Source organism: Saccostrea cucullata, unplaced genomic scaffold, assembly GCF_032062105.1.
Source record: "Saccostrea cucullata isolate Sc308-1 unplaced genomic scaffold, CSIRO_AGI_Scuc_v1 ctg775, whole genome shotgun sequence".
In the NCBI taxonomy this organism is placed as follows: Eukaryota; Metazoa; Mollusca; class Bivalvia; order Ostreida; family Ostreidae; genus Saccostrea; species Saccostrea cuccullata.
In genome coordinates, this window is record NW_026917904.1 from 78,708 (window position 1) to 138,722 (window position 60,015).

General features: G+C 33.0%; 3 protein-coding genes across 5 annotated transcripts; all 3 read left to right on the plus strand.

Moving 5' to 3' along the window:
* Positions 1 to 3,722: 3,722 nt before the first annotated feature.
* Positions 3,723 to 12,003, plus strand: LOC134259671 (lysosomal aspartic protease-like). Of its 2 annotated transcripts, none has more exons than XM_062742294.1 (9): positions 3,723 to 3,863; positions 4,246 to 4,381; positions 5,182 to 5,305; positions 5,590 to 5,708; positions 7,083 to 7,282; positions 7,457 to 7,579; positions 7,983 to 8,130; positions 8,515 to 8,613; positions 11,721 to 12,003. In XM_062742294.1, exons 1-9 carry the CDS (start codon positions 3,799 to 3,801, stop codon positions 11,895 to 11,897), a joined length of 1,191 nt encoding a protein of 396 aa, XP_062598278.1. In that variant the 5' UTR covers positions 3,723 to 3,798; the 3' UTR covers positions 11,898 to 12,003. The 2 variants fall into 2 exon arrangements, with proteins under 2 accessions (XP_062598278.1, XP_062598352.1); XM_062742368.1 differs by having other exon boundaries at positions 10,022 to 11,873.
* A 2,772-nt stretch (positions 12,004 to 14,775) lies between these two features.
* On the plus strand, positions 14,776 to 49,424 carry LOC134259544 (atrial natriuretic peptide receptor 1-like). Of its 2 annotated transcripts, XM_062742168.1 has the most exons (23): positions 14,780 to 15,361; positions 15,907 to 16,284; positions 19,471 to 19,631; positions 19,933 to 20,073; positions 23,252 to 23,387; positions 25,193 to 25,284; positions 26,344 to 26,485; positions 27,759 to 27,840; positions 28,096 to 28,213; positions 29,973 to 30,041; positions 35,889 to 35,966; positions 36,158 to 36,262; positions 37,359 to 37,430; positions 37,543 to 37,690; positions 39,961 to 40,122; positions 40,285 to 40,453; positions 41,408 to 41,557; positions 42,761 to 42,884; positions 43,162 to 43,230; positions 43,469 to 43,643; positions 44,188 to 44,286; positions 47,794 to 47,885; positions 49,162 to 49,424. In XM_062742168.1, the coding sequence occupies exons 1-23, from the start codon at positions 15,070 to 15,072 to the stop codon at positions 49,219 to 49,221; spliced, it is 3,114 nt and encodes a 1,037-aa protein (XP_062598152.1). In that variant the 5' UTR covers positions 14,780 to 15,069; the 3' UTR covers positions 49,222 to 49,424. The 2 variants fall into 2 exon arrangements, 1 of the variants encoding a protein (XP_062598152.1); XR_009990389.1 differs by lacking the exons at positions 44,188 to 44,286; positions 47,794 to 47,885; positions 49,162 to 49,424 and having other exon boundaries at positions 14,776 to 15,361; positions 43,166 to 43,230; positions 43,469 to 43,606.
* Positions 49,425 to 54,893: 5,469 nt separating this feature from the next.
* LOC134259827 (uncharacterized) lies at positions 54,894 to 56,975 on the plus strand. The gene is made up of 3 exons (XM_062742458.1): positions 54,894 to 54,983; positions 55,438 to 55,606; positions 56,765 to 56,975. The coding sequence occupies exons 1-3, from the start codon at positions 54,938 to 54,940 to the stop codon at positions 56,913 to 56,915; spliced, it is 366 nt and encodes a 121-aa protein (XP_062598442.1). The 5' UTR covers positions 54,894 to 54,937; the 3' UTR covers positions 56,916 to 56,975.
* The last annotated feature ends 3,040 nt before the right edge of the window (positions 56,976 to 60,015 follow it).

Below are 60,015 nucleotides of genomic sequence, written 5' to 3' on the forward strand. Positions count from 1 at the left end.
GGGGGGGGGGTACGTGGATCCGAGGTTTTCAGCTTTCTTAGTTAAAGAAAAATAAACTTGATACATTCCACCATTTATTTCTATCATTAAAATGAAAATATTAACATAGCCAATCAGGATATGTCTAGGTATAACACCGGTAATTGTTTTCACTATGAAATTCCATATGGAATAAAAATCGTTAAAAAAAAATCAGGTATTTGTTTACTTGAAAAAAATATTTAGCAGGAGGTGTTAAACATTAATTACCTGTCACACTAGCTGACACACCCTCACACACAAAACGGTACCTACACGGCATTTTCTGACTTTTCCATCTGCAAATTTAACAGGGCTACCCTCAAATCCACGTGTTTTCAATGTGTTTATAAACATTCCGTGTGCACCGCAGGAAGTAGCCTCCTATGCCCGGAAAAAATAGTTCCTGTCAAAATCCTTTATTTGTTCAAAAAGTACATGATAAAATTTATTAGGCACAGTTACCAAAGTTGTAAAAATGTCTTGGAAGAAAAAAGAAAAGCGTCTCAAAAGAAAGGAAAAATCAATTTTTAAATTTCCTTTTCTTTAATTTACTTTTTTTTTTTTACAGAATCTGATTTAGATGAACCCCTCCTACCCCCCCCCCCCCCCCTTCAAAAAAGAGGGGGTGAAAAGGCTTCTAAATAATTAGTTTTGTACCTATGTTTTAAACCCAGTAAAACTTAAGATCCCTCCCTCAAAACTGCTGACATTCATTGCCTCGTGCTCCATATATCTCCTGGGGGAAGAATCACAGATTAACTTTAATTCGGCTTTTATTGAGTTCGCTCTCCGGATAGAATGCGTAGGTTCTCTTGGCATGCACAATCTGCTTGCATATAAAACTACATATAGACGTGATTAACTGGGATCTTAGTTTTGAGAGATTATAAGATCTTACAATTTTTTTCTCAATAATATGGGGGGGAGCAGCTATCGATCCACTCTTTATTCAGGCTCCTGTGGCAGAATCAAATTTGTTCAGATTATGACCCCTTAGGAATGGTAGTGTAGAGCCATAATGGAAGTCAAAGTTTTACATACACGAAGGGATATATAGAGGGAAATCTTTTAAAATATTCTCAAGAACAGCAAAGCCATAATAATGATTGATGTATGAAAGTGTCAATGGATAAAGATTCATCATTATCCCCGAGAGTAGACATATGGCAGAGTGGGGCCACAGTATGTACCGAAGTTAAACAAGGCTATATGACTGATGTAAGAAAGTTTTAGTCACATTGATATGGAAGTATATTAGACAAAGTAACGAGCACTGGAAGTCGTTGTAACTGATATTGAGTACGTAAAAATGCTAAAAAGACACCGTGTAATTCATGGACTGGAGGTTTGGAGTAGAGTTATGGAGTGGAGTTTGTCCAAGTCAAATTTTGGAAGTCTATTTTCTCTCTCTTTTTTTTAAATGAAAAGGCATAAAAAAGATGTTAGAAGTTTTATTGCATACTTGTTGGCCATTTCATGTCTTGTGACTCAATAGTTTGGCAATTCAAACAATGACCATATTGAAATCTGTAAGTTTCTGACTAATATATTGATGAAGGAGTGACAACCTATTTTTTATGGTAATCGCTGTGTCACTTTTAATGCAAAGAAGTAAGGGAGTAAGTGGATCTTTTAACACACCATACTATATAATAATGAAAATAATTGTATAATGTGTAATTTATTTTAATTAAATTGAATTATCTTTTTTTAAATTTTAGATATGGCAGATAATGAATAGCTAGGTGAGTATAGTATTTTAAAAAATTGACCTCCTTATAAATTGCTATAAATTCTTTAACCATATATAGCTTTGACAGGTTTTTTCAATACGCAAGTTTCGAGATTTATCATCACTTCATGATTGCCAGAATGTACTCTACCAATCTGACTAAAATCATATCCTCGATCCGCTCCTTTGTTTTTTTTTTTATTGTCGCTACACGAGGTGTAGCGACAATAAAAAACAGAGGAGCGGATCGAGGATATGATTTTAATCAGATTGGTACTCTACAACTCGAGAAAATATGAATTAATGTAAAGGCATCATTTTTTGCAGCAAAAAATCGTACCAAAAAAGAAAATATCAGTGGATATGAGACTTTTCAGACGAGGGAAGAGATATGGACCTCTAATAAATAATGCATCTGATCATTGCACGTCGGCAATCTAAATGACATACTATATAATTGATTCTTTTTCTTCTTATATCTAAAAACACAATTTTTTTTTAAAAGAAAATGTTTGTACAATTAAGAAATTCGGTTTCTTTTTATAAAGACTACGACGTTTCTTTCGTTTTCAAGTACCCTACAACTGAAAGCAGATTTGAAAATATGCATAGTTGAGCTTGATAAAATCATCAAATGTATCACTACTTAACATCATTATCTTTTTATAACATTTAATAAATCCTAAAAGCCATAAATACCGTTCATTAAATCATGCACGTTTGTATACAGAAACACCTGTCCCATCTCCATGATGAAAAGGATACTTTTTGCGCCTCTGTTGAAGGAGAGACTGTAAGGACAACTACATTCAATGTACATTAATGGTGTTCGACAGGTGCCAAATATTTGAAAGAGCAGTGGTTATTTTGTCAGTACCATGTCTGTCTATTCACTTCTACTGTAAATTTCTCAATTTCCATATTTACATACAATGAAGCGCATTGAAGTGGTAAAATTTTCCGTTTGAATGGAACGTTCTGAGCTATCTTTAGAACGTTGATTGTCAGACAATGACACGCCCATTTCTTTAGAAAGGAAAAATCGGTCAAATGCTTCATTGGAATACCCGTAGAACAGGTATTCCATAAATATAATAGCCAATCAAGTTGACGGTCTACATAAACACAGAGCAAGCACGTGTTCGACCAATACATGTGAACATATGGAAACTCCAATTACCATGATAAATTCATAATTATGTACAAATTCGTTGCAGTACGTGTGTTACAGAAGCTGGAACTTTCTAAATCTCTCTTATAAGTTATAACTTTAAAAATCTCCATTTCGGTGTAAGTCATGTTGCTTGTCGCAAAGAATGGGGTGTCCTAAAACATTACGACGAATATTATCTTGTTCGTTTCTAAAGAAATGGGCGTGTCATTTTGTTATAATTGACGTTCAAAACATGACTCAGAACGTTTCACCCAAACGGAAAATTTTGCCACTTCAATGCGCTTCATTGTACATCACTGTCAGATTTTAACGTACAAATTTTAATTAGGTCGTATTATGAATTGCCAATCTATTTAATTACAATGCATGAAATGGCCAACAAGTATGCAAAAAAAAATCTATGCTAATGAAATTCCTTTAACATATTTTCTTCCTTTCATATACAAAAAAAATTATGAGACTCCAAAATTTGACTCCAAGCTCCACTCCATAACTCCACTCCAAGCCTCCAGTCCATGAATTACACGGTGTCGTTTAAAAATGTTTAGTTTCGATATTTTTACCTGTCTGACCTAATGTTCAGAGTTAATGTAATCAGACTGTTCGTTCATGAATATTTTGAAATACCAAATGAAAGAGAAAAAAAATCATTTTTGTGACAAGAGTATTTTTGGATGATTAAATGAATAGTACAAAAGTACATCGCGTCGAAATAGAGACCTAAAGCGAAGTCCGCTTTAGGTCCATGGTCGAAACAACTGGGTGCCGCTTGGTTCGAGGACCAGTTTACACATGCAAATCACGTGGTTTATCATATGACTGCATCCTATGATAGTTGCTGTAAACTATTGTCCCACCGGTGTCGCACAAGATGAGGTCGATTTTGATTGTCTTCTCCGTTCTTTTGGTTGCAGCATGTGTATCTGCATTTCAGAGGTAAGGTATTTGCTGATGTTTTTCTGATTTGTGCTTTTAAACCCAAACCATTACACAGGTAAACATGGTAAAGCGTCAATGGTGAATGCATTAGTGATTAGTATTATTGTTGGACATTACTTTCATTGCTCCTCACATGCCCAACAGCCCAAGTAAGACCCTTTTCCAGGGTGAAAAACATTATGTTTAGTATAAACAAAAAGCAAGGAAAAGATTGCACAGAGCAATGGTATTTATTGCATACTTATTACTGTGGCCTCTAAGGCTCTATAGTGAAAAACTTGATATGTACAGATTTAAAACTATATCTTTGTAACCCAAATTCATCCACAGCAGTACACAAGTTGGCATTTTCATGAAATGTTTATCCTTTATTTTTCAGAATCAAACTACACAAGTTTGACAAAACAGTTCGTGAGACTTTATTAGAAAAAGGAACAAGGGTAGAAAGTTTGAAGAGGAAATACAGTCGGTTAATCACAGGCCCTGAACCAGAGCCTCTGTCTAATTATATGGATGTAAGTCCTTATCATTAAAACAAAGTTACGTTTGATGGTAATCATGGTATTGCTGTATTTAAGACATGGCTTGAAATTACTTACTTTTATTTTGGTACAAAATATTGATTGGAATCATGCTATAGTGCTAATGATATACAATTTACACATACACCATCATATTATATTTTACGAAATTTCAGTTGATATTTATGACATTATTTATATTTGTTGCAACCAACATGTTCAGTCAAATAAAATCAGCACTGGATTTCCAGAGCATCAATATGTGGGTGTGTATTACATGTAGTATTAGTTTGTGTCTCAAAGCTCAATTAAAGCTTAGTCCTCCTTGTCATCTTGTTGTTTAAGGACTTAAGGACTTAAAGATAAGTAAATTGTGTATATATTTGCTGTATTTTGCATACCACCACTAGACTTGGGTTGATCTTGGCCTTGAAGTTGGGGGGGAGGGCTATCATTGTTTAGAATGACCTGTTTAGTGTTAGCTAATTTACTTATTTATGAATAGGTAATGTTATAAAGATTGTTAAGAAATAGGTTTAATGTAGGTTTATGAATAGGTAATGTTATAAAGATTGTTTAGAAATAGGTTTAATGTAGGTTTTTGAAGTAATACCTGCTAATATGTATGTACTGATTAGAAGATTCTGCTTTATTCAAACTGATATCTGTGCTGAAAGTAGTGATGATATAGATCGATGCTTATTTAAGTGAAAATACTGGAAGTTGGTATGTATACTAACATAAATGTTGACCAGTACTTGGATCAAAACTATACCATATGACTTTGTTTACAGGCTCAGTACTATGGTGTGATTGGAATTGGCTCACCTCCCCAGCAGTTTAAGGTCATCTTTGACACTGGTTCATCAAATCTCTGGGTTCCATCAAAGAAATGCAAACTGTCTGACATTGCTTGCTGTAAGTTTAGACACACTGGATTATTTCTTTATGAAGGACAACAAAGTGTAGTTATGGTTAAGAAAAAGTTAAAATAAAAATTAAATAAAATATATTGTTACTGTATCATGACACCACCACCACCCTTCCCAAAGGAAACTTTTTAATATTTCTGATCCTTTATTGTATTCATACAGATAAGTAAAAGCATCGCAAATGTAACAATTAATTTTTCAAGTATTGTTTAAAGTTACATAGAAAACATACATTCAATATATTAACAGATATTCAATAAATCATTTCAGTGCTGCACAATAAATATGACAGCACTAAGTCCTCAACTTATAAAGCTAACGGAACAGATTTTGAGATTCGCTACGGAACAGGAAGTCTGAAGGGTTTCTTAAGCACCGACACTGTAACGGTAAGGTCATACATTGTAACATACATTCAAATTATTTTGCTTTCCAAATTTAATTCAATCTTGTGTATCAACTGGGTAGTGTCAATTATCATAAGTAAGTTGGCGAAACTTCTACATGTTCTGACTTTTCAAAGTGTAACATACTGTAAACACACTCAAATTATTGCATATTCCAAATTTATTTCAATCATGCATTTCAACAGTGAACTGGTTAGTGTTAATTATCATATAATGATGAAAAAGTTAGGGAAACTTCTACATGTTCTGACTTTTCAAAGTGTAACATATATTGTAAACGCACTCAAATTCTATCACATTCCATATTTAGTTCAATCGTATGTTTCTACTGGTAAGTGTTAATTATCATATGTAAGTTAGTGAAACTTCTTCATGTTTTAATTTATCATATTTGTTTTAATCATATATTTATTGCAGCAAAAGCATTCACTTAAAATATTTAATACACAGAATTTTATTTAATGATGGCGATTATATTTTTATAAGGACTTGCATACATTTTCAGTGATGGACCTACCCTCCTTAAAAAATTGTCGGTTTGAGTATAAGTCAAGTCAAACAAAAAAAAAGCTGAACGATGAATGACCTCAGATGGTTTTAGTGAATGTGCACACTGCTTTACAGGAAATTATATACAGAGATCACTTGTGTTATACCCTGTCAAGAAGTGGTACTTGTACATATAATCTCATTCAAGTAACTGTTTGGCACTCTTAGTTCACATTGTAGGTGGTTAATGACTTCATATAAAATGTATCATTATAATAAGGACATTTTATAGATGACTTTCATCAGATGTAGACAAATGACATTGTGCACGTAGAGTCGTAGATTGCTATTTCATTGATTATGTGTAATTTATACATCAGTAAGTAATATGGTCCATAAACTTTGAATTTAACCTATTTATATTTATCAGCATAAGTACTTCACTAGTGACCCTGAATCTTAACTGAGTCTTACAGTAAATTAAGGTTTGAGAGATAATTTTTGACTATAGATATATAATAGTATGTCACAATAGACTTAAAGTCCTTTGTTATCTCTCAAGATGTTTGAACAAGTTCACAGTCCGCATCCACTATCTGCTTAACTTGCATCATGCGTAACTATAAAAAGATGTCATAAACCAAGTGAACAGGCAATTTTTTTTTTAAAAACAAACATATAAACTTTATTATATGCTGGTGATGTTCTACAGGCATCTACAATTAAAATCTCATTATGATTATATGTTTAATTGGAAATTGTATGATATGTATTACTTTTTGTGAAAGGTCATTTCTTGCAACAGGATTTATAATGGTATTAAAACAAAAAAAATCTGGTTTAATGCAACACACCAATATCTTATAGATCGGAGACATCAAGGTACAGCACCAGACATTTGCTGAGGCTACAGAGCAGCCAGGAATCACATTTGTGGCCGCTAAGTTTGATGGAATCCTGGGTATGGGCTACCCCCAAATCTCAGTAGATCGTGTGTTACCAGTCTTCAATAACATGGTCAATCAGAAACTGGTTCCAGCACCCATCTTTTCTTTCTACCTAGACAGGTGTGTATTACCATCATTTAATATATAATTCATCTTCTTTCTTGTTTGAATTTCTTAGACATCCATCTCACCTCTGGCTTGTGCACCAGGTATCAAACCCTGACTACTTTTTAGGCACAGTGCATGCAAAGCACAACACTTTTATCATGTTTAAATAAATGGTAAAATTTGCAGAAATCCTAGTGGTAAAGAAGGTGGTGAGCTTATTTTGGGAGGCAGTGATCCTAAATTCTACTCCGGTAACTTCACCTATGTTAATGTGACCCGACAAGGTTATTGGCAGTTCAAAATGGACGGGTAAGTTCTTCTAAACAAAAAACAAAATGTGTACTCCTACACAAAAAACGAAATGTATTTAGAACATTTAATCATGATATTATACACAGATAACATTTTTTTCAAGAATTTAAAAACAAAGTCTTAAATCATCTTCTGTACCTTGTTTGTGTGAACTCAAAAGAATATTTAGTCCTGACAGAAATACAGTTTTGTAACAACTTGTCTCATCAAAGTGATGTGCTTACCATTTTATGCAGTCTATACTTGAAGTGGTCATGACATTATCATACACTTTACCTGTATACTCATGTTCTATATATTTAAAATCTAATTATGGTAGACTAAATTTTAAGTAAAGAGTCAAGTTTTGCACACAATTCAGATTATATTTTTTCTGGAGATAGTCCTCTCTCATTATTAGAGTTAAGCTGAATGGTAAAACCACTAAATACTGCTCGGGAGGCTGTAAAGCTATAGCTGATACCGGAACCTCTCTATTGGCTGGCCCATCATCAGAAGTCAAGTCACTCAATGAAGCCATAGGAGCAAAACCATTCGCAGCTGGAGAGGTAGGCCCCCTGATTGTTGGAGTTGTTCCACTCCATTTTCAGAAGAGGGGGGAAATTAAATTTCGTTTGTATGTCTGTCTATCAGTCTAAGTAGCTCTCAGTCATCACAAAAACATTTACAGGCTGTAACTCGGTACACTCTTTTTCTTAACAACTATCATGGGATTCATAATCTGTTACCTTAAAGGTAGACTCTCAGGAAAAAAAGGCAACTGTACATGTTTTATATTACAGATGTTTGCATCTTTTGTGAGAGCTTTGCAAAACTTAAGTTTTTTAAAAACCTTCATGATGATTGATGCACACTTGAAATCTTCAATTATGATTTTCTGATAAGTGATATGTACTGTTGTTAGGTGAAAATAAATTTATAATTTTTTACAGTACACAGTAGATTGTTCAAAGATTCCAAGTTTACCTCCACTTAGCTTTACCTTAAATGGAAAAGATTTCACTCTACAAGGCAAAGACTACATATTGACAGTAAGTATAGAATAGAAACAATTGGAAGCTGTTAGATTGTATTTATCTTATCATTAATAAGTACTTTCCACATGTATAAGAATTTTATGAAATTATCATTCAAAGTGAAATATATATTCTACCACTCATATCTTCCTTTACACTGTGCCTGCGCTACAACACAGAAAATCCCAATGCATATATTCACTTTCACGTTGTCTGTTAATAAACACAGTACATGCTAGAGTAGAATAAAAATAAGTTCCACCCCGTTTTAATTTTTAGGCTATGTTAAATGCATGTATAAGTCCCATGAGAAATTCTAGACCTTTTATTGCTTTATAGAGTTAAATTTTTTTATGAGGAAAATACAAGTTGTTGAACTTCAGCTTTTTTTTTTTTCAAAATATTGCTCATCAGGTATGCCTTAGCTTTTAATTCAATATTATTTTTTTTAATAATAAATGAAAAATATTCAAGTTGTTGAACTTTTTTCTAAACAAAATAATATGTTTAAAGGGTATATATTGATACTGTTTAGATGTCACTTCCTACAGTTTTTAGTGTAAAAAGTTTTATTATTTTTGTGAGAATTACCAGAACTGCATCACAAAAGATAGGATGGTTTGATATCCACGTGGCAGTTTTCTCCTTGTTTTAGATTCTGCAGTCACCTGATTTTTGCCTTTTTTAAGAGTCTATATCTCAAGAGAAGACAACCAGGTCAAACGATACAAGGGTTGTATTTTGACAATCATCTAGGCCTTGAATATATCCATTAAATTAAAACTTTGATCCATTTTTGAACAATAACATTTATTTTATTCTCATTTATCAGAATAAAATTGACTAGACAGTGATCATTGATGTAAAATGGAAATCTCTCTAGATACAGAATTCAAAGTACATGTTTGTGTACATGTATATGAGAAGCTTATAATTAGATTGAATGAATGTATTGTATAACTATGTAGATTAAAAACGTTTTTTTTATACCCATGAAAGATATTCTGTAATTCCTGATTTTTGAGGCACAATTGTTTTTTCTCAGTGTTGCTAAATAGATTTTTTTTTCATTCATTTTTCCATGAGTAACATTTTTTTTATTTAAACTTTCACACATATTACCGGGTACAAGCATATGTACAAACTTCTGTATGAATATATGTACGTACAAAATCAGTAAAGACTAATTATAGTTGAAACTTATTCAAAATCAGTGCAAAAGTTTATTAGGAAAGAAGATGTCAGATGTGTAAGATATTTTGATACTGACAATTTCCTTATATAGCATTGTTGAGGAAACAAAATGATTTTGTACATTTGAATGCAATGTACAATATAAATTCTTTTGTTGAAGAATGACATATACGTCATTTTGATTAATAAGTGCACCATTAGTAATTGTGCACTGTTTAAATAATTACAGGTGACTGAGATGGGTCAAACAATATGCTTGAGTGGTTTTATAGGTCTGGACGTACCTGCTCCAGCTGGACCTCTGTGGATCTTAGGAGATGTTTTCATTGGCGCCTTCTACACAGAATTTGATATGGGCAAGAACCGCGTCGGATTTGCCAAAACTGTTAACTAAATATAATGGTTTTGATCTAGAATGTCGCAGTTCAGAACCACATTTTGATATTACAGTTCTAAGAGTTGGTGTGTGTTCACTTTAAATAGATTAGAGGGTAGAAGTTATGGAATGTTTTGTGAAGTACATACAGGATGATTTGTTTAAAAGCAGTTTGTCAGATACATTCCTCTTAGATCTCACACAATTACAGATTTGGAAAAAGGACAGATATTTCCATATCAAAATCTATATGGATACACAATACACATACACACTGTAGATTCTTTAGAATGGTAGACATCAAATCTCGAGAATATGAATTCCCAGTTGCTCTTTTGAATAAGATCCTTAACCTGTATTTCAGTAATAAAAGTAAAATTGAATTTTAAAGGGATTATTTCTTGTGAATACATATCACAATTTTGCTTGAATTTAGGAATCTACATTAAGTTTACTCTATCCCTTAACAATATATAGACCATTTGTTAGTATTGTTCTTAGCAGAAGAGCAGCTTGAGAAGCATATTTGGAATGTCTATGCAGATGAAAGTGCTTTATTTTAACTAATATTAGTTATCGTACATTCTTACTAACAATTCTTTATTTCTGCTTCACCTATTTAAGCTTTCAGGTGTGGTTTGGTGATTATGTAATCTTGTGTTAGATTTTCTGCATGGAGTGGTCAATGATTTTCTAACTTAGTAGCGACTCCTGTTGTTTAGCTCTCTGACACCAAACCAGAATCGGAATTAATATACTGATGAAATTCCGCTCTATCGAAGCTGCAGAATTCTTGTAGAAAAGCATTTCATCATTTTTCAATCTCTTAAATTTATTAAAAGAAATTTTAATTACTAATAATACTCAAAGACTTTTGCAAAATTGAAGAAAATTTAAATTTTCTTAGGAGAAGCAAGAGAACACTTGGAGCATAATTGGAGTGGGCTACAGAAAAAAAGCTTAGCATTTGACATCACTATTTAATTAGTTGTATTAAAGATATATTTGACTTGATACTTAACTAATGCATGTTTTATTTAATTTAAAAAAAGACTGAGTTGATATATCAAATGCTTAATTTACAGCTTTTTTAAAAATAATTTTTTTCTCAGTATAGAAAGCAAAAACTGTATGCTTGGTTTTCTCGTATTGGAGCCTGCATGTAAATAAAAAAGTTCTCAATGGCGAGTGGTGCTTGTTTGGGAAGAAACAGTGCCATAATTTTGATTTATCAAAAATGCTTAAAATCACATGCATGACAAAATAGTAGAAATACTAGTTTAATAAGTTATTCATGTGTATTTTGTACGTACATGTAGTTTGTTTGCTTCACGTCTATATAATATCGCCTGGCAGAGCCTCGCTGTTTGCTACCCTATATGTAAACGATTCTTATGGACTAGAAGTTGTAATATGTTTGTCTGCATATTTTCATTTTGCATGACAAGTTTTGCACGCTTTTCATGTATTTTGCAATGTGTGCAAATCACCACCACTAAACGTTGCACTAATATCTCCCATTCTCTTTAACTTCTTCAAATCCATTAACCAGGTTTCACAACAAGGGCAGACTATTTGCCTGAGCGGTTTCACGGGTCTTGATGTACCTGCCCCTGCGGGCCCCTTATGGATTTTGGGGGACGTTTTTATTGGTCGATTTTACACCGAGTTCGATCTTTCAAACAACCGAGTGGGATTCACCAATGTTGTCAATCCATCAGACGCATAATAGTCGTCAATTGTATATTACAAATACTTCGTGTGTGAATTCAGAATGTAAATTTCATTATCATATCTGTCAGCTTTATCATATAATAAAGTTATTTATTTTCTGATTATTTTTTTATTGAGTCTTTATGTCTGCAAACTAGAGTTGCGCTCAAGAAAAAAAAAACTTGTGTTACTGTTGGAGAGTTTAAAGTTATGAACCCTATTCGTAACACAAATGTTTGACTGTCTGCCATATTCGATTGGTATTTCACTATATTTGAGGGCCCCTATCATAGGTCATTTACATGTTTATTGTTCAGTGTACATTCAGTCGTCACCGGTGTAGACGGACGTATATTATACAGCACTCGGTAGCGACAAAAATAATTACTTCTTCTAATGGAGGAGAGTAAGATACCAAAGAAACTTGCAACAGTTGCATGGGTCAATGCAATGTACAAACAAACACATATATAGGTAACTACAATAAAATGTATTTACAAAGGTTATGCAAAACATTTTCAGAACCTGCAGATCGGACTTTCTTAGGGCTTCAACTGCAAATTAATGTATACTGATATGAAATATAATCCTGCCGGGGATACAAGTACCGATTTCATGTATTCAAATAATAAAGAAGATAAAGGTTCCAAAAGTTTGGGTCCATTCTTTCAATTTGTATTAGAATTGCACAAACTTTTATTTTATTTTTTTTTCGAGTATTACCTGAGACGATAAGTAAAACAAGAAGGAAAGAGATGTGTACATTAATGTAGACTCTGTTAAAAGTGGAGAAAATGTGGGAGGATATTGAAACCTTTTAAAAATGGTTAGTTTGCCGAATGCATACCATTAATCCAGTTCACTAATATTGATTTCTTGTTCGTGCATTTGAATTTACGAAGCACATAACAACATGGTAGTGTACTATTTTTCAATAAATTAGGCTGTCTTTTTACTTTAGTATAATCTATAAATCCTCGTCAACTATAACCCAATCTGTCGGTTTGTCCCCTATACATACTGAATGCATTGTACGGAATCTTACATTTATTCGATCAAGACACCGTAGGCATGATCAGTGTGCAGAGATGCTTACCCCTTCGTGGTACCTGATCCCATCTATGATTTCTATCTCAAGAGTTTGCATGATTTAATGTTAACTGGCTTCCTGATCTTGATTATGTTTTTATAATCCCTTGCCACTTCCCGCATTTCAAGTGATGTTACAATGTATTTTAGAACGCCTACTCTTGTATTGATTTGCGGAAATTTTGACAATCAATCAATTGACTGTAACAATATTGACAAGGGTGTCAGGGATATGAAAGTTTGTTGATTATTTTAAAAGCACTTGTCAGGAAAATGAAGTACTGAGTAGTTACATGTATTCACGCACTAACACGATGTAATAGAACTAACACGATATAATATAGAAGAAGGAAAACGAAAAGTAACTAAGCTAAAAACTCCATGGGAACAACACGAAATTGGAGCCGAGCAAACATGGACCTCTAAAACTTCAGATATTGGGTCAGGTACCATGGAGGAGAAATCGTCCCCTGTCGACCGGTCACACCCACCATGTACTCCTTGTCACGATCGGACAAACCTATAAAATCCATAGAAATTTGAAATAATGACTTTTCAATTTTGGTGAAAAACGGCAATCAACATATTACGAATACATTAACGAACGATTTCATTGCGTGGAAAGTCATTGTATCGACCATAGAACTCGAGAAATACTAAATTTAAACAGGGCTTCTATCATCAATTTATAAAATTAATGTAAATACGTTGCATCGTTTTGAAAATTGCTTGCACTAGAGCATGATCTTGCGTAATCGAATCAAGTTGGAGACATACATGTATACTTGATATAGTACAGTGTATATATAGCTACATTGATAAGGGAAGTTGATGATAGAAAAGTTTATTAATAATGTATATCATGTTGTATTTTTTTTCAACGAAAAATATCCAAATGTAAAACAAACGTGTCACCGTGTGGTGTCTTTATTCAAAGAGATATATCAATTCAACTTTAAAATGAAAAATAAAATATTGAAAAAAATGTATGTCGTCAATATAAGCGTAAAATTGAAGGCCACGGGAAGAGGCTTTTTCTTTTCACATACCCAAGTATATGTTTTAAATAAATTCTAGGAAGGTGTTTGATCTCCAAACACTGTATATATTTTGTCAATTAGTACTCAAAAATATTTTTTTTATCGACTTCAGTATACTTGTAACATTTCCTGTACAACCACAATGTTTTCAACATTTTTTCCAAATGGCCATGACAATGTAAATTTTATTGAAAAAGAAGCTGTGTGCGATTTCAGAAGGTCGTGGAAGGTTAAACATTTTTGGCATTAAGCTTTCAGTATGTTTCCGAGCATTATGTAATGTCTTTAAAAATTCTTCTTTTTTTTCTATTTTATCGTGCTGGGCCAATTGGCAGTTACTGTATGCCTGTGATGTATCGTTAAACATCATAATGTTGTGATGTGGTAATGATTCATTGCTAATCATGCGATGAAAGTGTCATTACAAATCAATAAAACAGCGCAAAGCACTTTATATGTTTTAGAAAATCATACAATGAATTATTAAAACTTAGTTTATAACTCATCTTTTTTGGTTTTTGTATATGGACAGCTGCGACAACGTCTGAAAAATGATTTTGCACATTTGCTTCAACTCTGTGTGTTTTTGATTTATCTTTTTCACGTTAAAGGAGTGAATGGACAATTTTGGGTCTTCCAGTATATCGAACAAGTTAACGTACTTTTCTATCTAGCATTGTATTTTAATAATTTATATTTAATTAAAGTAACATATTCTGAAACAAATTTAGTGAATTACATTGCACAAGTCTTAAGTTTCCATTATCTTTTGAAATTAGTTTCTTATTACTTGAAACACACTTAAACATGATGTTAGTTATTAATTAAAGGAAAGATATTAAATTTCCTATGTAATTATTAAAACAATATTGCGTACAAGAGCTTTGATCAACTGTGAAAATCTAATATAATTTTCTTTCATACAAATTCCCATTTAAAAGATCCTAGTATATGATTTATCGAGGACTTATATAAATCCAATAATGAACCAGTTGCGACATATTTTAAAAGCGTCTTTATCGATGATGCTTTGGAGCTATACGAACAGCTGAATCAAAAATGATTTTCGTCTGGCTTGGAATATTTTTGTATTTGAGAACTGCCTTTGCAGAACGACAGAATATTACGATAGGAGTTATTGTAGCTGACGGAGATAAGCTGCCCTTTGCCATTTATCGCACGGGACCAGCTATTGAGATGGGGATGGAAAAACTGCAGGAAATTTTGGAGGAGGAAGCAAATATCACCTTCATTCTCAGAGTGCCCCAGGCCCAGTGTGTGGCAGACAAGGTCGGCGCGATAGCGGCGGAAATGTACTATGTAGGGAATGTGTCGGCTTTTATTGGACCTGGTAAGTGACCAATTCCTGTCATCCAACAAAAAAAAGTTATCAAATGTTAGAAGTTTTGTGGAATACTCAAAGCAAAATGTATTTGAATTTTTTTTAGACGTATGTGGATGTTATTTATCGAGATCCGTTGAAGCATTTTTTGTCTTGTTTTATCTGCAACGAATATTTTAGAAATTATCTTTAAAGAGTGACTTTACTGTTCTATTTTAACAACAAATGTTATCTGTACTTTAAGGGTACTTAACACAAACAAAAAATGGATGCACGGATTGATATACATTTTTTGGCTGATTTTGATTTGAAATGACAGAAATAACAAATCCCTGAAATATAAAGAAATCGTAGGTTTTCTGTTTTCGTTCTTGCTTAAATTGAGACATTTTAATGCTTCCTATATAATTCCATACAAAATTTTGCTCAAATTTTTAACCTTATGAAAAAAGCTTTAAATATTTTTAAACTATACTTGGCAAACATTATTCAGGTTACCAATTCAAATGTAAATCTATGAGAAATATTGCTGATTTCTGTTATTTATCCTTAAGGCTGTAGCGCTGCAGTGGATGTGGTCGGGAGAATGGCCAGTTACTGGAATTATCCCATTCTAACTCCAGTCGGTACCAACGAAGATCTCGGCGACAAAGGAGATTTTAAGACTCTCACGAGGCTTGCCTACAACTATGTACAGTTAGGACGATTTTATAGATACGTTTTCAAAGAGTTTAATTGGACCGACATTACTGTTATGTATGATTTGATGGGCAAACGCACTCTACCGAGTAGGGTCCTGAACAGAATTGTTGGCGAAAACTTACAAGTGGAATTTGAAAAAGCGGGGCTAAGATCGACACTCCTGAAGTTTGTATCTGATTCGGAACAAGATTACCAAGAACTTTTGACCACTGCAAGCACAACATCAAGAGGTTAGATTTGGGCTGATAGAATCGTAGTTAGCAACTCTTGATAGAGTAGGTAATTTTGAAGGCTCATATAAAGTAGTTAATTGTCAGTCAATAGTTCTGAAAAAGATATGAATGGTTTTTGTTTAGTTTTGAAAATTTACCTGAAATCTTATGTTGGGATGAGAGTTAAAAGGTTGTATTCTGCTATGCATGACGGTACATTCCCATGTACCTTTAACAAGCTACATAGTACTCCTTTGTACGTGTACGTATCACATCAAAAAACTTTTCCCATGTTGCGTTGATACTGCTCTTATCATAAAGCATATACATGTATGACATTCTATTCTTTTTTTATTGAAAAAAAAAAACCAAAAATGTAACAAAAAGAGACTTTGGGAAAAAAGTGCCTTATAATTTACTCACAAACATAATTCTCGTCACACTTTCTTATTGCCCTGTTCACACGACAAGTTTAATTCGCAGTAATTTAATGCGAAGTAAACTAATGCGAATCAAACTAATGCGAATTAATGCCCTGTTCACACGGAGAGTTAGCTTCGAATTAAACTAAGTTTACTGCGAATTAGCTGGCATACAATGCGAATAAGTTTAATTAAAGTTGCGCATTAAATTAGCATTAGCTGTGTGAACGCTAAGCGAAGCTAATTCGAATTAAATTTGGCCACGTAATAGCAAAATTTAGTCAAATGCCACTTTCGGTGGTCAGCTATAGGTACTTGTGCTATTTTTGAGTGAAAAACTAAGGAAAATTTTGTTATAATCATCAAAATGTGCATACAGACACTTTGCCATTATGTCAAAGGGATCTGCTTTTGCATAAGGTGACGTGATCTGCAAATGACGTCATAATAGCCGTGCTGACGCCGGGCTGCAGAAGTAAAATTTTAATTCGCATTAGTTTACTTCGAATTAGCTGTCGTGTGAACGCAATTTAATTCGCATTATTTTAATTCGCATTAGTTTACTTCGCATTAATTTACTGCGAATTAAACTCTCCGTGTGAACAGGGCATAAATTGCGTTCACACGACAGCTAATGCGAAGTAAACTAATGCGAATTAAAATTTTACTTCGACAGTCAGGCGTGAGGAAGGCTATTATGACGTCATTTGCAAATCACGTCACCTTATGCAGAAGCAGATGCATTTGACATAATGTCACAGCGTCTGGGGACATATTTTAGTGATTAACACATTTTTTCTTAGTTTTTCACTCAAAAATAGCACAAGTACTTAAAGCTGACCACCGACATGACGCATTTGACTTAATTTTGCCATTACGCATGCCCCAAAATTTAATTCGAATTAGTAATAGCGTTCACACGGAGCTAATGCGAAGTAATTTAATGCGCAGTAAACTAATGCGAAGTAAACTAATTCGCATTAAATTCTCCGTGTGAACGCCATGCGAAGCTAATTCGCAGTAAACCAACGTTTAATTCGAATTAAACTCTCCGTGTGAACAGGGCATTAATCTGAAATGAAATGTTTGCTAACACGATTAATAATAGATAGATATGTAAAGTTAGCTACTAGTAACTGGCTACCATTAGCTGGCTACAACAAGTGGGTAAAGTTGGCTACAAGTAACTGGTTACGCGAAGTAAGTAAAGTTGGCCACTAGTAAAATTTGGCTACTAGTAGCTGGCTACGACAAGTGGGTAAAGTTGGCTATTAGTAACTGGCTATATACTAGAAAATAACTTGAACCTTCTAGTACCTTTTGTGTAAAATTATGCAATTTATGGACACAAATGTTGATATTATTGAAGTAGCTGGATTTTTACATCGCTGTTATCTACTGATATTGCTGATAAAACTATCTCTTAGCTTTTGCACATGATCTGGCACTGATGATACTAAGATATCGAAAGTAATAAACTCAGCTACTAGTACCTTATGTGTAAAATTGTGGAATTTGGGGTACAAATGTTGATATTATTGAAGCAGCCGGATTTTTACTTAGCTGATATCTTGGTACCTTTATGTCCTGTTCACACGGAGAGTTTAATTCGCAGTAAATTAATGCGAAGTAAACTAATGCGAATCAAACTAATGCAAATTAAATTGCGTTCACACGACAGCTAATGCGAAGTAAACTAATGCGAATTAAAATTTTACTTCTGCAGCCCGGCATCAGCACGGCTATTATGACGTCATTTGCAAATCACGTCCTTATGCAGAAGCAGATCCATTTTACATAATGGAAAAGTGTCTGTATACACATTTTAATGATTAACAAAATTTTCCTTAGTTTTTCACTCAAAAATAGCATAAGTACCTATAGCTGACCACCGACAAGTGGAATTTGACTAAATTTTGCCATTACGTGTGAACAGGGCATTAGTGCCAGTGGAAAAGCTGAGAGATTGTTTTATCAGCAATATCAGTGGATAACAGCGATGTAAAAATCCAGCTACTGCAAGAATGTCAACATTTGTATCCATAAATTGCATAATTTTACACAAAAGGTACTAGAAGGTTCGAGACATTTAATAGTAGCCAGTTACTAGTAGCCAACTTTACTTACTTCTCGTAGCCAGCTACTAGTAGCCAACTTAACCCACTTGTCGTAGCCAGCTACTAGTAGCCAACTTAACCCACTTGTCGTAGCCAGCAGCTAGTAGCCAACTTAACCCACTTGTCGTAGCCAGCTGCTAGTAGCCAGTTATTAGTAGCCAGCTTACATATCTATAATAAATAATGTTTCAAAACTTTAACAAACCTAACTGTTCCTCTAATTAAGTATTCATTTTATAAACACGCCTGTGTGTGGATGGACACACTATCCTGCTTCTAGTAACATTTTCCTGGCATGTTATAACTCATTGAATATCAATAATTCAACGTTTGGTGTATTCTCTTGCGCTATTCTGGTTTTACGGAAATACGATATAAATTAAATATTAATTGCAAGTTATATTTATTGAAATATAAGGTCATAAAAAATTTAATGTTCTAGGCGAAATAATTTCTAAACCAATTTAAAGATATTTGATCTTTTAAAACTGTAACTCTAGATTGATTACGCTGTTCTCGAAAGCTACATCAATCAAGAGGGTTTCGCATCAATTTGAAAATGATTTCATTGTGAATCATTTAATTGATCAAAACTCCGAAGTAATCGAGGAAACATTTTCTTCGATACCAAAACTAACATGTTGTGTGATTTGTATTTCTTTCAGTGTTTGTGATAGCATGTGACAGTGTCGCCCTCCGAGAACTGATGGTAGTGGCTCACTCCCGAGGGATGACGAACGGCGAGTACGCTTTTGTGTTTTATGAGGCATTTCGAGGAGATGGCAATGGGGATATTTCCTGGAGCCAATCGGACGAAAATGATGGAGTAAAGTGAATTTCCTTCTCATTTTTTAAAATATTTGAATGCTTGAAGTACATATCCATGCACAATATTTGATATAAAGCTGTTTTATGTTTTGCAAAGAATTGAGGTTATCAATTCAAACTATCCTAATTCAACACTTTATTTCTTGCCCAAAGTCAATGGATATAAAAAGAAATAAAAAAAAATATGCAAACATAATAATGCAGAATCTTCTTATTCAGAATATTCTTTTTATTTCTTAAACTATCTTAATGATTAACTGTTTCCTTAAATGAAAATGAATGTTGTTCTTTCAATGTAGATTGTGAAGAAAGCATACGAATCGTTGTTTGTTGTCAGTCTGTTTAAACCAGCAAGTAATGAGTTCAGAACTTTTGAATCAAAGGTGAAAAACAGATCCATGGAGCTTTACAATTTTAGCTTTGATGACCGAGGTTATGAGGTGAGTACAACAACATTATATTAAGCATTAAGTTGTTGAAAATACGCCTGAATAAGCCGTATTCCTGCCTGTTTGAATACAAATTACCTGAAAGAAATTCAACTTTAATAATAACAAACAATTATCATGCCGATTAAACATTTAAATTGTGAAATGGGGAAACATGGGCTAAAAACTGAAGAAGTGGAAGCAGGTGCGTGGATGATTACTTATATATGTATGTATGCATCCCCAGTCCGCTGTGAGCCCTATGTCTTGATCTGGTAAACCAAGTTATCCGTAGGAAATGAATTTAAACATTAAAAAATAGAGGTACTGTAATCACTGAGCTCACTAAATGCAATGATACTTTCTGCCTCTCATATGATTAAAATGGCAAATTACATGTTTTGCTCTGGGAGACCAAAGTGTCAGATCAAATGGTAAAATAATGCACAAATGGCATTATGCAATACCCTTCAATATTAATTCAACTTGAGGTACTGTGAGCAATGAGCTCACTAAATGATACCCCGTCTCCCATATAAATATAATGTCAGTTTCCATGATTTGCTATGTGAAACCCTTAATATGTGTTGGATTAAAAAATGAAATAGGAGGTCACAATAGCAATATCTAATAAAGTATGAAAGTCTTGTCAAATTTCATTCAATGGTATAAGAGGATTTGCGGATAAGAGATGGGTACCCCAAATCGAAATTGAAGGACGGACGGACATGCCGATAACTATATATACCCTCCCGTTTGAAAAGCGGGAGGTATAAAACTGGCAGTGTCATTGAATTGCAATAGGAAACCCAAAATATGTTTTTAATCCACAAATAAAATAGGATGGAGTTGTTCACAATGACATTTTGTAACAAAGAATCAATGAAATATCATTAATTTTGATTAATAGCATACATGTAAGAAGAGTTGCAGTTAAGAGATGGGTACCACAAAGCGTAACAAACGGACGTACGGACGTACAGCTAGACGGACGGGCATCCCGATCACTTTATACATGTACTCCTCTCACTTTCCAAGCGGCTATATAATTAGAGGTACTGTGAGCACTGAGCTCACTTAATGATACTCCCACCTCCATTATAACGATGACAATGGCCAAGTTCATGTTTTGCCCTGGGAAACCCGAAATAAGTGAAAAAGTAAAATCGAGGGTGCAAAATGGCAATATGCAATACAGAATATATGAGAGTATCATAAAAATTTATCAATGTTATATGAGGAGCTCAGAATAATAATTATATAGGTACACTTTAATATTACAGAAAGAATGTGTCCATGAGTTGCTATAGTATGGGAAATCAAAAAAAAAAAATATGTGTCGGATCAAAAAGAAAATTATGAGGTGCACAGTGGCATAATGTATCAAAGATTCTGTGAAAGTATCATCAGATTTTGTTCAGTAGTGAAAGAGTTGCGGATAAGAGATTGGTATCCCAAAGCGTAACAGAGGGACGGACATATCCTTCCACTTTTTCAAGCAGGAGTATGATAAAATTTCCTTAAGTTGTATTAGTTGTATTAGTTTACAAATCAAGTAATTGTACTAATCTACGTGTCCGACTCTGTGGTATCAATTATTTCGAATTCAGTGGAATATAAAATCGAATCAAGGCATTTAGAGAAATGGATATTGTTAATAAAAGATATTACTCGATATCGGTAAATATTAAAGCTTCGTTTCTATCAAAAATCTTGAATCTTCTTCATGAGAATATAAAACAAGTCTGCGTATACAGGGCACTTTTAGTATCCATGGAAATTCTAACAGGATTATTGGACCTAGTCTCCAAGGACTACATAGAATTATCAATGAGGAAGTCCAGTATCTTTTTAGATTACTTAAGTTAGGAAACAAAATTATTTCTAACAAAGTAATTTTTAGATGACTGATGACAAGAAATTTAAAATTTGGAGTTCCCTTTTTGAGGACACAGTGGTCTATGATTTGAAAACCGGTTTTAATTTATCATCTTTTTAAAAACGGAAATTTCAAAATATAGATTACACCTTATACGTACATATTGAAACTCACATAAATTATGTTTTATAAACTAGAATCATGCAGTTTAAAACTTTAGTCAATTTTTATGTCCCGAATTGAACGATCACGGGGGTATATTTTTTGTCCTGTGTGTCTGTCTGTTTGTTTGTCTGTAGTCCTGTCAAGGGTAAGAGTATACCACTTTAATCTACGTCCCACTCCAGAATTGTGTTAAAATCGCGGGCATAGTGTTTCATAAACACATCTTGTTAAATCGAAAACGGAAGGAAAGATAATGTGCATTTTTGCCCCAACCGTTTAATACCAAATTTCAAAAAACCACGCATTAACTTTCAATCTACTCAATATATATATTCTAACAAATTATCAAGGTAATCTCGTACATATAATGTGACCTATCGTTCCTCAAAAAAAAAAAAAAAAAAAAAACCGACCTAATAACACATAAAAATTTGAACTTTCGCTAACTGCAAGACATAGATTCCCTGAAGAAAAAAACCGGATCGATTTAAGATCTTTAATCATAACTGCATTCTCCTCATTAGAACTGACGTTTAATCGGCAGTACTATATATGTAGTTTAAACAGACCACAAAGACGTATATCAATTTTCTTTAAATGGTGAATATACCTTGGAACTTTTGTTTTTCGTAATTATTCAGTTTCGCAATTATTTCTGCAACTATCGTGCAGATACATGTATTATAACTTCAGTGAAATTTCTTTAAAGTGAAGTAGGTTTAAGGAAATATTAAGAAAAATCAAAGATGGGATTTTAAGCAATTCATATTTTAAAATAAAATGTGAAGAAAATTTCTAAAAATGTGTCGGATCTTCAGAATATTTTTACAAACTAAATTAGTGAATGTTTGTATTGCGACGTATTCTTTCTTGTATGAATTAAACTAAGAATTAATTTATCCACATAACTATTGACGAGGAATCTTTGACAAAAATTGTCTTTTACCGGGTATTTTTATTTAAATTTCATCAGTAAGTAATTTCATATTACTCCAATATCGTTCAATTGCAATGCTTCGAGTGAGTCATCAATACCAGTAAATAACTAGTTCAATGTATACTACAAGAATGATTGCGCATTTTCTTTGTTCTAAAGTGTTATCACGTTGTAGGCAAAAGGAGAAATGATTTTTTGTTTGGTTACAGGTAAACCCTTATGTTACAGCGTTCTACGATGCGTTCACTATCTACGGACAAGCCCTCAAAGAAACTCTTCAAGCTGGAGAAGATTACAAAGACGGGGAAGTGATAAAGAGCAGAATATGGAACAGGACTTTTCATGGTTAGTGATTAAATAATTGATTGTAGATTGTTTTAGGTCCCATTCGAGAATATTTCACTCGTATAGAGACGTCACCATAAACCGGTGAAGGGCTTTACTCGGCACTGACGAGCATTGAATAATGAGTGATCAATATCTACCGTAACACGGGACCTTTGTTTTAAGGTCTCATCACAAGGTCCCTCAACTTTTCCTTCAAAGTGTGGAGCACATGGCGAAAGAACAGTTTCTACCTATTTTTCAGTCGTGGCCAAGATTCGAACTCATGACCTTCCGAACACGGAGCGAGCACTCCACTGACTTATTAATAGCTTCCGTGATGGTCCATAGTCAGTGAAATTGTCTACATGCTGCAAGAAACTCTTAAAATGAAAACAAAATCATTAAAATTCGGTTTTGTTTATCTCAATTTCAATACAAAACAAAGATTTCAATAGTCAATTTGAAATCAATTTGCAAACCAAAGAAAAGAAAATCAGTTTTGAACATTATAGGTAATACCTAGTATTTCTATGTTTTGAAAAATAAGATAATAAATAAATTTATCAAGATACTTGTATCATAAAAAAATCAAAGTATGGAATTTCAGATTGTTTTCAACATTTAAGAAATAAATAACAAGTTTATAAACTTCAATGGGAATTGAAGTGGGTCGGTCACGTGATCAAATCCTGTGAAGGCCGAAGGCCTTCTCAGAAGATTTGCTCCAACTTCAATTCCCATTGAAGTTTATAAACTTGTTAGTTATTACTTATATATACATTTGAGACAGACAATTGAATATTTTCGAATTTAAATTATTACTAACCGTCCGTCGTAGATTTTGAAAAATGACGCAAGGTGTAAATCGGCTTGCATGGCGGTTACGCTTCAAATTCATTAGGCTAAGGAATCTATTTCAGGGAATATTTTGTGAAAGGCTACTTGTGAAAATAGTGAACAGATTGTTGTATGGGAATATTTTATTCGTGAAAATGATAATCGATGCTGAAAAGATACAAAACAAGTTTGATGATAAAAAGTTGGAGGAATTTCGGTCGCTGGAAAGGGATGGATGGATCCGATTGCAATTTCCGAGCCAGTTAATTTGCAATTTGATCAAAAATATTTCACGGTTTCGATAATTAAAGGCATACTTATCGTAAAACACTGATAAACACGGAGAGACTGGCGACAGCTTTATATTGAACTACGAAAACACCGCGGTGTTTGGCAGCTGTACATGGCATGATTGCAAAGATATTTTCCAACAGATTTACACATTTATCGTGAGTAAAATTTAAAGATAAAATAAAAGTTTATCATGAAAATTTAACCAAAGGTCTATCCAAAAAATAAGGATGAACGTTAGAGACTGTGCAGCTGACAATAGTGAAGAAAAATGTAAACAAACGCTAGGCTCCTAGTTTTCTCTATGTACAGATAGCCCAAAAACTGTATGAAATACTTGTTTACATTTAAAATAAAATAATTATCATTTTACTTGCTTATTTTATTCATTTTTATACACGAAAAGCAAGTAGAGCAGGTCATTTTATAATTTAATATATATAGGTCACGTATTGACCTCTGACCTCTGACAAACTTCATACAGAATTGAAGATATTTTCTCTCTGTATGTTTATATAATGGAGAGATACCACAAATGTATATATTTAGAATTAAAACTATATATAAAGTTGTACGAATGGATAATCAGTCATTATATCAACATTCATTTTCACATCTGTTGAATGTGATAAATATTTAGTTGATGCTCTTAATTATTATGAAAAATTCATGCATATTTTATTTCCATAACTAAGGGGTTAGTGGAGAACTTCTTATCAATGCTAACGGGGACAGAGAAATGGATATGATGCTTCTAGATATGAATCCATATTCAGGCGAATTCCAGGTTTGTGTGTAAGCTTAGATTCAGAAATCAATTTTATTTGTGTTTACGCTCTTTCAACTGTTTTTCACCTTGAAAGACTAATTTTAAGGCTGTGTGATATTTTACCGATCAAAGGATCATTTCCTAATAAGCATTGTTCATCTTATATGTACTTTAAATGTTTTTCTTTTGTATGCTTTAACTGCTTTCTGTTATGGACTATTCTGATCACAATCTGTCCTAAATCCGTTTGTCTACTGCTCCATAGGACCGTATTGTAATTATTTTCAATTTCTTTTCAAGATCCACTCGGCAAATTTTAATTAAAACTGTAAAAGTATTCTTGGGTATCCAAGCGAATTCAAGTTTATTCAAGGTTCTGTATCTGAGTAAAATATTTTTGAAGATATTTCCAATGTATTCCATTGTTCAACTTTTTTCAATTCCTCAAGTGGACCTATGTTATCCTCTGGTGTTCTAATTAAATAAACTAAAAAACTACACTACTTAGGTATGCTATCAATCAAATTATGGCCAATCATGAGTTTGTTGTACTTAGAAAGTTTTTTTTCCTCAGAAACAGAAAATCCTAAATTAAACACATAACACAGAAATTCCGCCTGTGGTATATAGTTTCTGGTTTGTTCAAATCATAACTTTCGAGGTTGTTAGAGTAAGGCCTGGCTGGAGAGCATAGAAAATCACTTGAAAACATTCTTTATAAAAACAGTATAACCTTTATAAGTCTAAGTAACAGAGAAACATTCTCCGGTAATATAGACTAAAATATGTTCAAATCATGACCCTTGGGATAGGGAGTCGTTATAATAAAGGATCAAACATAAAGGAAAACTATCTTTAAACAACTTCTAATGCCATAATTAGTCATAGAAGGAAGCATTTTAAGATAATGAAGATTCAGGTTTGTGCATTTCACGTCCTCCCTTTTGCGGGAGTGGGGGGTTGAACTGTTTATTTAAACTTTCAATATTGAATGGATTAATGCTTTTTTTCTAACCAAAGTGCTTAGGAGAGCGATGTGGCTCATGGGTCTCTTGTTGAACTTGTTATAAATTTTAGGCAGTAGGATATTTTTATGGATCAAAGGGAAGATTTGAATTCGACTCTAATGTTCCCATACACTGGCCGAACAACAAGGGTCCACCAGCCAACAGACCTCGATGTGGCTTTACTGGAGACGCACCTGAATGTAAAATCACAGGTTAATACCAAGTGAAACATTTTTTGAAAAATATTTCTTATTACGAACTTGACTATATTAATTATTCTGTTCATGGAGAAATGAATCTAAAAAACAAATTGTACACTTCATGAAAACCAAAAGCTTTCATAAAAAAGAAGAAAGACTAAGACTACACTAATATACAGAATTCTTTTTATCAGCTTTTGATTTCGATGAATGTATTGTTTTGGTTACTAGAAATAGAAATTTCTTTGAAATATTTTTAAAATGCTTCTCCTCCTGCAGTTTTATTCTGATATCAATATAACTGGGCACACAAGTAAACTACTTATATACAGAAAACTATATACAGTGTATTGGTTTTTTTATTTCGATGAACGGTTTTGCCATGGTTACTCAAAATAGAAATTTCTTTGAAATATTTTCAAAATGCCAGTCCTCCTACAGGTTGGTATGATATCAATATAACTTGGCACTCAAGTAGACAACACTAAGATAAATAATTCTATTTGTTGTTTTTTTTATTTCGATGAACCGTTTTGCCATGGTTATAAAAATAGAAATTTCTTTGAAATATATTCAAACTGATTCTCTTCTTACAGTCTTGGTCTGATTTCAACTAATCTTGCCAAGAAAACGACTAAACCAATGAATGATTTTCAAAAAATTGTTGCTGTTGCAAAGTTTAAAGTTCAAATGCAACTTTTCTCTTCCTTGCTATAATTATAAATCAGTAGAGCTATAGTCTCCTTCCTTTTGTTACTTATTACAAGTAAAAATGAACCCCGCAAAACACGTGATTCTTGAGTTGTATAATTTATTTCAAAATTTTTCTTTTCTCTTCTCAACTAGAATTTTTATTGTAAAATCTTAAATTAAAAATCCATGCTCAAAATATGAACTTTAAAGAAGCACACAAAAAGAAACAAAAAGATGTAAAGAAGCATAATTTAAGTCGTGAAAAGAATATAATCATTCGATTGAGAGAGTATTTATTTATAACAGACGCATTCCTTACCTTAGGGGAGGTACTTTTTACACTGACCATCATCGTATCATAACGTACAGTAAAAAGTTGTTCGATTAATAAAATTGACATTACATTCATCGGAAAATGAACAGGAAATTATCTCCGTAGAAATACACAAGTTCTAAAGTGATGAAAATAAAAAAAGAGTTATGATCACTTGAACCTAACTGTTAAGGCTTACCTTCCTTAGCTTTAATTGAACTTATCAAGTATAAATGTAAAACCCTTTCCGGTATATTATGTAATTGATTTTCATTTCAGAGTTTCCTTTGGTTGGAATCATATCTATTGTGTTCTCAGGTGTGATACTTATCCTGGTATTATCTGTTTTAATTGTATACAGGTATTACTTCAATATTTCAATTATATAACATAAAGGTTTTAAAAACTAAGTAGGTTTCATTCAAAACCTAAGCCAGAATCATTGCAGTTTTATCTACGTAGAGAGTGCAAATTGAAAAATAAATGTTTTTGTACTCAAATCTCGACAAATGAATTTAGTTAAAAAATTAAAAAAAATGGCAAAGTGATATAAAAATTTGTTCTTGTTACCGATTATCAGCTGTTCTTTTCTTACAAATTCTAAATTATTTGTTAGGAGAATGAAAAATGAGTCAGAATTGTGCAGCAACTGGTGGCGGATCCCCTGGGAGGAGATCACGTGGGTTTCTTCTGGTAAAAGCGAAACCTCCAGTTTAGGGTTTTCTGTGTCAAAGGTAAAATATATTCTGATCATTTTAACGCGAACGGTCCCTGTCTATCAAAGAACAATAAATACCACTTGCGTAGACATAGATATTAACGCCTGTGATAAATGTAAGAAAGTTGAACTACGAAAATTTGGAAACGTTTAGTATATCTACGGATAGATTGTGTATTGTCTATTTAACCCCTTGCAGAAATAGATTTCGAAAGTGGCATGGAAGATTTGCATATTATCTTTCTTTGCAATTTTCGTTTTTTTTAGTTTCTAAAATAACTTTAGTTTAACGATTTAAGCAAAATTGAAATATAGAGATAACAAACAATATTCAAGCTCAAAAGTCGATTCAACAATACAAATCAGGAACAGGGAATACAAGGACGTCTAAAACATCAGTGAAGGGATCGGGTGTCAGGAAGGAGTCAACATTCTCTGCCAACCCGTCACCCTCCGTACGCTCCTTATCATGGAAAATAAGGGGAACGTCCTAAAAAAAATTAAGAGTTAATAATAGCCTAATAATTAGTATGAAAACAGGTCTATGTCAGCATTAGACTTAACAATAAAATGTATTTTCTGACAAGATCATTGTATCGACCTAGAACTTGCAAAATGATGACTTTATACGAGACTGTTGATATTATTGTTTCATCAACATGTTAGTCAGTAACTAACCCATTATGAAATGATTTTTACTAAGAACATGTTCCTGTGTATCAAATCAATTGTTAGACATAAACCCCATATGCAGATGAAAAGGTATATTGTTACATAAGTAAGGGAAGTTGACGATTGAAAAGTGAGAATTCTATTGCTAAACGAAAACGTCTTCGATGTAGCTCTGTGCACAAAACACAATATTGGCACGAGAACTTGTATTGTGAATGTTATTCCGGTACGTTCAATTATCTGACATTGCTTATATCTCTGACCACAAAATATGACACAGGTGAATTTGCTATATTACTGTATCTCACTTCCATTCTTAATGACCGTGCAGTGTAGGGCAGCGCTGAGAATTCCATCGGAATCGATAGTTTTTTTTGACTTGCTTAGATTATGTTTAGTTCAATTGTTGAATCTTTTAAATTATAAATCCCATAACCTAATAGATTAAATGTTATCCTTTTATGAACACTGTTATAGTTATTGTAATCAAGCATGTTATTTTAACAAATTTACCCAGGAAGTTTTGTATTCCTGTTTTAGAGATATTTTACCTTGAGAAGAACTGAGGGTCTTTTGCCAAGATTTGATATTCTACATTTAGCAATTTTCGTAGATCCTTTTTTAGTCAAATAATAAAAACCCAAATAGGATCTTTAGGTTCACCTTTATACAGTGCATAGAACCTTTATATAAAACATGAAACTAATAACAGTATTTTGATTTTGAAACTAATGATTCAAAATTATAACCATAAATTTTTTTCATTTCCAATTATTTCCCGGTTAATACCAGTATTTTCCGGGAATTACCAGTATTTCCCACTGTCTTGGGAAGTATTATTCCCGCTTTTTCTGCCAACCCTGTGATAAAGGTGGAAGGATTTAGAACATTTATTGAGATACGACAAAAATTATAGTTTTCATAATTTTGTTAAATGAATTTCTTTACAGGTTTTTATAAAAATTCTGTCGGAAAAACTCTTATATGTAATAAGCCATGCCATAAATTACACCTTAGGTTTAGAGGGTTATAACCTTCAATCTTTTTTGTTAAGAAATAACATTTGAAAGATTAGTTACAGTGTGACATTTCTCTGATTACAGCTGAAGTCCTTGTGTGAAGATGAAATGAGCTTGATTAAATACAGAAACTCTTTGGTGGCCACATACAAGGTTCTCTCTCTCTCTCTCTCTGTAAATATAATATAATATAATATGATGTATTATATATTATATGATATATCATATTATCTCAGATAAGTGCATATAAAAACATCAAGTATGAATTTAATAAATTTTATTGTGGCGAATATTGGGCACGGCTGTTTATCCAGAGACACAAATTATGAAAAGATATTGGTGTCTCTGGCAACACAACAAAGCAAATATTACATATTAAATATTAAAACTCAGGTTCAAAGTTCAAAGGTCAAAGTTCACAAACACCATATCAGAAAGTGGTAAAAGCCTTGACCCTGGGAGGTGCAGAGGTCAAGCACTTATTTATGTATATCTAAATCCAAAGTTTACTTTTCAACTTTCATGAGTTACATGACTGCATATAAGGATAGTTACTTAGTGCCGCTCGTTTACGCCACAAGTTCCCGACCACAAGTTCTTTGTGGTAGGGAACTCCGCCACCATATGGGTGGGGGTAGAGCGGCAGAAGTAGCCATGCCCAAGCCAATACCTATCATGATTGATGAAATTGATTCCCTGTAAAACTAAAGCTAACCCCCAATTATACATGGAGTCGATGTGATGACCCTAATAAAATAGTATCTAAGATTTTGGTGATGAGTAGATCAAAGAAACATGTACGCATGTATATCACTACACATGCAATAACCAGGAATATATAAGCAAAATACATAAACGAGAAACAGATTAAAAATTTAAAATCTACTTCATATCTGAATTAAAAGGAAACTGTACTAACCTTATTACTGGAAATATTATTACCTATTTTTTGGAATACAGCTGTACATGTATATCAAACTAACTTTATGAGAAAACTGGAGAAACGAACGTTGATCTAACTCAGATATTAGTGTACATGTATGATCATACAAAGGTGAACATTTTATTGAACAAGTACCCCTTGAATTTCTTTGGGTAGGATCATGTGCTTTAAAGAAAGGCATTCCCTACTGGCTGTTCAAATTTGCCTCAAGCCCTATATATATTGATTGGTGCAATGGGACATTGTGTTGAAATTTAGAATAAAAACAAGAGCCTACCAATTGGTATGAAACATTAAAATATGACATACTTATGGGTTAAATTTACTAACACGGTCAGTATAACAGCAATAGAATTTACAAAATCTAAACTTATACCATATAATGCTAGCTTAGGACACCCCACCACTAATATTCAGAGTTGGGAAATATGCCACACTTCCAGCAAGAAAGTAAATGATGTTCAAATTAGAATTTGTATGAGAAGTATGTCCAATCAAAGACCAGTTGGAGCCATAAAATTAATACTCAAGCAGTACTAGTCTTGTGATTTCAAGGTTTTGCCAAAAATTTAGTCCAATAAACAATTGTAGACTTAGTGAACACTACTGATCTTTCATGCTTCGCTGATTAAATATTATATTCTTGTAGTATATGAAATTAAAAGTTGTAAATATTTGTACTAAGCATAATAAATTGTTAAATTCTTTGTTTTCTAAATAACTTAAAAGATAATCAGCTGCACATCATATTTTGATTGTTACATAATGATGTATGTGTTAAGTTTAATTTTCATAAAAATTGAAAAATAATTAAACATGTAAAGACTACAATGAAAATAGGTGCAGATCAAGTAATTTTGTAGTGTGTGTAGATTTTGAATGTTTAGTGTATGTAAAGGATGGAATCAATTATTATATATATACAACCATGCAGCTACATGCGGGTCATGATCAATAGTTTCATTAATTTTTTTCATTTAATCATGCAGTTTGTGTAATGTAAATTAAGGGCTATAATTCAAATATATGGGCATGGGCCGCCATCTTTTTTTTTTTTTATTTTTTTTTTTATTTTTTTTTAATGCAGTGTGTATGTTTAGTCTATGTAAATTAAGGGCTGTAATTCAAATACACCAAGGGCAATGGTGCACCAGCAAAGAGCATGCCCCAAATCAAATAATCAAACAACATCAATCAACACATATTCACAACATTCAACATATTGTAGCTGCAGGTTTTTTGATTAACAGTTTATTTATTTTTTTTTTTTTTTGATTTTCTTTTTGTATAAATGCATTGTGTATGTTTATTTATTTATTTTTTTGTAAAAATGCATTGTGTATGTTTAAATTAGTGTATGTAAATTAACGGCTGTATGAATTCAAATACACCAAGGGCAATGGGCAGCCAGCAAAGAGCATGCCCCAAATCAAATAATCAAATGTAACCAACACATATTCACAACATTCAATATATTGTAGCTTCAGGTCTTGATTAACAGGTTTTTTTTTTTTTTTTTTTTTTTTTTTTTGTAAAAATGCATTATGTATGTAAATAAAGGGCTGTATGAATTCAAATACAACAAGGGCAATGGGCAGCCAACAACGAGCATGCCCCAAATCAAATATTCAAACAACATCAAACAACACATATACACAACATTCAACATAATTTATAAGCTACACATACAACAATGTAGCTGGGAGTTCATGATCAGATTTTTTTTTTGTTTTTTTTGTTTGTTTGTTTGTTTATTTGTAAAAATGCGGTGTGTATGTTTCGTGATGCAAGATGTAAGTGTAAAATGCTCTGTGTGAGTAGTTAATTGTGTTATGAGTTCATAAAAATTGTTAGATGGACAATGGGCTTTATTTTGCGGATTCATTGTATTTAAATTGATTTAAGTATAAAGGCTATTATGAAAGAATTGAAAATCATATAAAACTTGTGCAATGTGCAACCCATAGATGCATGCATGTCTAGAACATATATCTCTGAACGATATTTCAAATAAACATTGTTGCTAACAAAGGAATCAGCTAGATAGATCTATATTGTCATGAATTGAAATTGTCCATTTTGTTTAACTGTTTAGGCTATCTTTACAGTCTTAACACATCAGAGTTGCATTAAAAGTATGATAAAGGTGCCTATAAACTCATAAGACACTACCTATAAATTTAAAGAGAGGTTAAAAGGAGATATAGCAGAAACAAGACTGTTAAACACTAAGTTAGGCAAAACCCTACACCAGGAATTATCATCAGACTTGTGCATGTATGATGTGTTCCAGATTTCTACATGAGCACGACAGTCCTGCTGGAAGCGGGTATGTGGCAACGCACTTTGAAAAAATTACGCACTTTGAAAAATTTTTTCAAAGTGCGTTAAAATTGGGACAAAATCAACGCACTTTGAAAAAAATTTTCAAAGTGCGTTAAATTTGGGACCTACTCAACGCACTTTGAAAAAATTTTTCAAAGTGCGTTAAGAGTCTACATCAATATATTTTACCATGGAGACACTTAACGCACTTTGAAAAAAAAAATCATATTTTAGTCATGGAAAGATTTTATTTGTTATTTATCTTTAAAAAAACTAAGCCTAACCCTAACCTCAAAAATGAATTGATTTACTCCTGTTGAAAAGAGGAGAAGACGGGTATAAGATCCCTCAGTCCAAATCTTTATCTTTCCAATACATAGGTGTCGGTAACAAACGGGGGAGGGGAGCAATAAACCTAAAAAGGGTACGCTGCATTTTCAATGCTTATACGATGTATATATCTTTCCAAAATAAGTTGGGGGCTTAGCCCCCATCCCCTCCCCTGGCCCTTCGCCCAGTCTCGATGTCTATGCTATACTCAAAGCATTCATATAATTATGTATTTACCTAACTGGAATGACCTTGAAAACTTCCAATAATAAATGAGTTAATTAAAACAGATTAAAACTAGATATTTTTAAGGTCATAGGCAACGTAGTTTGAACTTTTTGGGATTCTTCCCTGGAGTTGAAGAGTTCCACTAAATGAAGGACCTGTGTGCATTATTTTTAATCTCTATATATGGATTTGTATACTTCTTCTAAAACAATTTTCGATGAAAAAAAATTTGGAATTCATGTTTTATAATTTTTGTACATTTTTATTTGAATAATGCAAAAATTTTCAAAATTTGATATCTTTTCATAACCCCTGGTAACGCATGCTGATTTTTTTTCTAAGAACATGTAATGATATCATAAGTTTAAATTTAGAATATCTTGGAAAATTATCAGTAGGTAAGGTACGTTGCGTATGTCCTTAAGTACAGTAAAACGTATGAGAGAGAAAGAATTTTCATAGTTTTGAACAATCAAATTGGCCCCTTTTTATTATGATAAATGCTAAGTTGCTTGAAGCTGTCCTCTGTTAGTGCCCCCTATACACCTTTACATCTACTTATCAAAGACTTGAATTTAAAAAAAAAAAAGAAACGAATTAATGAACATTAACAATCGTCACTCTTTTTTTTCAAGATCTTTTAATTTTCCCTTTTATTTTATCAAAACCTTAAATATTTAAAACGTCAATATCTCAGGTCCTACAGTGACTTTATCATAAAAAAGTTATCAAACCAGGATCTGTTATTTACATACCGATTATTTGAAGGAATAATGATCAATCTTTACATTTTTTTCAAAGTGCGTTAATATGGTCGATATTAACGCACTTTGAAAAAAAAAATATTTTTTTCAAAGTGCGTTAGCTTGGTCCCAAATTTTAACGCACTTTGAAAATTTTTTTCAAAGTGCGTAATTTTTCAAAGTGCGTTGTAACACGGGTATAAATTTATCTGGCTAGAATTTGATTGTATATTGTTTAATGGACGTTGAGATTGAATACTGTTCGTTATTTCCATATCCTTCTCATAAAACCGTCCAAAATATTTAAGAGAGAAAAATTTTAAATTGTATATAGAATGTACCTTATTTTTATCTTGTGCTTGAAAATCTAGTCCAGGGCCTAATCACTCCCCACTCTTGACAGTATACAGAAAAATCAGCATGCCCTAAATTTTAATAAATCCGGTCAATACAGGAAGTTTATATGTTTTTCATCTCATAATAAAATTCAGCTCCAGTCTCGTATCAAAATGCCCGAATCGGAAGGGAAGATTCCGGGATTATTTTGCGTCAGCCATGATTTGACGAGAACCAAAGTGTAATACTGTTATGTAACCTTAAAGTAAAACTGGAAGTTGTATGTTCGAACTAAACGACAAAACCAAATCCGAAAAACAATCACTTGTCAGATCGCTTAGCAAATGCTCGGATAATTGCGGGGTATAGAAAAATCGTGTTAAAATATTAGTTATTAAATCAATCTAGCAAGTGCAATCGACCCTAGTTTTAATATATCGATCATAGCTATCCGTATCGACATGTAATTTCGAGAGTTACCCCCCGTCCCGATCTTAATGTTAATATTGAATCTATGGTGCTGGAAGTCTTGGCGACGACCCCCCCCCCCAAGCCATTTAACTATGTATTTTAAATACATTTATATCTATCTAGACCCTCTATTTATAACTAAGGCCCCATTTCACAAGCTTTACATTATGTCCACGCTACCCCCCCCCCAAGAAATCCATTAACATCGGGGACAATAGGCTAACTATACCTAATCCTAGCATAAAACCTGAAAATATCACTTCTAAAAATGCCTTCTCTAAATCAGTTAATAATTTCAATGATTGTTTCAAATTTATAATACACAATAACAAGCTGGAAAATTTTTACCGACCCAAGATGATGCTGGAACATTGAAAAGGGAAGTTGCAACCAAAGCGCCCTCAGGTGTTTTTATTAAAAGGGGGATAATCAACTAAAATATTTGACAAGAACGATAATCACTAGGAATAAGTACTGAGATTTAGGTAAAGCATTTATGCACTTCCTTCGATAAAAGCAGCTAATTCAGAGTGAATTAGCTTTGAATATTATATACGATATGCTAGTATGTCTGTGAAAGAAAACATATGTATTGTCAATGTAAAATATCTCTTATCTCATTAGGGGGCGAAAGTGTCTCTTTTCAAACTTAATACGAGTGCATTACCTACCACAAGAGAGTTCCTTTTAGATTTAATACAGGTATGGAATTCAAATAAAATAATGGTGTTTTCTTCATTAAAAAAATATTTGGCATTTAAATTTTGCGATATTATGTTCTAAAAGTATAAACATTTATAATCTTAAAACTTTGAAAAATTATAAAAAGTAAATGTTTTCAAAATTCCTTTAAGCTTGGAAACATATATTTGACTGAATATTTTTTTTTTCAGCTTAGAAACATAAATTGTAACAACTTGACAAAATTTATCGGACTTACTGAGAGTGTATCGGGTATTTATGCCGTGAATGAATATTGTACACGTGGAGATTTAAGGGTAAGTTAATTTTGAAGGGCATGAATTTTTGGGAGTACAACCCATTGAATAGTTTAACAACTTATTACCTGTTCATACAGTGTAATTCAAATTTGATTTATGAGTTTCTGATTGATAATATCAATGTAGTTTTTGGAGACCAGGTCTTCGAACTATATATTGGAATTCCAATGGGTACCAATTGTGGCCCGTTATAAGCAGATCTTTTTGGGTATTCATATGAAGAGAATTTGTCCAAAATCTAATGCGTGAAATGAACACTTGCTCTGGCTTTCAGCTCGATATTTGGAAATATCGACAACGTATGGTCAATTATCCATTCTTATGTCGATACATATATGATATATCCCGGTGAGCTTGAGAAAAAAAAATACCATAGAATCTAACACACATCTTTTCTCTCGTCAACTTCCCTTACTTAGGCAGCAATATACCTTCATCACCTGCATACGGAGTTTATATATCTCAGATGATTCGATACGCAAGAGCATGCTCTACGTATGAACAATTTCTTAAACGATGTAAATTATTGACAAACAAGTTGATGAAACAAGAATACCGAGATTCTCGTTTAAATTCGTGATTTCGTAAGTTCTACGGTCGGTGTAATCATAATAATGACCTTGTCAGCAAATTCAATTTATCTTTGAGTTCAATGTTTTTTTCATACCAATTGTTAGTCCATTATTTATATACTGAATTGACGACGGATTTTCCCGTTATTTCCCTATCATGACAAGGAGCACCCGGCGGGTGTGACCGGTCAGCAGGGGATGCTCACTCCTCCACCTGACACCTGACCCCACCTCTGATATTTCGGAGGTCCATGTTTGCTCTGCTAATTTTTGTATTGTTTTATGGACTTTTGATCTTAAATACTGTCTCTTATTTCGATATATTACATGCAAAACAAATATATACCTTTTGAAAAATCTCCTTTTTAATAGGGATATTTTTGAACGAACATGTTCCAAAATTTATAATATGTTTGCCGAATAAGAATATGCAGCTTACAATATACACTGATTTTTTTTTTACTGAGAAGGATTATGACAGATATAAAGTCAACATTTCTAATTTTTGATTTTTCTTGAAGGATATTTTGAGTAACGATTCTTTCACATTGAACTGGGAATTTCGAGCATCCTTAATCTGTGACATAATTCAGGTAAGATAAAAGTTTACATAATTCAGTTGGAATAAAAACGAGCGATTTCATCGTGTGTAATACTAACAAAACAATATAAAAAAAAATCTTTCTATATTTGCTCAATTTGTAGGCAATGGACTATATTCATAGCTCCAACATGAAATACCACGGTCATCTCACTAGTATGAATTGTGTGATCGACAGCCGCTTTGTTTTAAAAGTTACAGAGTTTGGAATACAAACTCTTAGAGATTTTTATATAGATATTACGGATAAAGGTAGGCAAACCTAATAAAAGAATTTGTTTTTTTTACCAGGTTATGCGTACATTTATTGATCACTCATATACAACAAGAATGTTTTATTTTCAGAAGACAAGTATGACAAGAAGGCATTCCCTGTAAATTTCTCTGTTATTCATCAGACAATATTTTATTTGTCAATGCATATTTTACAAGCACTGGTTATCATATCATTTTAGCTCACCTGAGCCGAAGGCTCAAGTGAGCTTTTCTGGTCACATTTTGTCCGGCGTCCGTCTGTCTGTCCGTCTGTCTGTAAACTTTTCACATTTTCGACTTCTTCTCAAGAACCGCTGGGCCAATTTCAACCAAACTTGCCACAAAGTATCCTTGGGTGAATGGGATTCAAGTTTGTTCAAATGAAGGGCCACGCCCTCATTCAAGGGGAGATAATTGGGAATTAATGAAAATTTGGTAGCATGTTTTAAAAATCTTCAACTCAAGAACCACTGTGCCAGGAAAGATGAAACTTATGGGGAAACATCTTCAGGTAATGTAGATTCAAGTTTGTTCAAATCATGACCCCCGGGGGTAGGGCGGGGCCAAAATGGCCGACCAAAGTTTTACATAGAAATATATAGGAAATTTATTTAAAAATCTTCTCCTCAAGAACAACAAAGCCATAATTGATCATATTTATATGGAAGCATCCTCAGGTAGTGTAGATTCAAGTTTATTCAAATCATGACCCCCAGGGTTAGGGCGGGGCCAAAATGCCCGACCAAAGTTTTAAATAGAAATATGTAGGAAAAATCTTTAAAAATCTTCCTCTCAAGAATGACAAAGCCATAATTGATCATATTTATAAGGAAGCATCCTCAGGTAGTGTAGATTCAAGTTTGTTCAAATCATGACCCCCAGGGGTAGGGCGGGGCCAAAATGGCCGACCAAAGTTTTACACAGAAATATATAGGAAAATTTTTCTAAAATCTTCTTCTCAAGAATAGCAAAAGCATAATTGATCATATTTATATGGAAGCATCCTCATGTAGTGTAGATTCAAATTTGTTCAAATCATGACCCCCAGGGGTAGGGCGGGGCCAAAATGGCCGACCAAAGTTTTACATAGAAATATATAGGAAATTTATTCAAAAATCTTCTCCTCAATAACAACAAAGCCATAATTGATCATATTTATATAGAAGCATCCTCAGGTAGTGTAGATTCAAATTTGTTCAAATCATGACCCCCAGGGGTAGGGCGGGGCCAAAATGGCCGACCAAAGTTTTACATAGAAAAATGTAGGAAATTTCTTTAAAAATCTTCTTCTCAAGAATAGCAAAGCCATAATTGATCATATTTATATGGAAGCATCCCCAGGTAGTGTAGATTCAAGTTTGTTCAAATCATGACCCCCAGGGGTAGGGCGGGGCCAAAATGGCCGACCAAAGTTTTACATAAAAATATATAGGAAAATTCTTTAAAAATCTTCTTCTCAAGAATAGCAAAGCCATGATTGGTCATGGGACTACTTTTGGATTTAAGCTTTTCGAGTATAAACCAATTCTGCTTTTTCCTAGCCACAGTGCTCAGGTGAGCAATGTGGCCCATGGGCCTCTTGTTTATTTATTTATTTTAGATTTTTTTTTTTGTAGTTAGTCGAAATAACTTGGTATTGACATCTCTTTTATACGGAATATCATAGCATTTATACAAATCTTACATGATCGCAGAGTTAAAGGATGCCATTCCAAAAATGGTGACTTAGCTTAAAGACTTCCTTAATGTCATTAAAGGGGCCTGGACACAGTTTCAACTGATTTTTTAAAAACCAATTTTAATGTTTACAATTCCTACCTAAGGCATCATCTATTGATTATCAAAAATTTGAATATCATTTGTTGATTAACAAACAAGATACAGAACTTTAAGTTATTCATAATGTAAACAAGGCTCATGCTTTGTTTTTGTTTACATATAGAAAATATATTTTTAACAAAAATGAAGTTCAGCAAATCAATAGTAGCTGACAAATTGTATTTAAAATTAACTTTTATTTGAAACTATCTACTATGAACGAACAACTTTGAACGAATTCGTATATTAACCTGTGTAAACAAAAACATGACACTAGCCTTGTTTACATAACAAAGGTTTGGAGCTCTAAATCTGTCTTGTATCTGGACAACTGGCGTTCAAATTTTTGATGATCATTAGAAAGACCTTAGTTAAATATTTGTAAAATGGAAAAATAAATTCTGAAAATTTAGCTGAAACTGTTTCCATGCCCCTTTAAAACATGACAGATGCTCTTTTGGTTGCCCCTGAGTTGCTTCGTAAACCTAAAGCTGAGAGGGACGTTCCGGAGATGCAGTGTGCTGATATTTACAGCTTTGGCATCATCCTGTACGAAATACTGTCACGTAAAGAGGCATTTGAGGACGACAAAGAGTTCCTATCCTTCGATGGTTCGTAAAAACCTAGTGAAAAATTAAGTTGGTCAGTTGATTCTTTAAAACAATCTTCTCTTTTGTGTCTATTTTGTAAGTATATCACAATGAATTATTTCTAAATTTGTAATTTTTGTTTTAATGATAATAATTAAATCCACCTGGATTTTTTTTTTTCAGAGATCATTAGAAAGCTAAAGGAGGTTGATGAAACACCATTCCGTCCAAGATTAGATGTTGCTGATGCTGACAAGGAAATGGTTAATTTAATGAAAGCTTGCTGGAATGAAAATCCGAAAGCTAGGCCAACATTTACCACAATAAAAAAAGAAGCTTCAAGATTGCACTGGTAAGTATTAGTGTTTATAAATAATTAACAAATAGACCGTAATTTCACAAGATTTTAAGTTCCACGTATATATTATATTTGATTTATTAAGATGTTTTTCTCTATACGTTACTAAGGGATGAAGATTAGGAAAAGTATGCTCTTTTTATGTTGAATTTCATCGGATATTCATTAGCATTTCATTATTCCTAAAGGAGACCCTGAAATTGTCTCAATTTAACTAAAAATAAAAATAAAATACTACAGATAACTCATATGAGGGTTAACCCAAAAATATGTCACAACGTACAAAGAATATATTTATTTCTGTGTGCTTTTCATCTTTTACATTCAGGGTACTATGTTTGGAAGTAGCAAAATTTTAAGTCATTACTGAGATTTACTTTAAAATTTATCACTAATCACTATGGATATCTTCATTAAAAGCTAAACAAACTAATATAGGATTAAATTCGATCACCTTTTAGAATACGGGTTAAGTTTTTGTTACATGACATTGTCAGCAAGCAAATACAATTCATCATTGAGTCAAATGCTGGCTGACGTTTTTCATATTAATTGTTAGTCCATTATTTATACACTGAATTGACGACGGATTTTTTCCGTTATTTCTTGATCATGACAAGGAGTACACGGCGGGTGTGACCGGTCGGCCTTGTATGGCCACTCCTCTATCGCACCTGATCCCACCTCTAATGTTTTGGAGGTCCGTGTTTGCTCTGCTCCTATTTTGTATTGTTTTATAGGCTTTGATATTGAATACTGTTTGTTATCTCCATATCCTTCGTTTCATTCATTTTCAAAAATCATTGATGCCTGTCCTCCCAATACATGTAATTTGTTCAGAAGGATAAAAATTGTGACAAGTTTTTGGATAATCTTCTATCCCATATGATTACAGGGATAAAACTGAGGAAAAGTTTTTGGATAATCTTCTATCCCATATGTTTACAGGGATAAAACTGGTGACAAGTTTTTGGATAATCTTCTGTCCCGGATGGAAGAATACGCTAATAATTTAGAAGACTTAGTGGAAGAGAGGACACAAGCATTTTTAGAGGAAAAAAGGAGATCCGAGGAGCTGCTTTACCAAGTTCTACCAAAGTACGCCGCGCCGTCAGTTATTGTATAGCACCACATTTTTCTAAAATATCTTTTCAATACGATTTATCATTTGCTTTTACAAAATATATACATTGACATTATGATACTTCGATAAGAAGAGGTCAATCAAAAAGTAAATGAATATCATGTAGAGATAATAGGCAGCATTCAAGCTCAAAAGTCTATTCAAACAATACAAATCAAGAACAGAGCAAACACAGATATCTTAAACATCAGAGGAGGTAAAATCAGGTACCATAAAGGAGTGAACATCCCTTGACAACCGGTCATATCTGCATTGCGGTGAGCTCTTTCTCATGACCGGGAAATAACGGAAAATCCGTCGACAATTACTTTGTACATACATGCCTAACAATTAGTGTGAAAAACGTCCATTATCATTGCTGACACTGTTGCTATTCTTGTTTCATCAACTTACTTGTCAATAGCTTACCTCGTTTTAGAGCATGTTTTATAAATCAATTGAGAGATATATAAACCCATATGAAGGTGATAAATGTAAGTATTTTGCTAGTTTGCTACTTAAGTAAGTGGAGTTGACGAATGAAATGTTATTTCCATTTTCTCTTTAAATAGGGATTCTTTTCGGGTTTCTGACAAGATGTTATATTCAAATTATATCTGCTGACATTTTTTTAATATGTTTAGGTCTTATAAAATTAAAAGATCATATTTTTCTTTCCTCATCACAATTGTACAACTTTAAATAGAAACGGTAAACAGAATTTGAAATCTAGCGTTGACTAAATTTTTTACGGAATGACGGAATGACGACTTAAAAAAATATATTCTTTTCTGCTTCTCGGCATTTCTATAAAACAATGCTTTAGTTATAATTTTGACAAAATCAAAAAAGAAATTTTTTAGATGTCAGTAAATTAATTATAAGAGACCAAGATTTTAAAATGTATCAAAGTGCTCTCTCTCTCTCTCTCTCTCTCTCTCTCTCTCTCTCTCTCTCTCTCTCTCTCTCTGATATTTCATATTTTTTTCTTCTTTCCTAGCAATCTAATATTTCATAATTTTTTCTTCTTTTTTATCAATCTAATTAAAATTAGATCTTTGATCCGCTCAAGTTTGATCTCCACACTGTGAGTAGCGATCAAATTGGAGCAGATCAAAGATCTAATTTTAATTAGATTGCTTTTCTATATAAGCATTTAAGACCTTTATAATCTATAGGTATGTCGCAGATGAACTGAGAAATGGTCGAACGGTTGATCCTGAGGCGTTTGGTTGTGTTACGATATACTTCAGTGATATTGTCGGATTTACGTCCCTTTCATCAGAGAGTACTCCTATGCAGGTTCAAAGAGCATTTTTGAAAAACCCCTCTATGTTTTGTGTTAAATCTGTAAGCCTCCGTTTTATTTGAGACATGGAAACCGATTCAAAATATATACTGTTAATTATTGTAGTTTAAAAACTGAAAACTGAATTAGTAATTTTGAATGAGATATCGCACATCAAATTCATATATAAAAGATAATGGTTAGAGGTCATAAAAACATTGTGACTACGCAGCATGAACATATGCAGTACCAAGTATGCGTATTTATTTGAATTAAATTCTCCTTTTTAAGGTAGTCGATCTGTTGAATGATCTTTACACCTGTTTTGATAAGATCATAGAAAACTATGATGTATACAAGGTAAGTAAAATCTCAGTCGATATAGATTTTTCAAAATGTGACATTTGGTAGGATTCGGAACTACGAATAAAAAGATTTTTCTTAATATAGAGAAAAACGTATCTTGATACACACAGAGGCAGAAACAAATAGAGTATAATTTTCGTCAAAGGAATACCAGAAGTATTTTTCATCATAAGAATATCAGAAGTATTGAATATATTTGTAGAAAAAAAAATCATAGATATTTTTGATTCAGGTGGAAACAATTGGTGATGCATACATGGTCGTGTCTGGTCTTCCAGTTCGTAACGGCGACAAGCATGTCGTGGAAGTAGCCAAGATGTCTACTGCTATATTAGATAATGTAAAAATGTTTAAAATACGTCACAAGCCGAATGAAAAATTACGTGCCCGTATAGGGTTACATTCAGGTAAATTTACATTGGAAAATATTGTTTAAATCTTTTTATATATTAATTTTGCTAAATATATCGTGTTAAAAGATGTTACGAACAGTTTTCAAGCTCAAAGTTCATTAAACAGTACAAAATAGGAGCAGAGCAAACACGGACTTCCAAAACATAATAGGTGGGATCAGTTTCTATGGAAGAGTATGGGATTGATTTTTAGTAAACATCGTTAAATGTTACTCGAAATATAATACTGTGAATGTTTTTTTTTCTAAATAAAGGAAAAAGCTGAGCTTTAGCCAATAAAGGATATGGCTTTGTCTTCATTTTTAACATAACTTAATTTATTCTAACGCCGCATTAATTAATTGGCAAAGACATTTTTTATTTTATGTATATACATGTAGTTTCGAGAATTACCACGTTAAATTTTAAAAGCTTGAAAAGTTTTATCACAGTATCTTCATTGTTGAGAAGGATTTTCTGATTTAAATTGATAACAATAATATTGGTTTGTTTGCGTCGGTTTAAATATTTTATTTTACTTTTTAATTATAATATTGAGGTCCCGTTTGTGCTGGTGTTGTTGGACGAAAAATGCCTCGATATTGTCTGTTTGGAGATACAGTTAACACTGCCTCTCGAATGGAGTCAAATGGGGAGGGTGAGTATGTCGCAATCATGTAATATACTTGATATCTGATTTTTTCCTTTAATTAGAGAGGTTTAGCAAACTAACGTGTACGCGTACTTGTACGTGTGAATTACAAGTTAGAGTTACAAGTACAAGTTGTTATTACTTTTGTTGTTTAGCAATTAAAACGTGTACGTGAAAATTTTTGAATGTAAAAGTTTTTTTCATTGGATAATAATAAACATTTATTAGCTTATAAGCTTTGATTTTACAATCTTTTGAAAATGGCACTAAATTTAAAGATGCTGGCCGCAATTTCGGAAGACGACGACTTATTACTTCTGGAAACGAAATCCAGTAAATATGAATCTCTACTTCAATTAGAGGAAATTTCAGACCAACAATGTAAGCATTTATTTCGCTTTGATAAAGCTGGATTGAATGAGATCAGACGTGTAATGGAAGTCCCAGAGGTTTTTCGGTGTGCGAATCGCACAGTGTGCAGTGGAATGGAGGGGTTATCCGTTGTAATTGTCTCGAGGACTTATCCCCGCTATTTGGTAGAACAAAATATGAGCTTTCAAACATATTTAACACAGCACTTGACTTCATATACGACAATTATGCCTTTCTTCTCGATACAATGGACAGACCCTGGTTGTCACATGGTGAGCTTCAAGCCATGGCTACCGCTATTCAGGATAAAAATGCTCCTCTGGAAAACTGCTGGGGTTTCATCGATGGTACCGTTCGACCAATATGTCGTCCAGCGCACAACCAGAGAATCGTTTACAATGGCCATAAACGAGTGCATGGCTTGAAATTCCAAAGTATCATGGCCCCTAATGGAATAATTGCGCACTTTTATGGCCCAGTGGAAGGGAGACGACACGATGCTGGTTTGCTGAGAGAGAGTGGTGTGGAAATTGAAATGCAGAGGAATATGACTATGCCCAACAATGAGGTCTACTGTGTTTTTGGGGATCCAGCATATCCCTTAATGCCATTCATTGTACCACCCTTCAAAGGTGCCTTTCTTTCTGCTAACCAAGCACGTTTTAACAGGCGCATGTCAGCTATAAGAATTTGTGTGGAGTGGGGATTTGGGAAACTGTTGAGCCTGTTCGCTTTTCTTGATTACAAGAAAAACCACAAACTTTATCTTCAGCCTGTTGGAAAATACTATAAAGTCGCTGCCTTACTAACCAATTGTCATACATGTTTGTATGGGAGCGAAACTGGGTCGTTTTTCGGGCTGCATCCACCCTCCCTTGAAGAATATTTACATCGTTGACTGTTCTGAAATATTTTCATTCAAATATAAGACGCAGAGTAAAGAAAAATGTACAAAACAAACTTAAGACATGATTTAAGTTTTATTAATATTTATTTATCGTGTTTTTCAATTTTGATATTTATTGATTAAAATTTGAAATTTGCAATACACAAAATTATTTTTGATTCAAAGCTTTCTGGAGAAGCTGCAACATTAGAGCCTTTTCCTTTTTTTATCTCTACTCTTTCCCTTCTTTCTTCTCTTTCTAATTCAAATCTTTCCCTCTGAAGTTTAAGTTCTTCTCATCTCAGTTTAAGTTCCTCTTTCTTATATTCGCTTTCTTGGTTAGATTTATATATATATATATATATATATAGATTTATGAATTTAAAATCAATATATATAATTTTTATAGTGATTTATATATATTTTATATACTTTCTTTTATTCTCTCTTCCTCCTCATTATAATTCCAATATGTATTGTCTAATAATGTTGTTTTTTCGTCATATTCTTCAGAAACTCCTGATCTAAGTTAAAAAAAAAAACAATATATGATACTTTTCTGAATCTAAAAATCATGTAGGTCTACAGTCATACATGTAATATATAACTTAAATCAATAAATGTTTGAACTCTAGTCATAGATCTGCTTCAATGTAATTAATTTCATTTAAAAAAACCATTGTTCAAAATTCTGCTTGAACGTAATATGTGATTCTTAAATATTTCCAAACCCCTTGACTTTTTAGTACCCCCCCCCCTTTAAAAAAATTTAAAAGTCACCGCACTGATAGAATCTTGATAATGGATATATTTTTTTCAACATGCAGCATTGTAATTTATCTAAGATTATTATACCTGCTCTTCTGAATTTTCCTTATATAAAATTATATAGTTAGATGTAATACCGGCCATACACAAGCCATATACAAAGTATAGGCCCCTATGCAAAGTAAAAAAAAAATCAGATTGGGAGTATGTGATAGTTTTTATACTTTTTCTTGCTTTCTGCATCATTTTTTCTATGGTGTTCCAACAGCAGGTTGGTTCTCTCTCGGACTCTCCGGCCATCTACCGTGAATCCAGCTCTGCTAATAGCGTCACTGACGTCAGTCCATCGATCTTTAAACGGGTTTTTTGCCAAGACTTCTCTCAGAAGTAACAAATCATCCTTCTCGGAAAATCTTATTTGTTTCTTACGCTCAGACATGTTAGGAAACTGAAAAATAATAATACAGTGATACTTTTTTATTACTGTGTATTTCAACAACCCTGCCATGCCCCCCCCCCCCCCCCCCCCCCCCCCGACCAATATATATGAATTATAAAAGATGATTTGTGAACTTATATCGTGTATCACTAATTTGAACAAATTAATGCATAAACATCTAAAGAAAATGTTTTTTAAAGGTTGTCTTAAACTTCATTCATATATCGATATGTTGTGACAGACAAGATAGTAAATAGGTGTGTGTATTTGACAAGCAATAAGATACTTTTTTCAATGAGAACATATGTTTTTTTCTACCAACATCCGCATCATATCTTCTATTTTTCGAAATTTGTTATCTTTCTTTCAAACAAGCATCAAATAAAGAAATATCAGCTAGAAGTTTGTACTTACGTGTACTCGGTGATCTACACGTTTCGATAAACGTGTAGAAATTCGTCATTATACACGTACAAGTACGCGTACACGTTGGTTTGCTAAACCTCTCTATTATTTCCTCTTTACTTACAGATTGTCCGATTAAAATTCCTTAAATGGTATAAATAAATTTCATTTTATTTATATTTACATTTGCAAATGTTTTCCTTTATATAACACTACTGAAGGCAAGCGTTTTTATAACTGTGTAAATACAGGTATGGGGTCAAGAGGTCATAGATATAAACGTTCGACGTAATTTCTATAAAGGGTCGACGCGCGTTTAGTGGATTACATACATGCCGTTGGGTTTGAAAAATTAACGCATTTCACACGTTAAAAGTAACATTCAGGCAAATATAAATATGAATAAGTCACAAATATAAGGTATCGTTTTTTGAGTTTTATTGAGATGTAAAATGGCACATTGTACCCTTTTTACATCTCAATAAAACTCAAAAAATGATACCTTATAAATCAAATATATATATATATATATATATATATATATATATATATATATATATATATATATATATATATATATATATATATATATATATATATATATATATTACATTATGTGTTAATTGCTTGCATTCTTAAATAGCAATGAAAATCCACGTAAGTGAGTCGACCAGAAACCTTCTTGTGGACAATCAAGACTTTGAGCTAGAGGAAAGGGGACATATAACCGTAAAGGTATAGGTATATGAATATTACAAACAAAGTTTCTTTCAAAGTGCTCTAAGATCCAGTTTTGATTAGCCGTTTATGGTTAGTAAATGTTTATATATTTTCTCTTTTTAATGTTTATTTAAAATAATAACATTTTATGACGAAACAACTTTTACTTCTTGTTTAAAGAAAATTTATGTGATCGATATACCAAAAAGCCAAATTGAACAGAAACAAATGTATGGTGGCAGAATTCTGCCCTCTAAATGCCAGAATAAAAGATAAACTATGTCAACATTAAAGAATACTGTTCAACCATACATCTTAAAAATCTTACGTTTAGAGAATCTGACATGAAAATTTGTAAATTTATTTGCCTTTGTATCTGGCAACATGCATACACCAAACATAAGCATTATGAGATACTACTATATTATGTCAACAAAAGAGTTAACAATGTTAACATGCGGTTTATTTTAGTCATCATTTGAAAAAATAATAATAAATGCTTAAGATGTACAGGCCAACATGCGAAATGATTGACTTAACTTTCAATCATCAACTTCCCTTTTTTATGCAGGGATTTACCTTCATCATTTGCATACAGGATTTACATCTCTCAGTCCATTCGATACACAAGAGCATATATTCTACGTATGAACAATTTCTAAATTGGGATAGGCTATTGGCAAACAAATTGATGAAACAACAATAATATCACCAGTTTCGACTAAAGTCATTTAATTTCTAAGATGGATACGGTGACCTTGTAAGCAAAAACAATCTATCATTAAGTCAAACACTGACTGATGTTTTTCCTTAGTCCATTATTTACACACCACATTATCGACGAATATCCCGTTATTTCCCAATCATGACAAAGGGCATACGGTGAGTGTGACCGGTTGGCAGGGAATGATCAATCCTCCATAATTCCTTATCCCACCTCTAAAGTTTTAGAGGTCCATGTTTCTCTGCTTCCTTTTGTTATAAACTTTTGAGCTCGATTGCTGTTCATTATCTCCACAAACTCCATAAATTTCATGTGATTTATTAGGGTCAAATCACCTAACATGTTGATATAAATATCTGGCATGTAAATATTATTGATTCGCATGGTGACATTGAAAAAATGCTTGTATTAAGTCAATGTCTTCATATTACATTGCACATCAACATTACAAGTCGCAGATTATGCCATGTGATTATAATGATTTTATATTCCATGTTAATATTATTTATCTTTCAATGCAAGGCATACTTATCCCTCAAATTGAATGGAATAAATATTTATTTCTAGGGCAAAGGTGTAATGAAAACATACTGGTTAAATCGAAGAAACGGAATCCAGCTGATCTAAATTATTCTTGGAATCTGACTGATCAACATATTTCTGTTTCATAACGAATTCATGTTTATAATTTTCAAACATCTATATGATAATCTTTTGAAGTTCATCTAAAACATTTGTAATTTACATTTCTTTCTTTTTGTATTTCATTTAATATGTATAATATTTTACAATGATTGTTATTGCTGTTATAAACCCATTTATTTTTGCAATATGCCATGAAAATAAAACTTTTATCACTATAAACAGATGTATTTAGATATATTACTCACTATAGACAGCAATGACCTTCTAAGAACTAATCTGAATGATAATCAAACAAGAGTAAATTAAACGAAAATACTTAAACTTTTCCATTGTAAAATTTCTTTAATTATGCAGTAGTATTCCACAATCACCTGCATATGGTGTTTATATATGTCTCTCAACTTATTTGAAACTCAATTAACAGCATGTCCTGAGTACAATCAATTTTAAACAACCGAGGCACGCTACTCACATATACGTAGATGTTAAATTTCAACAACCTTGTTTAAAATCACCATTTCGTAATTCTACATGACGTTAAATGACCTTATAAACAAATATAACGTATCACTTGGTCGCTTTTTTTCATGCCAATTGTTAGGCATTTATCTGTATATTAAATCTGATTTCGGAATGTTATGTCTCCTTGATCATTTTTGAAGCTCATGCAAGTGTTACCAGTCAAATAGAAGATGCTTACTTCTAACCATCTGATCCCATCTATGGAGATTTAGGGATCTGTGCTTGTGCCCTGTTAAAATATTTGTAGTTTGCTGTTTTGTATTGGATTGATTAATGTTCGTTATCCTCGCCACTTGCAATGTTTTTTTATTTTCAAAAGTATTCATAAAATGGGTCAACTCTTTGTATAACTAGGGGCTTTTATTATCAACACATTATGCATCACCGTGTAGCAACATTTCAGGTTTGTCTGAATCATTACCCTCTGGACCAGAAAAGATGCATTAGGCTGTCAAGTTATTGAAATAGTAGATAAATAAAATTACATGTGTGGCTTAGGCCTATAGAAAATAAGTTCCTTAGGACACCCAGGAGAACCTTAAAGCTTCTGTTTATCTAATGACACTTTTTCACTAGAATTAAAACGTATAAGCAGGAATTATCATTTCAATATATTTCAAAATATCTTTAAAGAGGCTTATTATTCTAGAAAAAATTAATTGAATGTAATGGACAAATTCATTTTTTTTAAAACAAAAAGTGGGTCGACCCACTCAGACTCCAAGGTCATAAGGTCGGTTATGTTCATACTAAAAAAGGCCATATCACAAGAAATATACAAATTGAATATGAGAGCCATCGCTCCAACCAATCAAAATTTAGGGGCAAAAATGTCAAAGGTAATTGCGGACAGACAAACAGACAGAAGCAAAAATTATAAATCCCGAATCTTCGGTTACAGGAGCTTAATAAGAACAGGAAAAGGCTTTCAGATAAACAAACCAAAACCCATGGCATGATCGATAAAACAGAATGCACATATATTTTATTATAAAAAAAATAATGAAATTTATCTGGATAGCGTGAAAAATTATTCAGTGAGTCTCAAATAAAATCATTATCTAAATTATCAGCAGCAGTTTATCTCGTAGCAATCGAATTGTAAACAGGACATCCGGGTAAAGGTCATTCGGTCATTCGAGAAAATAAAAAAGGTGATAATTAAAAGAATGCAGCCCTACTCCTGGGTTTGGGTTTTGAAATGTTTTAAATTCAAAATCTGATACGTGAAAAGAAGAAAATGATTGCTGTGTCATTCAACTCAATATTAAGATACTAGTATATCGATATATCATACAGCCCTGTGAGCTTGTAATAAAAGGGCCTAACAGACCTGTTTCATATTAAGATAATTTACTTGAAGAAAAACAAAACGTTAATGGTTATCTTACAAAAAAGACCTATGATAAACGTTAATACTTTTACTTCCAATCACCACCTTCTCTTACTTATGCAGCAATATTATACCTTCATCACGTGCATAGGGAGTTTATATCTCTCAGTTGATTCGATACGCGAAAGCATGCTCTACCTACAGTGTATTTACAATTTCTAAAACAATGTTAATTATTGACAAACAAGTGTGATGAATAAGAAATAACAGCAGTATCGTTTAAAGTCATCATTAATCGTAAGTTCTATGGTCGATACAATGACCCTGTCAGCAAATACAGTTTAATATTAAGTCAAATGTTGACTGGCGTTTTTCATTTATTATCAGGCCATTATTTAAATACTGAATTCAATGTCGACAATTTTTCCTTTTATTTCCCGATCATGAAAAGGAGCACATGACTGGTGTTACTAGTCGCCAGGGAATGCTCATGCCTCCATGGTACCTGATCCTATTCTTGATGTTTCGGTCCATGTTTACTCTGCTCCTTTTTTCTACTATTTATGAACTTTTGATCTTGAATACTGTTCGTTATCTCCATATGTTTCATCTGTTCGGAAAAGCTGGTTCGGATAGGTATCTCCATATGTTTCATAGTATATAAAAACGCGTACAGATAATCAATATAAGTGGTGTTGGATGTCACTCAAATTCTGATAATAAAAATAAATGTTCTCATACTAGAAGAATCTTATAATGAAGGGAAAAAGGCGTGCAGAATGCCTATACATGTAGCTTCAGATATTAAGAAATCATATTCTATATGTGAATTGAATTATAGTATTTAAATTATGTTCTCAATATCAAACTTTATGAAATTATGAGAAACCAAATTTTCCAGAAAGAAATAAAATCTTGGAAAAACTAATCCTTTATAAAATTAAAATGGTTTTTGTAGGATTCGAACTCTAGCAATAAAAATCCGGATTATCATACTGCATTGAGACTCCGTTATTAGCAGACTTATTTTTATATTCATATGAAGCAGAATTTATGCAAAATCTTATGCGTGAAAAGAAGAAAACACTTGCTGTGGCCTTCAACTCGACATTTTAGATATAATTTAATATAATGTAATTTCCATTCCTACGTCGATACGATATATCCTGGTGAGCTTGAGATAAAAGATACCACAGAGTCCGACACTTCTGCTTCATACTTGGATATTTTACTTGAAAAAGATACTAATGGTAATCAAACAACCAAGCTATATGATAAACGTGATGACTTTAACTTTTCTATCGTCAACTTCCCTTACTTATGCAGCAACATACCTTCATCACCTGCATACGGAGTATATATATCTCAGTTGATTCGATACGCAAGAGCATGCTCTACTTATGAACAATTTTTAAAACGAGGTAAATTATTGTCAAGCAAGTTGATGAAACAAGAATATCAGCAGTCTCGTTTAAAGTCGTCATTTCTTAAGTTCTATGGTGGATACAATGACCTTGTCAGCAAATATAATTTATCATTGAGTCAAATGCTGACTGACGTTTTTCATACCAATTGTTAGTCCATTATTTATACACTGAATTGATGTCGGATTTTCCTTTTATTTCAAGATCATGACAAGGAGCACACGGGAGGGGGATGCTCACTCCTCCATGGTACCTGATCCCACCTCTGATGTGTCGGGGGTCCGTGTTTGCTCTTCTTTTATTTTGTATTGTTTTATGGACTTTGAGATTGAATACTGTTCGTTGTCTCCATATCCATGATATCCTTCTACTATAGCGCTAACCACTACGCCACATGGCTTTTGAAATAAACTTGAAATATTTTTTGAAAAAGATGTCATAAAAGTGTAATTTTGGTATATGGCATTTATGTAATTATGATTATCTGACATGACCCATATAGAAAAAAAAAATGTTTGAAAATAATACCTTTTGAAATAAACATTTTGAATTTTGAAAAAGAAAAAACATGTAAAATTTGGATAAAATTGAATTTTTTTTTCACTTCATGTCTGTTGCACAGTAGGCACTTCGTCCGTCTTATTCCCCCATCTTCTTTAGATGCATATTTAAATATAATAAAACTTGGTTTATTATTATAAAAAATTGCATACAATGTATCAGCCGATAATTCGTTATATACCGGTATTAGAATATTTAAGAACATCAAGTATTCGCATTATTGATATCAAGTATTTCTTCCAGATATGAATTTTTATGATTTAAGGAATTTGCCTCATTGATATCAACAGTTTCATCTTTTTATGCCTCCGTAATAGAATATCGAGGTAAATAGTTTTACCATGTCCGTCTGTCTGTTTTCCTGTTTGTTCGCAATAACTTTAATCTTGGACATAACTGTAGAGTGGCTGGCGAAATGGCCTACATATAAGGGTGCTAGGGCTTTAAAACTTCACATTTATAAAAACTGTAAATGTAACTCATCAGGAGAATTCATTCAAAAGAATTTCAACATGCAACTATTTTGTAACGAGTTCTGCTATGCAGTGGTGAATCTGTACATTAGAGGTTCTAATCTAAATACATGTTGTGAAGACCATCATTATAAGAAACTGTCAGCTCAAAATTGACTCCATATATACACACACTATCTTATAAGAGCGAATTTCATGCAGGTTCAATCAGGTCTCCCAACTTATATAAAAAATTCTCGAAGGGTTTTTAAAGCAAACACTTAACGAACAAACATGAGACATATATTTAATAAGTTCTTAATGTCAATTATTATACAACTTTCGCTTAAAAACCCAGAGGGAATGTTCTACGAAAAGAAACAAGAGGCCCATGGGCCACATCGCTCACCTGAGCACTGTGACTAGCATAAAAGCAGAACTTATTTATATTGAAAAGTTTAAACCCTCGGCCCTACCCCCAGGGGTCATGATTTGAGCAAACTTGAATCTACTCTACCTGAGGATGATTCCACATGAATTTCATCTTTCCTGGCTCAGTTGTTCTTGAGAAGAAGATTTTTAAAGATTTTCCCTATATAATTCTATGTAAAACTTTGTTCGGCCATTGTGGCCCCGCCCTACCCCCGTGGGGTCATGATTTGAACAAATTTGAATTTACACTACCTGAGGATGATTCCACATGAGTTTCATCTTTCATGGCCCAGTGGTTCTTGTGAAAAAGATTTTTTTAAAATGCCATTAATTTTTCACTAATTCATAATTATCTCCCCTTTGAAGAGAGCTTGGCCCTTCATTTGAACAAATGTGAATCCCCTTCACCCAAGGATACTTTGTGATAAGTTTGGTTGAAATTGGCACAGTGGTTCTTGAGAAGATGAAAATGTGAAAAGTTAACGACAACAACGACAACGACAACAACGACGACAACGACAGACGACGGACAAATTTTGATCAGAAAAGCTCACTTGAGCCTTCAGCTCAGGTGAGCTAAAAAGAGTTAAAATTCGTTTATACAGAACAAAAAATAATCTAAAAATACAATGAAACATATGAAATTTCTTAATTTATTTTTAATTGTTAGTACCATTACTTGCATATCACATAAGTTTTGAAGTATGTAGCATTTAATGCTTTTAAACTTTACGGAGTTTTTTTTTTTTGAAATAGTTCAACAAAAACGTTTATTGAAGCAAAAAAAAAAAACCTATCAGCTAAACAAATTATTCATGAAACAGATGCATCTTGCAACGGATCCCGGACGTGCTGACACGATTTTAATGCCATGTGTTCTCAGCGTAATTCAATAACATAACAAATAAAGGTCCTAACTATATATATAAATTAAACCTTCAAATAAAGCAAAGCATACATCAGTCCTTGTAAGCATGTTTCTGGTATTAATCTTTAGTATTTTAGTTGCAGGAACTAGAGGTTGGTGAATTTTTTTTTACTTTAAGTCCAATGTCATTCCGCCAATATTTCGATAAATGAATGAAAAAGATTTAAAATTACAAAAAAAAAACCCTCAATTCTTACTTGTTCGGATACAAAACAGAATTATTCTTATCCCTATCAAGAAATGTATCGTTAATGATTAAAAGTAATTTTTGTTTCTGACTCTTACATCGTTTCATAAAAAAAGTTTCAAATCGTACAAGATTTTTCAGAAAAATAAATGGTTGCGAAAGAGATTTTTATACTGAAACATCAGTGTTGTGTGATCTAACACTAAACATAAAGACCCCCCAACAACTTTCGTAAAGCTTTTGTAATATTATAATCTAATTTATTTCTTAATTAAATGTACTGTTTTACTTAAATTAAGAGCGCTTACGGTTGACACAAAGTGCACGGTGCTATTTTCAATCTAGCTAAATGTATTTAGGGTTCGATGCTGATGCTATTGTTCAAGCTGCATGTGCGGCAAGTGCAACCAATGGTCACTTTGTATCTGCAATTCGGAAACCATGCGGCACAGGACCCTCCTGTAACACCCTTTGTCAGAATGCTATCGGCAGTATGAGAGATATCTATGGAAATCAAGGATCAAGCACGTACGTTTTTATTTTACATTAGTATAAGAGAGTTCATTATGTCCTTAAAACTAGTTTGGATGAAAAAATTGTTACTGCGGGACAATTGGTTAGATTCCTTTTTAGATATTGACAATAAAAAAATGTACGTTGGGGGCAAGAGTATGTTGTCAAAAAAAAAATGAATAATTTAAAAAATGATTTTTGGAGGGATGTGTTGCATGCATGGCTAAGCTTTTGTGACAAATCATTACAAAATAACACACTTACTTCTTTAGAACCATTATTCCTAAAAAAAAAAACCATTAATAAAAAGCCATTCTTCTATAAAAAAATGGTTTTCATGTAACATTTTATGTATAAATGACATACTCAGTGAAGATTGGACATTTATGAGTTTTAATGATCTACATATGAAATACGTGATAAAACACATTTTCTTGAATATAATTGCATTAGGGCATCAATATTAGAATGGCTGAGAAAGATAAACAGAGATCAAAATAACTTTTCAAAGACAGCTTACCCATATATCCCAGATAATGTTTATTCGCTCCTGAATGCCAAAAAATCACATGACTTATATGATAGGAACAATGGTGAATGTGAGAGAATTTATTTACTTCCATACATAATTACAAAAAAACACCAAACTTCAGTGGTTCCAATTTAGAATAAACCATAAAATACTAGCGACAAATTCCTTCCTGCACAAAATTAATAAAACTGATAATAAAACATGTACCTTCTGTGAAAAAGAAACTGGAACAATAGATCATTTGTTGTGGGAATGTGAACATGTTCAGTCTCTTTTAGAGAATTTTGCAAACTACTGTTTCGATAAAATCCACACTACATGTACTTTAACGAATTTTTATTTGGCTCTGTGAAGAAAACTGATAAGCTTAAAAATATTATTGCCTTACAAATAAAACATATCTATCTGTACAAGTTGCAAATCATGTCATTCCTACTTCTATTTCAAAACCTTAAATGTTTTCTTTTTACATAAAAATATTTTACAATATAGGTCTATAAGTTGATATTACCAAATGGAAATAAATAATTTAATAAAATGGATATCAACTTCTCCGACGTTTCTCTAATGTTCTTACTTTTTCAGTACATGTATATATTAGCTTTTTGGTTTTTAAAGTATGTGTTTGCTTTTTTAAATAGAGGAAGCTGTTTTCAAGCATTTCATTTTTACTACAAGTATTCTCCTCAAACCCCAGGAAGCACTGGCAAAGCGCAGTTGGCGATGTACAGATATGCAAATGGTTGCGATGGCACATCATGTGGTCCTAACTTCTGTTGTTGTCAGGCATAAATGACTTTGTGAACAATATAATATTCTTTTCAGATCCTTAATAAAAGAGTCAAGTATCTTAACGTGTTTCCTATTCTTCAGCATTGTGTTTTTTCCGATTTAAATACTCTACAAAACAAGTGTGACCTGTTTTGTATAATTACATGTATCCTTAAAGATAACAATTAATAGAAGAATGGCACCTTATTTATTTGCTACCAGCATTGTAATTGTTAATTATTCTTTAAAAATCAACAAATATGACCACTGTAATAGCATAAAGTACATGTACGTGTCCGTGTTTAATCAAATATCCTAAAAAAATACTGGTGTTTCAATCTTTCTTCTCGACGACAAAAACTTCCTTTGCCGCAGTGTTTTTGTCCGATCGCGATGTTTTTCCATAATGTCGATAGACATGATTTCCCCCAATGATCTAACGAGCCATACAATACAAATGCAAAATATGAAATCAGCAATTTTTACAGTTTTCAAGTAAAGGCATTCTTATGTCGATACGATAAATTTCGGTGATCTTAAGATAAAAAAAAATATTACAGAGTTTAATATATCTGTTATTTTTTTTATTTCATGATGAGATCAATCGAGTGGCTTGCATGATACTAGTAATTTGCATACACGCCGAATAAAGTTATCACGCAAGCCAATCGATTGATCATCGCCACGAAATGAAAAAATCTGACAGTATATATACACACGGAATTTTCGAAGGGATATAGATATTTCCGTTATTTCCCGATCATGGCAAGGATCACTCGGCCGGTGCGACCGGTTGGCAGGGGATGCTGTCTTTTCCACGACACTTGATCCCAGATCTGATGTTTTTTGAGGTCTGTGTTTGCTTTGCTCCAATTTTGTACTATTTAATGCTCTTTTGAACTTAATACTGTTCGTTATCTCAATATATTTCATGAAAAAAAGCTCAAAATTCGTTAAAACAATGCCAATCGGGAGCAGAGCAAACAAGGGCTTCTAAAAACATCAAAGGTGGGATCAGGTGCAATTGAGGAATGAGGATATTTTTCCAATCAGTACATTCCGCCCATAACTAAACACTTGTATGTAAAACGTCAGTCTTTATTTGACTTACTGATAAGTTTTGTTTGCTACAGAGTTCATTTATCGACTAAAATGGTGGCCTCAAACGATACTGATAATATTTTTTGTTTTATCAACTTGTTTGTCAATAGCTTGAGTTGTATGTTTTTGCGTATCAAATGGGAGACATACAGGTGATAAGAATCTATATTGACGATCGAAAAGTTGAAGTCATCACGTTTACTTAAGTAAGGTTAGGTATGCGTTTTTTTATACCCCCGCTTGAAAAGTGGGAGGGTATAGTAATCGATATGTCCGTCCGCCCGTACATTCGTCTTTCCGTCTGTTTGACTGTACGTCCGTCCGCCTGTTACGCTTTGGCACTAGTGTGGAGTACCCATCTCTTATCTGCAACTCCTCTCATACCACTGAGTGAAATTTGATAAAACTTTTACAGAATCTTTATTACATAATGCCATTGTGTACCTCCTATTATACTTTTTGATCAGACACATATTTTGGGTTTCCCACAGCAAAACATGGATACTGCCATATTATTAATATGGGAGGCGGGGGGTATCATTTAATGAGCTCATTGCTCACAGTACCTCTAGTTTTGTTGTGTTTTTTAACGTAATGGAATGGGTTCAAATACTTTTATCTAGATTGCAGATAATATGCACCATTATAGAAAAAAAAATCACATTTGATAATCCTATCCTTTATGATTTCTAGGGACTGTAATAATATCACTGTTATTTTTAATAAGAGCAATTAGGGATCATTAGCTAGTTAACGATAAAGGTCAATTACATGTAATTTAATTATAGTACAAACGAGATGACTGCAGTTTTCCTTAATATACCCCCCGCTTGAAAAGTGGGAGGATATACAGTAATCGGTATGTCCGTCCGTCTGTTACGCTTTTGGGTAACTATCTCTTATCCGCGACTCCTCTCATACCACTGAATGAAATTTGATGAAACTTTCACAGATTCTTTATAACATAATGCCATTGTGCACCTCCTATTTTACTTTTTAACCTAACACTTATTCCGTGCCTCCAAGAGCAAAACAATGACTTTGTCATTATGATCATATGGGAAGCGGGGGATATCATTTAGTGAGCTCGTTGCTCACAGTACCTCTGGTTTCTTTAGTAATACTCCACTGACACTTGCTTGATGTGTTTCTGTCTCTCATTTTATTCACCACTTATAGCATTCTCTGAGTTCGACTATTTCTTAAAGCGAGGCTAGCTGCAGTACTGCGACTCTCTGCTTGAGAAAAATCGGACAGATAAAGCTGAGAGCTGCATCTATGCATTGTATTGTAAAAACCTTCGATTTAAGCCACCGATTTTTGTCGCTCACTTCAGGTATTATTTCTTATATTTTATGTTTTCCCCAGCTTTATCAATGATATCCGATAATTAACCATACATCTAACTCCTATTTCTTAATGTTTATTTACCTTTTAACGATTCAAGAATGGCCGTTTGTGGAAGTGGTCATAAAAATGGGAATCTTTTAAACCGACATTCCAAATTCAAAGCGGACTGTTTCGGATCGTTGAACGGTAAATACAGTATCAAACTAGAGGTATTGCGAGCAATGAGGTCACTAAATGACGTCCCCGCCTCCCATATGGTTATAATGGCAAAGTCCATGTTTTGCTGTGGCCGGAAAACCCAAAATATGTGTCGGATCAAAAAGTAAAATAAGAGGTGCACACTGGCAATATATAATAAAGATTCTGTGAAAGTTTTATTAAATTTTATCCAGTGGTACAGAAATTAAGAGTTGCGGATAAGAGATGAGTACCCCAAAGCTAACAGACATGCAGACGGACGGACGGACATACCGATTAATATATACCTTCACGATTTTGAAGCGGGGGTATAATAAAATGTATGATTATTTATCGGATGCCAATCTAAGAGCGTAAAAAGCATAAACTACAGGCGTGGATCCAGGATCTTTTTCCCAGGGGGCCCGATCCAGTCAACAAAAATTTCCAACCCAAAAATTTCTTGGCAAGCAAAAAAAGTAATCATTTCCAA

Bases quoted from the DNA above. Each gene is read 5' to 3' on its own strand.
- LOC134259544 (XM_062742168.1), top strand. From the start codon at position 15,070: ATGATTTTCGTCTGGCTTGGAATATTTTTGTATTTGAGAACTGCCTTT. The intron at 28,214-29,972 runs GTAAAATATATT...CTCTGATTACAG, and splicing joins TAGGGTTTTCTGTGTCAAAG to CTGAAGTCCTTGTGTGAAGA. The intron at 40,123-40,284 runs GTTCGTAAAAAC...TTTTTTTTTCAG, and splicing joins AGAGTTCCTATCCTTCGATG to AGATCATTAGAAAGCTAAAG.
- LOC134259671 (XM_062742294.1), top strand. From the start codon at position 3,799: ATGAGGTCGATTTTGATTGTCTTCTCCGTTCTTTTGGTTGCAGCATGT. The intron at 5,306-5,589 runs GTAAGTTTAGAC...AAATCATTTCAG, and splicing joins ACTGTCTGACATTGCTTGCT to TGCTGCACAATAAATATGAC. The intron at 8,614-11,720 runs GTAAGTATAGAA...TCCATTAACCAG, and splicing joins GCAAAGACTACATATTGACA to GTTTCACAACAAGGGCAGAC.
- LOC134259827 (XM_062742458.1), top strand. From the start codon at position 54,938: ATGTTTCTGGTATTAATCTTTAGTATTTTAGTTGCAGGAACTAGAG. The intron at 54,984-55,437 runs GTTGGTGAATTT...AAATGTATTTAG, and splicing joins TTTAGTTGCAGGAACTAGAG to GGTTCGATGCTGATGCTATT. The intron at 55,607-56,764 runs GTACGTTTTTAT...TTTTTTAAATAG, and splicing joins GGAAATCAAGGATCAAGCAC to AGGAAGCTGTTTTCAAGCAT.